Genomic DNA, 72,089 nt, shown 5'->3' with positions numbered 1-72,089 from the left:
GGTATCATTTTTCTGGGGGCACCAAGGGGAATGCCGGGTGGTAGGTAATTTGCACCTGCGCTGTGATCCTACAACTTACCCTCACAGTAATTAGGAAAATGTGACTTTGTAAGTAAATTTTAGATTTGCAGGGGATTCTGGGTAAGAAAACTCTGGGGGATCCATGCAAGAGCCAATACACTGCACCACCAGTCAAGCGCCATCCATGCACACAGCCAGCCAAGCGCCATCCACGCACACCGAACAGCAACCAGCCCTGGCAGATTGCTGCTCGTCCGGCCCCTTGGAAGGGAGGGCTAGTAAAAAAACACTGGTACCGCTATTGTTACTGGGTGCCAATATTGCAGCACTGCTACAAAACTAGCCTCCAGTGACAAAACCGGCCTCCACGGCCAGAACACCAGTCACACCCATCCGGCCCACCGGGGAAATGGCTGGTGCCCGCAATGACCAGTCCGTCCCTGCAGCCAAGCACCTTCCGTGCACATGGTCAGCCAAGCGCCAGCCCACGTACACCACCACTTGATGCACACCACCAGGCAAGCGCCAATCTACAAACACCATCATAAAGCCTGAGTCCACACACACCATTAGCCAAGTGCAGGTCCACACATACTGAAAGCCAGATGCCAACAAACGGCCAGTACACTCAGACCGTCAGTCAAACTCACAAACTCTCCCTGGTTACTAGATGAGATTAAAAATATCACGGAAACAGACACAATGTGGGCCTAAATAAATGGGAGCTAACCTTGTCTATGGGACTTCTCCTGACATGCCCATAAACATATCTCTGGTGCCTAGTGGGCTTTCTGCAGATAAGAGCTATTGCCCTGATCTGCTTATCAGGGGGGGCAAAAAGACTTTTTTAGGGGTGGGGCATTAGCATACTCATTCTCGGCAGACCCTACCCCTAGGCTTACAAAAAACAATATAATCCCTGGTGCCTAGTGGGCTTTCTGACCCCGAGGGGCAGATCTGGGGCTTTTTCCCCATCCGCCTCGGGGGGGGGGGGGCGAAAGACTGTGGCAATTTTTTCAGGGTGTTGGGCCATTCTGAGCACCCCGCCCCTACATATAATAAAAAACATAATCCCTAGTGCACTTTCTGCCACCCTGAGAGGCAAATAAGGTACTATTGCCCCATCTGCCTCCAGAGGGGTAGAGAGACTGTGTTACATTTTTTGGGGGGCTGAGCCATTGGCATACCCATTCTGGGAAGCCACAAACCCCACATATTAAAAAAACAACATAATCATTGGTGCCTAGTGGGCTGTCTGCTATTGCCCCGATCTGCCTCCCTGGGGAGGCAGAAAAACTGTGGCAATTTGATTGGGTCAGGTTGGGGCATTTGCATGCCCATTTTGGGCAGCCCCTATACCTGCATCTAAAAAACCCCCAAACCCTGGTGCCTAGTGGTCTTTCCGCCCCCTGGGGGGCAGATCAGGGGCTACTGCCCCATCTGCCTTCCGGGAGATCCAGAAAGACTGTGCCAATTTTTGGGGGGCAGGTGGTGGTGTTTGCATGCCCATCTTGGGCAGCCCCCACCCCTGCATATAAAAAAATCCTTGGTGCCTAGTGAGCTTTCTGCCCCCTGCCCGGGATAGATTAGGGGCTATTTCCCCCATCTGCCTCCTGGGAGGCAGAAAGACTGTGGAACTTTTTGTGGTAGTGGCATTGGCATGCCCATTTAGGGCTGCCCCCATCCCTAAAAACCATAAAATTAAATCCCTGGTATCTAGTGTGCCGATCTACTCATTTCATATTTTGGTGTCACTGAAATTACGTCAGGGTGATGTGCGTGCTAATGGCAATTTCAGTGAAACAAACTAAACAGTCCTGGGAGCTGGGGAAGCTCTATTTTGGGTGAAAGAAAATCCCACTGGTGCCTGCACCAGAGGGATTTCCTGTGCCATGTTGTCAGACGCACGGGAGGCTTCCGACGCACATGAGCACTTTTGCGTTGGATGGCTCCCACGGTTCTGACGCATGAAAGGGTGTAAACTGGGGCAGCTGGAGCTGTATGAGGAGTTTGTGTTCCTGCACAGGAAGTAGGTCAAGTATTTAACTAGTTGTGTCCCCTAAATGTTTGATCGAACAAAGTCAGCACCCCGCTTTCACTGTCTCTACTCTCAAAACTTGTGTTCTCTGTACACAGTCATCTCTTAACCTGCACAGTGAGACACCAGCACCCAGACGATGCATTGTTATTTATACAGTGCAATGTGATACCTACACAAAATGCATAGTTTGAACACCGTTGTGATCTGAACCCTTGCCTTGTCTTACTACGCTCGGTCCTGCTGTTTCTTACAGCACTCGCAACACTCTGACCATGGGTCGAACCCATGCACAGTGCTGACACCCATGTTTTTTCACACAACTCCATCTCTGGGGCAAGGACATTGCTGGCCTGTCTTGCAGTGCTCTGTACAGGGACCTAACAGCCAGATATCTCTTGCATCACATTCCCAGTTAGTGAAACCCCTCAGTTTCCATAATCCCTTAAATGTTCTTAAACCACCCTCCCGCAGTCCTGAACCCGCCGATTTCTATTAGAGTGCTCTCTACAGTGTACTTAACCATCTTCACTTACAGAGCTCTGTCTAGGGTGCTACAACCATTGATGTCTCTTACGGCACTTTGTCCAGGTCATAAAACCCCTGCCTTCTGTTAGAGCGCTCTCTCAAGGGGGATAAAACACCATAACAGCTCTCTCCCCAGGGTCTTGAAACTTCTGCTTTTTCTTATAGAGCTCTTATCAAGGTGCCAAAATCATCTCTTACGGCGCTCTTTCTAGGAAACAGAAACTGCTGGGTTATCTTACAGCGGTCTTTCTTTATTTTATTTATTTATTTATAAAGTTTTATATAGTGCGAACAAGATCCCAAGGGATATCACAGCGCTTTACAAAAGGATGGAAGGAAGGTAATAAATACACTGAACTGAAACTGCTGACTTCTTTTACAGCGCTCTTTCCAGAGAACTGAGTGCCATATTATCAAGGAAGCTGCGGTAGTTTATCGCCGCTTTACCGGCAGGAAACTGCCGATAAAGCGGCGATAATGGGCTCGATAATATGCGATTCGAATTTCAATCGAAGCCCAGGTTAGATGTTCACACATCTAACCTGGGCTTCGATTGAAATTCGAATCGCATATTATCAAATCCATTATCACCGTTTTATCGGCAGTTTCCTGCCGGTAAAGCGGCGATAAACTACCGCAGCTTCCTTGATAATATGGCCCTGAAACTGCTGGCTATTCTTGCTGCGCTCTCTGTAGGAGATCGTAACCCTTACATATGGCCAGCACATGCTTTTGCTTGAGTAAGGGGTTGTGTTTCATCTTACAAGCTTTGTTGTTTACTTTTATCATTTTAAAAGCTTGTATTTCAGAACAACGGCTCCTCTTTGAAATAGAACTATATCCATACTCTTTGCCAGCCCAGTGACACATGGTATGTCAGTGAGCAGCTGGGACTTTGTGTATTCACTTTAAACCAGTGTGACAAGCACTATGACAATATCTTGCCATTTAAAACAAAGCAATTGTACAAATGAAGCAAATCCGTGGGTAAATATGAAGTTTATTGCAACAGCCCCACACCGGTGCGGTGTGTAGGTAAGGCAACGATAATCCCGACAGTTGGGAGTTGGTGAGACTAGGGTAGGGGGTTGGAATGTCAGGGGGACCAATGGGAAAGAGGAGGGGACAATGGGCACTCTTGCGCAGGAGAGCCATGATGTCACCGACTCGTGCTGGAGGCACGAGAGGGTGAGGTAATACGTTACAACACATCTTCCTCTCTTGAGTGTTTGCCAAAAATAACTGACATGCTGTTATGTACATGGGGAAAAGAATGTTACTCAAAACAGTTTCAATCACAAACAAAATCCTCGTAACGTTTGGGTTTATGTATGGTTCTCCCTAGCCTTCCCATGACTCGGTGGGGAACAGAAACACTTTCAGAGTCAGAGTGAGAATCATTACAAGTCCTACCAAACCTACCACTGAGACCATGACCATCGGACCTGACTTCCGAGTCAGAGTGTGAGTCACCGTCGCAACTCCGATAGGAAGTCGGGGCGCGAGGACTAACTTCAGCAGACTGGTCAGAAGAGTGACAATCAGCGGAGTCAGTGGTGGGTGGAACATCATGTGTAACTACATTTCTGGACATAGAGCTATGCTCATCAAAATCAACCCACAAATCTCTGCAGTGTGAGTTATGTTGATGATGATTATGTACATTGGCTTCAAGATGACATCTGGCCAGTCTACTCATGTGCCACACTTTCCCATCACTAAGTCTGGCAGCATTGTTATAAAGTTTGTTGATGTGACAAGGAGCGGAGAATCTACTTTCTCCTTTTCTTACTTTTTTTTCCAAGCAAACTTTGACCAGATCCCCCATTTTGAATGCATGTATGTTCTTTGGCACCATGTTTGGAGTCGTACCATGTCTTGTAGTATTTTTGCGCTTTGATAATGTTGTTTCTGATTACGTCAGGTGACCATTCCAGTTGTTTTGAAGCTGGAATCCAACCTAGGTCAATACTAAGGGGTTGTCTGCTTCTCATGAGAACGAAAGGTGCAGTACAGGTGCTAGCACAAGGGGAGATCCTGAAGGCCCAGATGAGTTTGAAAACTTCTTCTTCCCAGTTGAGGTTGGCATTTCTAGACAATTGTATGTGTCCCTTCAAGACACGATTGAAACGTTCAGTGAGTCCATTGCCCTCTGCTTGATAGACTGAGGTGGTGTGATGGGTAATGCAATTTCTTTCGAGGAAAGAAGTAAAAGTGTTAGAAGAAAATTGAGGACCATTGTCGGTGAGGATATACTTGGGAAGTCCTTCACTCAAGAACAACTTGTCTAAGAAAGAAATGACTGTTGAGCTGTCTATTTCCGAGACAATTTCAATCTCTGGCCACTTAGAGAAGTGGTCTATGACGACCAAGATATACTTAATCTCCCCGTTGTGTCCTTCAATGGGTCCAGCGATGTCTAGGCCTAATTTCTCCCATGCCATCATTGGGGGTTTGAGGGGAGAGAGAGGAACCTTAGAAGTTGTTAGAGATTTATCCGACTCAGAGCATTCCACACAATTTCTTATTTTGATTTCAATTTGCTTGTCAGTGCCGGGCCACCAGTAACTGGCCCTCACCCTTTGCTTCGTCTTTGAAATCCCAAGATGACCAATGTGGCACAGTTTTAGAATTTTGTCTCTGAGTGAGATGGGGGCAATGGCTTTGCCAATTCTGTACAACACACCATTTTCACAACTGAGTTCGTTTCTTATTTCCCAATAAGTTTTTGCATGTTCAGGAAGATTGCGTTTCTCCGGCCACGAAGTGATGACAAATTGGCAAATGTCTTGGAGCGCAGGGTCACGAGCCATGTGTTGTTCCCATACCTCAGCAGAGATTCCATCAAGATCAGCGTTGAATAGCAGTGCCACCTTTTCATCATCAACTTGGATATCCATATCGTTGTGTGGAAGAGGTAGTCTGCTTAAGAAATCCGCCACTTTGTTTTTGATTCCAGGCCAATATTCAGCTGTGTAGTTGAAATCTAACAATTTGATTGACATTTTGCTTAACCTTGGTGAAGCATTTTGCAAACCAGAGGCAGAAAGGATTTTGATTAATGGTTTGTGGTACGTGCGTAGATGTACATTACATCCCCAAATGTACGCTCTGAAGTAATTGAGCGCCCATGAACAGGCCAACATTTCGTGTTCAATCACTGAGTATTTCTCCTCAGCAGGGGTGAGTGATCTCGACGCAAAAGCTACAACCCATTCCGTATTCGACGTGTCTTTCTGCGCCAGCACAGCACCAAGGCCCCTGTTGCTGGCATCAGTGGTGACAAAGATTTCAGCTTTAGGGTCAAACCCCTTAAGAAAGGGTGCATTACCGATTTCTTTCTTGATCGTGTAAAAGGTGTTCTGACAATCCCTGGACCACACAAATTTCGTTCTGTTCTTTAGTAATTGTCTTAGATTGTACATTTTTTCAGAGAAATTTCTAATGAACTTCGAGTTATATTCAGTTAGACCGAGGAAGGCTCTAACTTCTTCTTTGCTGGAAGGACAAGGAGCATTTAAGATGGCATCAACCAAGCCCTGTTTGGGTTTGATACCCTCATGACTGATCGTGTGGCCTAGATATACCACCTTGTTCTGTGACAATTTACATTTATTCAACTCTACAGTTAATCCATGCATCTTCAATTTGTTAAAAACCTGCCTAAGGCGTGTGTCATGTTCCAATTGTTTGCTACCCATGCCCAGGATGTCGTCTTGGAAAAACCTGACACCATCAACGCCATCAAAGATTGAAGTCATGACTCTTTGAAAGAGCGCAGCGGCAGATGCCAAACCAAACGGTACCCTGGTAAAACGGTAACAACCAAATGGAGTGATAAAAGTGGTGTATTTCTTGCTATCATCATGAAGGGGTATTTGGTGATACGCAGACTTTAAGGCAATAATTGAGAAAACAAGCATATCATTAGTAGCATTAAACATCTCACAAATGCGTGGAAGCGGGTATTGATCAACAATTATATTTTTGTTAAGATCCCTAAGATCAATGCAGAGTCTGATTTTACCATTTCGACGTTTAACCACCACTAAGGGAGAAACCCATTCAGCAGACTCCACTTCTTCTATTATTCCATTTTTGACTAATAGGTTCAGTTCAATTTGAACATCATTTCTCACCGAAACTGGCAAATGTCTTACCTTGTGAATGCAAGGGATGGCAGAGTCTTTTAATTCAATTTTATGTTGAAAGCTGTTAAGTAGACCAACCTTACCAGAGAACACTTCTGGAAATTCTTTGTGGATGGTGCTCGATTCATCAATAGACAAAACGGGGTCAGCACAATTGGGGTCAAGAATTATGCCAAGATCAGCTTGGTCGCTCCAACCAAGTACAGAAGGTCCTTTCTTAGCCACAAAGAGTCTACAAACTGCCTTTCTGTTTTTGAACTCAAATTCTAATGCACGTGTTCCTAAAAACTCAATGTTGTTGCCTGTAAAACTTCTGGCAATGATGTTTGATTTTTCAAGCGATGTTCCAATTCTATCTGTGAACCGTTGTTTCCAAACATTTTCATTTATTATAGTGAAGGGAGACCCCGAATCGGCCATAACATTCACTGTCACCCCTCCCAATTTGACATCACACATGTTTTTTTTTCTCTTGGTGGGTGTGAGTTCAAGAACATCATATTCAATGGAGAATACGTAACTTATGCTATCGGAATCAGAGTACTCAGAATTTTCCTCCGTAGAGTCACTTTCCTCTTGAATGTGTTTGACATGTTTGCTTTGACTGAAAGATTTTCTATTGCATGCTTTAGCAATGTGACCTGTCAAACTGCATGAGGTGCATTTCTGAAATCTGGCTGGACATCTCACGGAATCAGCAAGATGGGAGGGAGACCCACAGCGAAAACATTTGAGATCAGCGAAATCTTTGTTCTTAAAGCTGTGACTCTTCTCCATTCTTTGTTTGGATTTAGAATGTTCACCTGTCTTGTGATGTTCCATTGAGATTTCACGAGTTTTAACTTTTTTCCTCATCTTTTTAGCATTGGATAAGTTGATGGCATTAACCAACGCAGGCTCATCTAACACTGCTTTGGCACATCTGCCAGTAAGTTCTGCCTTTTTAACCAAAGCAACAACTTCCTTTAAAGAGGATTCCCCATTCACCCAAAGTTTATCCTGAATATTAGGATTGCTGGCATGCATGACTATTTGATCATGAACAAATTCTTCTTATAGTTGCCCGAATCTACATGTAAGGGCTAAATTATTCAAGGCAGCAACATAGTCATCAATACTTTCATCTTTGCCCTGTTTTCTCCTTGAAAATTTGTAACGGTCAACAGCAACACAAACTATGGGCGAGAAATGGGCATCAAGGTCATCTAATGCATGTTGATACACATTGCCACCTTCCCTTACTTTCTTCTCAATGTTGCTGTACTTTAACACCTCCAGGACCAAGACAGTACAACAACACCTTTTTTTTCTTTTCAGGTGTGAAATCCTCATCTTCAACAGTCTCAATGTAGTTTGTAAAATACTCTTTCCACTCTTTCCAAGGCATGCATGGTGCACCTTTGATTGGCAGAAACGCTTGAGGCTGCGCTAAATTCAAGGAGCTCAGGGCACACATGACTAATTATTTGTTTAATAAAATTCACCACAGTTACTAACAATATTGGCTTTGTGAGTAGCAGAAGAAACTGATCTTTGAAACCTCTTCTTTTATCAGATATACGTTTATTAATGTCATTTGAATATTCGTAATTGAAATATGTGGTGTGATTATATTTCAATTTAATTGTGACACAAAAACACGAGCAGCTTGTCAGAGCTGGAATCGAACTCATGAACTGCTGAATTGTAAATGTTAAAACTGTTGAATTATCTTTCACCACAAGATGGCGCCAGCCCGTGCGTTCCAGTGACGTGGAACACTTAGGGACATACGCAGAATGAAGAAGCTGGAAGGAGCTTGAAGGCGCGGAAACAGCTGACAGGAAATGTCAACTGCGCACATCAAAGAAAGGCACACGCCGCTCCAGGACTCATAACACATGCGGCAATAAAGCGTGTTAACGCGTCTCACACACCGCCGGAAAACAGCTGACCACCGCTGAACAGCTGTGAAACTACACACATTCCCAGTACCTTGGTTCACAAGCCGGGAGAAGTTTCATTGAACGATCGCCGCCATCATCCGAGTCCAAGGACACCGAGCCTTTGCGCCGAACACAGTAACCCTCCAGGGAAGTGCAGCGTGTGCAACACGCAAGCGTTTTGATTCTCAATGTCACATCAGGGAAACACACATTTTTGAAAGATGACAACGTTGACAAAGTCCGGCGGGACTCGTGACACTTCAATTCTGCACTTAGAAATACTCGTTCCGCTCGCAGAAGAAAGTGATGCCAGGAACATCGCCTAGAAGAAGTGGTAGCAGTGGCTTCAGTGAGTCCGCTGTGAGGGGCTGGAACTTCCGCTTGTCGCCACTTGTACAAACGAAGCAAATCCGTGGGTAAATATGAAGTTTATTGCAACAGCCCCACACCGGTGCGGTGCGTAGGTAAGGCAACGATAATCCCGACAGTTGGGAGTTGGTGAGACTAGGGTAGGGGGTTGGAATGTCAGGGGGACCAATGGGAAAGAAGAGGGGACAATGGGCACTCTCGCGCAAGAGAGCAGTGATGTCACCGTCTCGTGCTGGAGGCACGAGAGGGTGAGGTAATGCGTTACCATATCCATACTCTTTGCCTGCCCAGTGACATATGGTATGTCAGTGAGCAGCTGGGACTTTGTGTATTCACTTTAAACCAGTGTGACAAGCACTATGACAATATCTTGCCATTTAAAACAAAGCAATACTCATATCCTGTTTTTAAACCCTATTTTGGAGTCTTCCAAGTCCACGTCTCACCATTTTATCTTGTCTTAGTAGCCAAAGTGTCTGAAATGTGATAGGCTGTAAATAATCTACAGCCTATTGTTATCTATCGAGCACAGCAACGGGGAGTGCACTAAAGATGAGTGCTAATGTCCTGTACCTCTATGCGCTATCCACTGATCCACCTCCACCCACTCATCTAGGTGCCCCTCCCACTTGTCCCTCTCTCTCTCTCATACCATTTCTTACACCTCTCTCTCTGGCATCTGTTGATTCTACTCAAGTGTCTGTTCGTTGCTTGTATTGTGATTCAGGTACTATTTGCCAACCTCCACTCTCTTATTGTCTTCTTGCTTATATATAAGGTAAAAGAAATGCTTATAATACTTTTTATTATTATAACTTTTCAACATGCTGCACAGCAGCCACAAAGCTCTACAGCATAGCTTAAAGATATTTAGCAAAGCCAATAGCTCTGGCTAAACATGTATAAGGTCCCAAAGGCGAGACCTATTGGATATGCCAATGCTTGTTATAGTTACTATTTTTTGCTGAATATTGAGCTATTTGAGCCAACATCAAAATCACTGCCACTCTTAAAGAGAGATGAATCGATTTTCTAATTCTGAAGCAAGCTCATATGTTTTCTAAATAAAGTTGTTAAAGCTTTTCGGAAAATATGTGGTCATAGGAGAAGATGCCCTATGTGATCAACCAATAGGTGTAAGATGCTCTGCAACTTTTATGAATCCTTTCAGCCTTCACTTTAAAGTTTTTCCAGGAGTTTAAACGATTGTTATTCCGTCCCTGTGATAATATGCAGATTTATGTTTTTCCTCACCATTAAGTAAATGCCATATTTCCATAAATCTTAAAGTAACATGGTTGTTTTAAATGCTATTTAGTGACTTGATTGTGCAAACCTAAAGGAAGCCATTACGCCAATCAGACCTTGTTTGCCTGAATCTTTATGGTCCGACTTGACAATACAACTGTCACCAGACAATTATGTGAGCACCACTAGAGAAAGTCTTGGCTCCGCCCACATATTGGGGACCAGGAGTACACGTTTTAATTGGACAGAAGTTCTGTACTTCCACAAAAAGTGCTTGCCCTCCATGCAGCTGTGATTGTTTTATTTTTCCAGCTGCCTAAAGGGCAAATATATATGGCATTGTAATGCTATTAACCGCTTCCATGCAGTGCACATTTCCCTGCAGTGCGGGCGAATTCTACGCGTGCCAATTTGGATGGCCCCCGGCCAGGGGCCGTCCGACGTATGGGAGAGGTTCAAGTGTCTTAGACAGCTAGACCATTCATGTTGTTTTTCTCTGTCACCAGCCCAGAGGAGGAGGGCAGCTAATAACCTAAATGGATTTTTGTCTGGCTTCACAGTGCAGAGGACACCTGAACTTTAACCCAGCACCAATATTATTCTACTGGTCTTTGCTTTCAAGCAAACTCATATCTATCCCCACGCTATTTACTTGTAATGCAGTACATTACCATACAACTTTCCTATTGGCAATGTCAATGCTTATTTTAAATCTTACGTCCCACTCCTCGAAGAATAGCATTCACCTAGCTGACACATTTGGATAAGTTTCCATATTCTAAATATTTCTGTTGTGAAGTAAAACTCATACAATTATTTCACATCACATTTTCACACTTTGTTCTAAAAGGAATACATTCGTAAAAACTAAAACTCACAAAGCTGTTAAATGCTTTGATACAATAGCGACAACGTGAAACCATGGACAATATTGCAATAGATGATTGAAAATCTTTCACAGAGGTCTGTAATGAGGCACCACATTTAATAAGGTTTTCATTCGGAGTAATTTTACACTATTTAATCACTTAATCCGGAGAACAAAGATAATAGATTAAATAATATGGTTCTTCAGAGTGTTAAATGGGTTCAATATCATGCTCAAATTGAAGAGACATCTTATTAAAACGTATTTTTTACAGTTAAATATGGATTTCGAAAACCTACTGAGCGGCTTTTTTTGCAACGAATATGTATCCTGCAAAGAAGACAATGCAGATTCCAGTACTCCTCACTGTTGATAGAAGTAACGGATGCGCACTTGTTATATCAAGATTCAATTAGAGAAAATACTTTTGCGATTTGAAAACATTCCGAACATGTTTTTTTGCTTTTCAAACATACCCAATGGGATTTCTTTGAGGTACTCAAAAGGTACAAAAAAAACGAAATGTACCTACACTGTCTAATGCGTGTGTAAAAAATAATATTACAGATTCTCTTTTTATTTACATAGCATGCCATAAAAGATGAATCTTACATCCTGAAGAAAACAAAAAGTTGCCTAAAAGTATTATTTTAATATCTATCGTACTTCAAGCTATGGATTTAAATGCTGGTCCGGTAAATGATCCGTATGTAACACTCAAGAGTTTCATGGGTCTGATATAGCGAGGTCCGGTCTCTATTATCTACCCACGTAATCCTGCCCGTAGAGTTATGGAGGATTACAAGTGGAGCCCTGAGAGTCTTCGTAGACAGGGGTAATTACTAGGGGAATTGGACATTCTTGTTTTTAGTTGTCTTGGTAATTTCTCATTCTTTCCTCGTTATTTCAGTTTTTTTCTTTGATTTTCACCCTCCAGAAATTCATCCTGTATCCAGTTAGGGCATGGGTTCTCACAAACTTTCTGTCGGGGGTCGAAATTACAGTGTGGTTTGTGGCCGAGGGCAACACCAGTTGGAGTAGGGTCAGTGGGGGAGTGGGAATGGGGGGGGGTGCTAGAGTATAAAAAACAATCAGTTTCAAAACATTAGACAATGCGACAATGCTGTATCCGGCAACCGCTATTCCTGCTCCTAAAGAAGCATTGGCCAACAGCCACTGCCTCAACGTGGACGGCATTACCCGCACGTCCTTTTCCTCACTTTACCCTTGCCCGGAAAACGGACGCTTTTGTCCGTTTTTCCACCATTAACCTGATTAGGACCGGGTTGGAAATATATATCACCAGTCCCCCGATAATTCGCGATCACACACGAGATCAGCCCTGAGGAGTCACGGTCATTTGCCGTTGACGAAACACGTGTCGGCTGGACTGTAGTTTTCTGTGGTGTTTTTCCCTAATGGGGAGCACCATTTGTGAATAAACAAACACCTTGACACAACATTTATGGTGATCTGATTCCCTTAGTGTGAATATTTGTGAGACACTTCACAGCAATTTACTTGTTTTTGTGTGCTCTGGATTCTGCTCACAATGCGACAATGCTGTATTTCAAAAACAGATGTAACTACAAAGAGCACATTTTGATAATACATTTTTATTAGCAGACAATAGCAATTTTAAGAGGCATTGCATAGCTTCATACACACTTTGACCCCAATTACATCAGAGTCTCTATCTCTCTGTCAGTCAGTCTCGCTCTCTCAGTCAGTCAGTCTTGCTTTCTCTGTCAGTCAGTCTCTCTCTCTGTCAGTCAGTCTCCCTCTCTCTCGGTCAGTCAATCAGTCTCTCTCTCTCTGTCAGTCAGTCTCTCAGTTAGTCAGTCAGTAAGTCTCTCAGTAAATCAGTCAGTCTCAGTCAGTCAGTCAGTCTCTCTCTCAGTAGCGGTCAATGGTGGGAGTAGCTGCCAGGTGGTGACGTGGGGAGGGGGAGGAGCAGGGTGGAGGGGTAGTAAACATATAAATAAATAAAATGAATTATGTTGCTTGCACTGCATCCCCAAATGCGATGCAGTGCACGCAATGAATTTTTTTTATTTATTTATATGTTTACTCACCTGTAATCCTCCATAATCCATAGATTACTACCCCCCACCCTGCCCCTCCCCTTCCCCGCGTCAACGCCTGGCAGCTACTCCCACCACCAACCGCTACTGCTCGATCTCAGTCAGTCTCTCTCTTAGTCGGTCAGTCAGTCTCTCTCTGTTGGTTAGTCAGTCTTTCTCTGTCGGTCAGTCAGTCTCTCTCTGTCAGTCTCTCTCTGTCAGTCAGTCTCTCTTTCAGTCAGTCAGTCTCTCAGTCAGTCAGTCTCTCTCTTAGTTGGCCTCTCTCTCAGTCAGTCAGTCTCTCAGTCAGTCAGGCTCTTAGTCAGTCAGTATCTCTCTCTCTCTTCCTTAGACATTCAGTCTCTCTCTCTCTCTGTCCGTCTCTCTCTGCCAGTCTCTCTCATAGTCAGTCGGTCTCTCTCAGTCAGTCAGTCTCTCTCTCTCTCTCTCTGTCAGTCAGTCTCGCTCTCCCTCAATAAGTCTCTCTCTCTCTGTCAGTCAGTCTCTTAGTCAGTCAGTCAATCTCTCTCTCTCTGCCAGTCAGTCTCTCTCTTAGTCAGTCAGTCTCTTTCTGTCAGTCTCTCTCTGTCAGTCAGTCTCTCTCTCAGTCAGTCTCTCTCTCAGTCAGTCAGTCTCTCAGTCAGTCAGTCTCTCTCTTAGTTGGCCTCTCTCTCAGTCAGTCAGGCTCTTAGTCAGTCAGTATCTCTCTCTCTCTTCCTTGGACATTCAGTCTCTCTCTCTCTCTGTCCGTCTCTCTCTGCCAGTCTCTCTCATAGTCAGTCGGTCTCTCTCAGTCAGTCAGTCTCTCTCTCTCTCTCTCTGTCAGTCAGTCTCGCTCTCCCTCAATAAGTCTCTCTCTCTCTGTCAGTCAGTCTCTTAGTCAGTCAGTCAATCTCTCTCTCTCTGCCAGTCAGTCTCTCTCTTAGTCAGTCAGTCTCTCTCTGTCAGTCTCTCTCTGTCAGTCAGTCTCTCTCTCAGTCAGTCAGTCTCTCAGTCAGTCAGTCTCTCTCTTAGTTGGCCTCTCTCTCAGTCAGTCAGTCTCTCAGTCAGTCAGGCTCTTAGTCAGTCAGTATCTCTCTCTCTCTTCCTTAGACATTCAGTCTCTCTCTCTCTCTGTCCGTCTCTCTCTGCCAGTCTCTCTCATAGTCAGTCGGTCTCTCTCAGTCAGTCAGTCTCTCTCTCTCTGTCAGTCAGTCTCGCTCTCCCTCAATAAGTCTCTCTCTCTCTGTCAGTCAGTCTCTTAGTCAGTCAGTCAATCTCTCTCTCTCTGTCAGTCAGTCTCTCAGTTAGTCAGTCAGTAAGTCTCTCAGTAAATCAGTCAGTCTCAGTCAGTCAGTCAGTCTCTCTCTCAGTAGCGGTCAATGGTGGGAGTAGCTGCCAGGTGGTGACGTGGGGAGGGGAAAGAGCAGGGTGGAGGGGTAGTAAACATATAAATAAATAAAATGAATTATGTTGCTTGCACTGCATCCCCAAATGCGATGCAGTGCACGCAATGAATTTTTTTTATTTATTTATATGTTTACTCACCTGTAATCCTCCATAATCCATAGATTACTACCCCCCACCCTGCCCCTCCCCTTCCCCGCGTCAACGCCTGGCAGCTACTCCCACCACCAACCGCTACTGCTCGATCTCAGTCAGTCTCTCTCTTAGTCGGTCAGTCAGTCTCTCTCTGTTGGTTAGTCAGTCTTTCTCTGTCGGTCAGTCAGTCTCTCTCTGTCAGTCTCTCTCTGTCAGTCAGTCTCTCTCTCAGTCAGTCAGTCTCTCAGTCAGTCAGTCTCTCTCTTAGTTGGCCTCTCTCTCAGTCAGTCAGTCTCTCAGTCAGTCAGGCTCTTAGTCAGTCAGTATCTCTCTCTCTCTTCCTTGGACATTCAGTCTCTCTCTCTCTCTGTCCGTCTCTCTCTGCCAGTCTCTCTCATAGTCAGTCGGTCTCTCTCAGTCAGTCAGTCTCTCTCTCTCTCTCTCTGTCAGTCAGTCTCGCTCTCCCTCAATAAGTCTCTCTCTCTCTGTCAGTCAGTCTCTTAGTCAGTCAGTCAATCTCTCTCTCTCTGCCAGTCAGTCTCTCTCTTAGTCAGTCAGTCTCTTTCTGTGAGTCAGCCTCTCTCTGTCTCTCTCAGTCAGTCTCCCTCTTTCTGTCAGTCAGTCTCTCCCTTTCAGTCTTTCTCCGTCAGTCAGTCTCTCTTTCAGTCAGTCAGTCTCTCTCTCTCTCTCTGTCAGTCAGTCAGTCTCTCTCTCTCTGTCAGTCAGTCTCTCTCTCTCTGTCAGTCAGTCTCTCTCAGTCAGTCTCTTTCTCTCTCTGTCATTCTCTCACTCTCTCTCTCAGTCAGTCTCTCTCTGTCAGTCAGTCTCTCTCTGTCAGTCAGTCTCTCAGTCTCTCGGTAAGTCTCTCTCTCCACTCTCTCTCCACTCTCACTCTCTCCACTCTCTCTCTCTCTCTTTCTCTCTTCACGTTCTCTCTCTCCGCTCTCTCTCTCTCTCTCTCTCTGGGGCCATGGGTACATTATCTGCAAGGTCTGCCGGCCGCCAAGGAGGCCTGCCGGGCCACTGGCGGCCAACGGGCCATACTATGAGTACCATGGAGTTAGGGAAAGGTTCTGAGTAAAACATTCGAGATTCATAGGGTTTGTGTCTCTCATAATCCAATATTCGACAGGTAAACTGCTTTTATCAGCAATATCAGGATTCATGAGGACATTCTAATGAGTCCATACAATTTTACATAATCAAACTGCTTGGCAGATGTGGCTTCATACACTGGCTATACAGGTCATTTTGACTTTATTAACTTTATCCAGTTCTCAGTACAGTATTTGACAGTGTAATTAGTGAGACTGCATCTAAACCCTGGGTCAGAACAACTTTCAGAGGGCCACCTGGCATGCAAGGGCTAATCTGCCCAACGGTGGTGGTTAAGGCTTTTTAGGTCGAGCATTCAAGACCTCCTGTACATACTTTAGTATATACTTATATGTGTATGTACTTTATGGGCTTTGGAGATCAGCCCTTGGACTTGTCTGCTTCCACTTAGGGACTGTTTTTCTGTTCAACTGCCTCTATTTAACTGTCTTGATAGAAAACGACCAGTAGAGGTCAGGAAAATACCAGAATAGCTTTCTGCTGAGGGACTTTATTTTTTTATTTTTCTAGCAACTGCCACTATTTAACTTTCTTGATAAAAAACGACCAGTAGAGGTCAGTCAAATATCAGAATCACGTTAGCATTTACTAGGATCCAGTCCATAGAAGTGGTCTTCCACAAGCACCCATTGACAATAATATTTTTTTCAAATCGTGTATTTTCAATGCTGTAACCAACGAAGGCCCTGATTTTATATTAAAAACAGAGCTTTGGACTATACCATTTCCCGCTGAAAGGCAATATTTCTCTCCATGTGTTCCCATACCTGACATGTCACGCAGTGTGGTGCTGACTTTCCTCCATGTTAAAGAACAGTAGATGTTTTAGCACCCAGGCTAATATGCTGCATAGCTAAATACATATAAGGTTCCAAAGGAAAGACTGATTGCATTTCAAATGCTTGTTGCTCCTGATGTCCCCGGGCACAGCCTACAACGGATCCTGAGCAACTGGGCCAACTACCCCCTATGCACTTGACTCCCAGCGGCAGCTGTGGATGAGCAGTCAAAGGCTCCCTCTTTGGGTGAAGTGTAGATACAGGCAAGTGCACACGTCTCATAACTCAAGATGCACACAGTACGAACAATAAATCAATGTTCAGTCAAATACTTACTTTTGTAAAAAAAATAAGTATTTTACTTCTAACTCAACATATGTAAAGAAATACCAAAATTCATGAGCAATAATACAAACACCTTGAGTTAAGGGCACTGTGATGCCCTCTTTCATATATTATGGTTGGGGTTATTTCCCATCCACTGGTAGCTGCATCCATGGAATGTTTACTAGTAGGCCATAAGAGTTCCACGTTGACTACTTAGGGTTTAATCAAAAGTGTCTATGGTGCCACAACCACGTTGGCAGGAACTCTGCCAGGGCACCAAAGGAAGAAATCATGCAGGCACGTGATTTGCAATCTCTCATCTGATGGATCTTTTTAAATTGACTGAGACGCGAAGGGAGTTAGCATTAATAAAGCAATTCAATCTTCATGAAGCCTATTTCGCCCCACAGTAAAGACCAATAATTGGTGATTGAATTTAAGTAGTTGTATTGCCAATTAATAGTCAATCCAATAAATATGTATGTCCGGAGAAAATTAAAATGATACAGGATTACAGCTGGCAAGCTTAAATATTGCAATTGGTTCACTCTCAATGGGATAAGAAACAAATTAATCTCAGCCACAGCAATACAGAGACTAAGAATTAGAAATAGGTGTTCCTTAAAGAAACCCCAATTCTCTCTCCTAAACATGATTAATTTCTAAAATCATCAAAGTGAGGTTCTAAGTTTAGAATAAGGATGGCTCATAGAACAGGGTCTCAAGGAAATTCAGAGGTGCGAGAAGGTTTCAGTATTTTGAAGACTCCAGTAGAAGTCTTTCAGAATTGGAATAAGTGTTTAGCATGAAGTTTCACACTTTTAAGTATTAAGTAAGCAGAGATGTCTGTACCCCTCAAAGTCTAAGGGAATCTGCTCTAACATCTTACAATGTGAACATTAATTAAAACAAACGGAAACTTTAGCAACAGTTGTATCTCTTCCCACACCACCAGGAACTAATTGTTTCTCTTCATGTGTTGTGCATTTGTAGCATTACCAGACTTTCCCATCCCACTTTGACAGTTACTTCAACCTCTGCAATTTCTTGCCAAGATTTCTCCTCTCAGACCTCTCTATAAAGAAACTAATACAGACAACAATACTCCTTTCTCCAGCTAATGAAACCTTGAGAACGCACCTGAAAAAAACCGAAGGCCCTAAACAAGAAAAATGCATTTCAAAATCACAAGGTCTATCAGCAAAGTTAAAGCGATTTGTGGCGACTCGAACTGAACCATATTCAGAAGTCCACCACAGGCTGTCGACGGGGCAAGGGGGCCTCCAAAAAGCTCAAGTGGTCATGCATTCTGGAGATTTTTAACTGATTCAAGCCCACACTCTGGAGACAAGATGGTGCCTGGAGACGGAGCACGAGAGACCAAGGAAAAGGCGGCCTGAGCGGGTCCCCTGTTCGTACAGCCAGATGCTGGACCACATCCCAGACACTGCCTAGAGTCAGCAGAGGAAAGCAGAGTAGGCAGGAGAGTGGTGCCTGGCATGCCGAAGTCCGGGTAAGTGCCTCCCTGGGGCCAGGAGGCCAAGCTGCTGAGCTGTGACCACTGCAGTTCCCAATCAGTTCTGCCAGGCAACCTCCGCCTAGAGAGATGAGGAGCGACAGGACATACTCAGTTCCCTGACACGGGGTGGAATAAACTGCAGAGGCATTGAGGGGGCAAAGACGTCCATTGACATTAAATGCCTGACCCTGTCATGGCAAGTATCACAGAACAAATGATGCCTAGGGAAGGATCAATGACTATAAATTAAAGTAAAGAGATGAATAAATTACCTCTTACTGTCTCAAATGAATGAAAAAGAATCAAGAAATTCTTCTATGACCAAACGTATCACACAATGCAAAATCTATATTGTACTTATTACTTTTTATTTTTGTGCAATTCTTTGTTATCTTTATATTTTTTGGGAAAGTATTTTCTTTCTTGTCTCGAAAGATACCACAACATATACATATATACACACATCACCAATACATATATACACAAACCACATATTAATTCAATGCAAATACCAATTACAAAAAATATATATGTACACACTATATACATTGAAGAAATCCACATATATTACACCTAAATATATAATAGCCCTTATTTTTTAACAAAGGATGCTGTGAAAATGATATAGGAAGCATTCCTATCATGCAAGATCAACCAAAGAATAAGTAGGAGCCTTGGGGGTATATATCTATTTAAACCTCTCTTCTTTAAGGACTCCTTGTCTGAGATTCTGGCAATCCATCAATTTTTAATGGTGTCTTGATTTCAAGTTTCGACGCGTTTGAGCCCAAGCAATTATGGGCCTCATCAGGACTAGGGCTTTTTAGGGACCTTATCTAAAAACAAAGAATATATTTAAATGTACATACTCTAGAGTGGTAAAATGCACAATTCTGTGATACTCCAATACGAACACCATATATCGATCACCCATTTGTGATTGGCCCTCAGAGTGATCGGCACAAATAGAAAAAGAAAAAGCAAAGTTAACCATCACCCCAGTGTGATCTAGTAAGAGAGTGTATAGCCAAGAAGAAATGAAACCTATCTTACAAAGCATTCCGGTAGCCAAGAAGAAATGAATCCTATCTTACAAAGCATTCCGGTGTCATTTGGAAAAGAAGTGAAACAAGGTTGCATGCAATGTCCCATTGTAGAGGCAACACTAAAAATTCTTAAAGCACGTCAGTGTTACCTTGTGACTGTCCAGCAGTGGAAGAAGGTAATAATTATACACTGTACTGGGAGCCGAATACTCTCCTAGACAAACAGACAGATGAAAATTATAATGATAAGGCTGTCATAAAATATTAATGGGTAATGTACTGTAATGAAGGGAATACTATATTGTGTGCTGAGGGTGCTATGCTTATCGACTGTTCTATAGAGTTAGTGTAAACAGTCCTTTTCATATCTTGTACACCAAAGGGCCCTGTCATGGCAGCACAATGGGCCTGAATGGCTCTAGGAGGGGCCCAGGCTGGAGCAACAGTTACTATTATGGGCAGGATCCCCCAATGCACCAGAGTGGATCCCAGGGGTGGACCGCCTGCCCTCCTCAATGCCTCTGGGTTCCTGGAGTCTGACCCTAAAGTGGAGGACACAAGGGATAAGGCCCTAAAACTCCACAAATCACCTGGGCCAGATTGCCTCAGAGCCCAGTTTTACAAGACGCTTAGCTCTGACTTGACCGTTCAGTTAATGCCTGTTTTTAACCACTTTGCAGAGATGGGGACAGTTACCTCCTCTCTGAGTGAAGCCTTGGTGGTGGTAATTCTGAAACCTGGGAAAGACGTTAGCTCCTGTGGCTTCTGTTAACACTTCGCACTATTCAATTTGGATGCCAAGTTATATGCAAAAATACTGGCCTCAAGTCTTGATGATTTGATGCCAGATTTGATCCACCCAGATCAATCGGGCTTTATAAAGGGCAGACACACTCATGACAATCTGAGGAGGGTACTCCATCTAATAGAGAAAGCCGCATATAAACAGATTCTGGCGGTACTTCTAGGCCTGAACGCTGAAAAGGCATTTGACAGGGTGGATTGGTCCTTCCTCTTTCTCACACTGAAACACTTCGGTTCTGTGATGTATTAATAGCAATGATCCGAGCAAGCTATGTGGCCTCGAGATCCAGAGTCTTGATGAATGGGGTTAGCTCTGAGCCCTTTCAGTTTGGAAGAGTGACAAGACCGGGATTCCCACTCTCTCTGCTAATATATGCATTGAGCATCGAACCCCCAGGCGGCTTGGATTAGGTCCACGCCATAATATCCAAGGCATTATGTTTAGTGAGGCAGAATACAAAATATCTCTTTTCGCCTACAAAGCACTCTTAACTCTTAACTCTCCTGCCTCCTCCTTAGCGGCCCTAGAGGATGAATTATGCAGATTTGTGGATATAGCAGGCTTTCGCATTATTTTGACTAAGTCCTTTCTTCTTAATCTGACTCTGTCTAATAGAGTTATACAGACACCCGATACCTCGACTCTATTTTAGTGGGCGAAAAAAGTTTTAACGTATTTTGGCATAAAAATAACACCCAATTTATTGAGACTCTACAGGGAAAATTACACCCCCTTACTCCTTCGCCAACTGAAGGCAGACCTCAGGTATTGGACCCCTCACTACACATCATGGTTGAGAAGTATCTACGTGATCAAGATGGCTGTTTTACCTAAGATACTTTATCTTTTTTCAGGGCCTCCCTATCGCACTAGAAAGAGATTTCCTCCCAACCTTATGTACACTCACCATATGGCAAAACCATAGAGCCCGACTAATGCATCGCCTTCTTATTTCGCCACGGGAGTGGGGGCTGGCCCTTCCAGACTTTCACCTTTTCTACCAAGCGGGCCAATTAAGAGTGAGAGTAGAATGGTCCCTTCGAGAATCAGATGAACACTGGTTACATATGGACAGAGCTATAGTGGGGGGAGTTATCTGGAATGTACTGTGGAAGCCTAAAGCAGAAAAGCCACCTAATGCATATATGAGCAAACCCACAGGGACTACCTTAAAAGTCTTGAGATGAGGTGCACAGGTGCATGGAAGGAACTTTCTTACCTTCACTGTACATACCCATATATTATAATCTAGCCTCCCACCGGTGTTAGAACCTGGCCCCTTTGATACATGGGGCAGGATGGGTATCTTTAACTATTGGATCTCTTCTATAATTGGGTAATCTTAACCTTTGAAAATTGGAAATGGGACTTTCACTTAACAGATTCTGAACACTACTGATATACCCGATTAAAACACTGGGCACTATGACCGGATATTAGAGCGGTGGACACTAGAGGCTTACCCCCATAAAAAATGTGTTCAGAAAGCCGGGAGCACTAGAGGAAACATTTCCTTCAGTTACTTTTTATTATCAAACAAACTTCACAACCCACAAACTCAACATAAGATGTTTTGGGAATAAGCATTGGAGACAGACATACAATAAATTAAATAGAAATACCTGTGGAGAGACATTACAAAATGTAAGTACTCTTAGGCATGAGAGAAGCACATAACTTATGTTATGTATATTTTTATTTTGCAGCATTTTGGTTTTTCATATGACCACTTTTAATTAAGTATTAAAATTACATATTTTTATTTATCGGTCTTATTTTGTAGTTTATTAATACATTTTAGCTACAGACTGGTTTATGAAAATATTGATCGTAATTTTTTTTATATTTCTTTTAAATTGTTTATGTCATAGTGCTGTTATTTTTTGTTCTATTTCAGTTGTAGATATATTGGTAGGTAGGTGGCTTGTAATAGTGTTTGACTTTAAATTGTACATGTCACGCATTTCCCTGGTTTGTTTATTGATTTTACATTTGATTTGGTTTACTGACAGTTCTATATTTTGTTCTTTTTATTGGTCCCTTATGAATTTGCAGAATGTTCTATGAATTCTTTGAACTGTAGTTTGGAAGACATTTTGCCATCCTTGCACTGTGTGGTTTGTTTTAGTTTCTTGAGCCATGGTTCTGTCATAGACATTAAACTATGGTGTGAATTTGAGTTGGTGGCTGTGTCCTCAGTGGTGCAGCCTGCAGTGCAGTCTGTTAACCCAATACACTTTGAAGTAGCCCATTAGGGAATTTAGGGCCAGATGTAGGTAGGCGTTTACCGGGTGGTAACGGCCGAAAACCGGTAAAATCGGCCGTTACCGATCGGAATCCAGGAAATGAGATGTAGGAGGCCATTAATTACCGATTATTGAAAATCCGAGTCGGAAACATACCGACTCGGTAAAAATGACCCGGTAAAATTACCGTGTCGGAATCTACCGTATACATAAATACCGAGTTCGTATTTTCCGACTCGGAAAATCAGAAACGGTAATATTTGGCCTTGGAGATGTAGGTAAGCCCAAAAATACCGATTCTGCCGAAAAACGGTATTTTTTGTCGGTATTTACCATGGATTGAAAGCAGGTGGTAACCAAGGGAGGGCTATAAAAAAAGTCCCAAAATGCACCTCAGGACCCATGATGGCGGCTTTTTACATCATAGCAAGACGGCAGAGACTACAGGCAGCAGGACAGAGAGAATGGCTAAGGGAGGAACAAGTGTACAGGCAGAGGATAACACTGTTCCAACTGACAGAGCCTGAAATACTGCAGAGGTACAGGCTACACCCAGACACCATCAAGCAATTGATCAGGGACCTACACCCTCTCCTGGACCACCCAACACCCAGGGCCCATGCCATCCCACCTCATGTCCAGGTGCTATGTAGCTTACACCTGCTGGCCTCAGGGAGCTACCAGAGTGTGATAGCTGTAGTGGGTGGCGTGTCCCAGGGCTGCCTGTCCCGCTTCTTCAGGAGGTTTCTTGACGCCATGATGCAGAGGATGGGGCATTATATTTCATTCCCTGTTACACCGGCAGCATTAGCCAAAACCAAGACTGACTTTTATCAACTGGCACACTTCCCTCACGTGATAGGCTGCATCGATGGCACCCACGTCCCACTCTGTCCACCTGCAGCCACAGAGCACATATACAGGAATCGCAAATCGACGCACTCCATCAACGTCCAGGTCATATGTAATGCAGGTAACCTCATCACTGACATCGTAGCCAAGTTCCCCGGAAGTACCCATGATTCTTACATATTCCAGAATAGTGGAATATACACACGCCTACTTGCCGGAGAATTTGGAAATGGATACCTGCTAGGTAAATCACAATGACACACCCTGACACCCACATCACATCTACGTCTCATGTACTTGCAATTAATGTCTATCTTTCTCCCCCTAGGCGACAGTGCATATGCCCTGCGGTCCTTTGTGCTCACTCCCTACCTCAACCCATCCACCAGGAGTGAAAGGCGATACAACGTGGCTCACAGATCCACACGAAACGTTGTTGAGCGCACATTTGGACTCCTGAAGAGCAGGTTTCGCTGCCTCCACAAGAGTGGAGGTGCACGGCAGTACACCCCAATCATCTGCTGCAAAATAATAGCGACCTGTGCAATGTTGCATAATCTCGCCACCAAGCAAGGCACTGAGGTGGAGCTCACATATCATGAGGACATTGATGACGACCCAGAGGAGGCAGAGCCCCAAGCTACAGTGGCAGCAGCAGCTACAGATGGGAGACTGAGACGGGAAGAGGTTACACAACAATATTTCTGAGTGAGTAAAGAGACACAGGCATGAATGTAACTTTGTGTAAGTAGTTTAATTTTCACTACGCCACAGCATTGCTAGCTCACATTGGGCTCACTATATCAAACACTCCATGAGTGTGTTGTCACGGTTAACACCACCGTGACTACAGCCTTGGGTGGAGGGCAAAGTCATTGTTTGTGGCCATGGGCCACAGGGCGGGGCTGCAGTGGCTGTGAATCAATGTTCTCACTCTGGCCTGTCACACTTCCCCGACGCCTGCCACTCCTCCGTAAGTCATGCACAGGAGTGCTTGCACCACTCCTGCTGGTGGACCCCTCGCTTTCGGCAGCACAAGTGTCGCCTCCAGTGCCAGTCTGATGCGCGAGCACGAGCTCCATAGCAGAGGTCATCCTGGCCATACCTTCCGTTAAATTGTTGCAGCACTGCACTATGGCATCCTGCATCATCACTGACACAGCACAGTGGTAGCAGTGGAAAACCTGTTCAGGGCCTTGGTTTGCTGTCGCACATCCACACGGGCCTTGCGTCTCTCTAAATGGTCCCTGTCCAACTTGTCACACAGGACAGTCATGCACTGTGTAATATCAGATATTCCTGACGCCATGGATTGCATGCTTTCGGCCATTTCCCCTATGCCCTTGCCTACTGCTTCTAGTTTGTTATTTGTTGTGCGTGCCTGCCTCTGAACCCCCATCATCGCTTTTGCCTGCAGGCGCTGCACCTTCATAATGGTGGCCTCCAGTCCACAGAAGACACCCTGGACTTGACGCACATCCTCTACCTCCCGTGGCCGTCGCCCTCGGACACTGGCACGCGTGACTCTGGGACTGGGCTGCTGCTCGGTGTTGCCTCTGTCCTGTGTGTCACCCTCCACCTCCTCCTCCGATGATGTTTGCAGTATTCTGCGAGGGGGCACATCATGGCACCTTACTCTTCCCAGCACTGGGGATGGTGATGTGGTGGTGGGTGATTGTTCTGCCGCTCCTGTGTCCTGACTACCGAATAGGAGAGGGGATTGTGGATTTTCTGCAGTTGCCTCCTCAGGTATCGGGGCTGCCTGCTCTTGGTCCTTCCCTCCGTGAGAGGTGCTAGGTCCGGCTCCTTCCCTCCTCTTCTCTCTGACCTCTGCTGTGCTGCGCTTTGACTCTCCTGTGGACAGACATGGACATTGTGTCAGTGATGTTGTTCACCTGTGTCATGAGATAAAATACACTTCTATTGCACTTTTGCCTGTCTCTCATTTGCCTATGCTAGTTGTCTGTTGCTCCCCTTGCTGCAATGCACGCTGACTACTCTGAGGTATCTACACATGACTACATTTCCGAGGATGCATTGCAGGACATTAGTTAAACCTGTTGTGGAGTCTGATTTGTCCTGTGAGGGGAATAGGTAAATGGGTAAATGATAATGTTCTTGCATCTTACCTGGTTTCTTTGCTCCTCTTGCTGAGCTGTCAGCGTCTCCAATTCCGTGAATACATTCCTTCTCAAGGGTGGATGCCACCATCTCCTCGATGTCGGTGAGTCTGGGGGCTGTGTTTCTTCCTCCCCCTGTAGAAACACTTTCCTTGCGGTGGGCAGCAAGTTTTTTCTTCGTGATGATGCGGATGTCATACCACCGTTTTTTTAGGTCTTCCAGGTCACGGTGGGTGACACCAATGGCATTTACCTTGCCTTGTATGTCCAACCAGGTGCTGCGTTTGATTGATTCTGCAACATGTAGAGTTTGCTTTCCAAATATTTTGCCATAATGTCTGACAATCTCCGAAATTAGCACCTGCAGTTCCTCCTGGCTGAACTTCTGCTTCCTTTTGCGCTCTGCAGCATCTCTCTGTGCCTCCTGGCTCTCGATCTTGCAGTGTAGTTTGTCTCAGGGAAGGCTGCTCCACACTCTGTCCTCCTGCTCTCCTGACTGTTTGTTTCTGCACCTGCATGGGCGTGGCCTGTCCCAGGTACTGGGGTGTGGTGCTTGGATCTGATTGGTTAGTTCCCCTGTGGCTTTGGATTTGGGTGTGGTTGGAGTACCTGATTGGTTCACAGGCACACATGTTTGTCAGTTTCAAATTCTTCGGCGGATATTTCCGACACGGTAAATACCGGGTCGGTTTTTACCGACTCGGTATTTTCCGGGTCGGGAGTTGCCATTCATTCCTATGGGCCATGGCACCGGTGGATCAGTTTGGGTTTTTCCGTCTCGGATTTTACCGTGTAGGTATATTCCGAGTCGGTAAATACCGTTTCCGATTACCGACAGGTTCCGAGTCGGTATTTGTTACCGGCATTGTTACCTACATCTCATTTTCCTACTCGGTAATACCGAGTCGGTGTGAAACGGTATTTAAGAGGTGGTAAATATTTTATTACCTACATCTGGCCCTTAGCCTTTTAAAATTTCTTTTTAATCCCTCGGATTCCACTAGTATGTTGTAGTGGTCATCTACACCTGTTACAGGTCCATATGCCAGAGCTGTGAACTTTTTTATTTCAAAAGGAAACTTTATAGTTTTTACATATTCTACTCCTAGTGCAGATTTTTGAAGATATTTCCAAATGCTTTGGTGAAGTGAGATAGCAGCCATGTATGGCAGTGCGTGGGTATAGTTAAAGTATTGTTTATGTCATTGCCTGCTCAAAGTGTATTGTAATTTTGTGTGGAGAGTAGTTGTTAGTTTTCACTTTGATGTGGTTTAAAGGTTCTTAGTGAGTTGCACTCTATTTGTTAGGCAGCATTGCATGAATGAGGGGTATATTATTGTTACAATAATCACTATGTATGATGAATGTCTGTGTGAATGGTGGAGCACATTTTAACATTTTGGTCCATCATCCACATTTCACATTGGCTTAGACTTAGAAGGCCATTTACAGCTGCAAATATAATTATTCTCCAGTCGTTATTGTGTTTTTCTTGTAAGAGGCAGGGTTCTTCTTCATGTGTAGTGGTTAGGTGTTCTGGAATCTGTCTGCCTTGGTATCTTCTAGGGGCACCATGTGTTCTTTTTGTGTGTGATATTAGATGTTTTAAAGTAGTAATTGCTGTTAGCTTGCCTGTAATGTGTTCATGTACATTAGGAAGTATGTCTTTTAACATTTTAGTAGTGGCAACTAGAACCTTCCTCTTTAGAATCTTGAAGAAGGTGGCGTATTGCTATCTCGGTTACCTTTGGGGGGTGGTTGTGTTATTGAGTAATTTGTGTGGTAAAAACATTATTTCGTCTGCTGATAATATTTCAACATTCTTCAAACATTTTACTTTTTATACTTACAGATGTGCTGCTGCTTTAAGTTGCACTTGATTTCTTTTTGACATCATCAAGATTTGAGTCAAGTGGGCTTTCCTTTTCTGTTGGTTTGAATATGTATTTTTAGTTACATGTTAAAAATAGAGGATTTGTTAGTTTTGAGTGATGGTCTTGAAGTTTGAATGTTATCCTGTAGGGGTTGCTCTATCTTTATAACTGGAGCTGGATTTATCAGTGTGAAGTACTTCATTTTGATTTTGCTATGTGCTTTTTTAGTATCTATGGAATAATATATATAATAACATCCAGTTTAGAATTGGTTTATAGAATTGCGTTGACAATTTGTTTAGGTTATATTAAGTTTAATTTAATTTTAAAATGTATTTGTTAGGGTGCCTTGTTATTTTCTTCAAGTTTTCTTCTGAGTTTTGTTTGTGCAGTCCTTCCTCTGGTAAAGGTGTTCAGCAAGACAATAAACTGAAAACATAAATGAAAACTGTTCAAGAAAAACAGAATGCAATTCTGATGCAAAGCAAACGCTTGAACATTGAGAGTACTTTGGTACTAAGTAATCTTGTTAAGAAAAGAATGTATACCAGAAACAACTCCAGTCCCTCTCCAGATCTGACAGCGAAGCAACCTAAGATAGATCAAAGGGAGTCAGCCAGTAAAGCTATGCTCCCATTAACAGTAGTATTGAAGTCATTTTGGATAATAGAAGAATCTCATCTAACAAAGCTCCAGGCATTGATAGAATACCTGGTGATTAATGTTTCTCAAGCATCAATGTGTTGGTACTTTACTTTTTGGTACTTTTTAATGCCATAATGGAAGAGATACCTATCCCTCACTCTTGGTTGGGGGCTGAGATAATATCGATTTTTAAGGAAGGCTCTCCCTTGAGGACACTAATATTGCCTTTGTCTGTACAAATTCAAAGTGCAAACAATGGCACATTTCACACTATGGGCCTTATTTATGAAGGCCTTGCAATAATTTTGCACTGCAGTTGCGTCATTTTCCCTGACCCAGAAGGAGCGTAAACAATGTGCCACGTTGCACCATATTTACAACGTGATGCATCTAGGAAGATGCGTCACCTAGTAAAGCGCTGCGCCACATTATACCTGCGTCCGGTATAATGTATGCAGGGTGTGTGCTTTCCCGCAAGAAAGCCTCGTAGAAGTATTGTAGTTAGATATTTGAGATTTTATTGTAACACTTCTAGGATGCCAATGCATCAAATCCTCATGGTAGGGCTAAGGGTGGTGTTGTTCCATAGGCACAGGCCTACCCCATGCATTGCTGGAGCTGCGTCATGTTTGCGATACAACTCCAACAATGCGTGACTTCTGCACTGAACGATGCTTGGTGCAACTGCTAACTGAGAACTTTAAGATTACTAAAGATATGTGTGAGCAAATCAATGCGCACATCCCAGTATAGTGGGCACTCCCTCTGGTTCACAAAAAGGACTCCTCTGTTTTTGTTCAAACATTTATTGGTTTGAATTGAAATTCATATTTTCATTAATGGATTGTTTTTCATCCAGGTTTATCCTTTACACAAAAACAACATTGCTCCAATGCATTTCGAGTTGAAAACTCTTTCTCAAGGAGCTCTGTGAAGGAATGAGAACGATCTAAGTTTGTACCAGCATAGCATTAACAGGTAAATCAAGTGAAAACGACATTCTCAACGGTGAATGACAGCAAAATTAAATGAATGTAAACAATCTGTGCATAAAAAGCCAGTGTGACTTTTGAACCAAAAGTGACTTATCACATTGTTTCACATGCGTGATCAAATTATGTAAGAGGATGGTCAGTGCACCCAAAAAGGAAACCAAGATATAAAAGCAGATAGTAGGAGAAAGCGGTAGGCAAATGAAAATTTGCTCACGTGTGTGCCGGGCAGAAACTGCCGTGCTGGATGGGACGGAAAGAAAAAGCAGGTTAGGAGAACGCTCTGTGGGCGGGTACTAGCGCGTTTGAGACACACTCGAAAGTGTTGTCAAAGCTTACCAAAGCTGGATTCTTCAAGGGACTACAAGGGTCTCCGGGTTGGTTAGTAGCGACGTGAAGTCGCTGGCTTGCAATGCGGGGTCTCATGCGAGGCTGACTCTGTTATGAACGCGCGGCGGGCTGACTGATCATGAAGATCAAGGAAGGACTAACTCGGAGCGACTTTGGGCGCCATATTGGAACGGATGTTTGCCGCAAGGGAAAGGATAGTGAAAAGCTAAGAAAAGAGTCGTCAAACAGTGTAAAAAAATGGTAGAGGACACAACAAAGAGTAAGACAAAAGGGTTGGTGCAACAAACCATGAATTAATAATCAAAAATAAGTAGTCAAAAAAATGCAACAATAGATTCATGTGTACACAAATATGTAAACATATATGTAAACTCGCACAATTATTAATGTGTCCTTGTATACCCAGCCGGGTATTTATAGGAAGCAACTCAGTTCAATGCGGTCATTGAGACCGAACGGTTTATAAGATTGCAAACGGTAAATCCATGAAGTCTCTCTTTGGAGAAGGAACTTGCTGTTATCTCTTCCTTCTTTTTTATCCACAATTTCAAGAATCATGAATTTCAACTGTGCCACTGTATGATGGTTTTCCATGAAGTGTACAGCTACACTTGATTTTGCTTGCTTTGTCCTGATATTAGATTTATGTTCATTCAATCTGACTTTCATTTTTCGCTCAGTTTTCCCTATGTAGATTTTCCCACAAGGACACTTGAGAAGATAAATTAGGTTAGACGAGTCGCATGTTGCATTGACTTTTACCTTGATTTCTGTGCCTCTCATTGGGTGGTTGATTTTGTTACCACTGATAATGTTGTTACAATTGTTGCAGTTAAGGCACGGTTTTGTGCCTTTGTAGATGGGTTGAACAGGTGTTGCTTTCGATAGGATTTCCTTGAGGTTGTTGGCACGAGTGTATGCAAAAATTGGAGGATCTTTAAACATATCTTTGAAATCTGGTTCCAAAGCCAAAATTCTCCAATGCTGTAAAATAATCTTCTTGTATCTACCACTTAGTGTGGAATATTTCGAAACAACTACCATCCGGTTTGTTTCTTTTTTCGTTGTCTTTTTAAGAGCTGTTTCACGTGTGATTGCAGATGCTTTTCTTCTTGCTTCCACTGTGGTGTTTGCCGGATAACCTCTGGCTGTGAATCTTAGACTCATTTCGTCAATCCTTTGAATGTATGTATCCGGATTGGATACTATGCGTTTTAATCGTAACATTTGACTGTATGGGAGATGGCGCTTCAATGATTGTTGATGAAAACTTGTGAAATGCAACGTATTATTGCGATCGGTTGGTTTCCTGTAAAGGTCTGTGATTAAACCAGTTTCAGATCTCTTGATCAGTACATCCAAGAAGTTGATTTGTGTATCATCCAGATTCCATGTGATTTGAATTCGATCATCTTTAGTGTTTAGATTGTTGAGTTCATTTTCCAGCATGGTTCTAGTGCCTTTCCACACAAAAAATAAATCATCGATGTACCGAACGTACATCAGTAGGTTGTTGGTCCAAGTTGGGTTTTCATAGATGTACTGTTGTTCAAAATCAGCCATGTAAATATTGGCGTACGCCGGTGCGGCGCAGTTGCCCATAGACATCCCAGATGATTGTTGGAACCAGTTGTTGTTGTGACAAAAATAGCTATGGTATAAAGTATAAATCATGAGCTCCATGAGGAATACTTTCAAAGTTTCTGAGATGTTGCTGTGTGCTAGGCTCTTTTCAATTGCTTCAATTCCACCTCCGTGTGGAATTGAGGTGTACAAACTATTCACATCTGCGGTGCAGAAGAAAATCTTGTCATTTTTATCTATTTTGATTTCCGACAATTTGAGAATGAATTCCGTTGTGTCTTTTACATAACTTTTCAATTCTTTCACGAATGGTTGCAAATGCCGATCTAGAAATTTTCCCACAGGCTCGTGGAGGGATCCCTTGGTGGACACTATTGGCCGCATGGGTGGGTCCATCAGATTTTTGTGGATTTTCGGTAACAGGGTTATGGTGGGACTTCTTGGAAAATCCACCAATAAGAATTTCCTGGTACGATCATCGATGGTTCCTTTGTCGTGGGCTGCGTTGATAATCACTGTTAGTGTGGTTTTATATAGGTTCGTGGGGTTAGAATCTAATGGAATGTAAGTATCGGTTTTCCCGATATGTTCATCCATTTTGGCGTTGTACATGCTAGAATTCATGACGACGAGAGCCCCGCCTTTATCAGCCTTAATACATTTGATCAATTTGTTATTGGCAATTTTTTTCAATGTATCATTATCTTTCTGTGTTAAATTTCTGTTCTTAGTTTTTTTCCTGAAATTGATTTTTCCCAAATCCTGTTTGACTAAAGTCTCAAAAGTGTCTATACTTTTGTGGCTAACGGGTGGTATATATGAACTTGTGGGGCGTAGTCCACAGAGAAGATCCACTTTCTGATCTGATGATGGTGGAATTACATTTTCGAAGAAGTGGCGTAGTCTTAACTTTCTAGTTAATTTGAATGTGCTGGTCTCCAATTCCAGTTGATTGGTAAATGAAGTGGGGATAAAAGACGTGCCTTTCTGTAAGAGTTCAATCTCATGTTGCGATAATTCAATATCCGAGATATTAATGACTAACGATTCTGTTTCTTTTTGTCCTTCTTGGAGCCTCTTGTGTTTGGAACATCTGGTTCCTTGTCTCTTACTTCGCCTGGGTCGTCGGTTGCCGCGGGGCCCTTCTCTAAAAAAGGACCGCTATTGGATGTAGAGGCGCTCTCATTTGCTTGTGCTCTATCTTGTTGTTGACCCCTGGTGGTCTCATGGGGTGTTTTTCTAGGTTGCCTACTCGAGGTATCGCTTCCAGAGGAGGAAGTATCAGTGTTTTGGCTCGTTGGTTTGTTTCGACGACGTTGGGCATAGATGTCAGCCCAGGTATATACCTCATCCAATTGGTAATCCAAAGTGTCACGTTTGAATTTCCTCAGTTTCCTGTCGTTGATTTCTTTTGTGTGTTTTTCTAGTTGCGTTTTGATATCTTCTAACATTTGTGAAATGTCTTCAGTTGATTTGAAAGTTTCGAGTTCTTTTTCTACCTCCGAAATCTCAATGGTTAGTTCAATCAGGATGTTGGACAACTCTTCTACGATAAGTAATATAAGGTCCAGGCTACATTTGTTGAGGATAGCGTTCCACTTGGCTTGAAAGTTCTTTGAGTTTTTGCACAAGGAAGGTTTGAGTGCGATCCTCAATCCACGTGGGATGCGGAGGGCTTGATGGTATTTAACCAAAGTTTTTGCATGCAATTGTTGATTAATACGACGTTTGGATAGATATAAGAGATGTTTGACACATTGTTCTCTTGTGCGAGTACTGGATTCTTGTGATACATCATCCTGAATTAATGCGTAGATACGTTCCTTTTCCTCATCTCCATATGCTAGGATGTTGGCTCTTGCTTCAGTAGACTTGGAGATATTGTCGTATTGCATTTTGAATGCGTGCTATTGCCTTTGGGGCGGAAGAACTGTTAGATTCCAAAAAATGGGATGGGCAATGCACTGCTGTTGTCAATTGGGAAAGTTGAACTCTTCGTCTTATTTTTAATTGAGTATAAAGGTGCTCCAACTGGAGGCGTAACCGTCCGTTTACGCCGGAGTGTAAACTAAAGATATGTGTGAGCAAATCAATGCGCACATCCCAGTATAGTGGGCACTCCCTCTGGTTCACAAAAAGGACTCCTCTGTTTTTGTTCAAACATTTATTGGTTTGAATTGAAATTCATATTTTCATTAATGGATTGTTTTTCATCCAGGTTTATCCTTTACACAAAAACAACATTGCTCCAATGCATTTCGAGTTGAAAACTCTTTCTCAAGGAGCTCTGTGAAGGAATGAGAACGATCTAAGTTTGTACCAGCATAGCATTAACAGGTAAATCAAGTGAAAACGACATTCTCAACGGTGAATGACAGCAAAATTAAATGAATGTAAACAATCTGTGCATAAAAAGCCAGTGTGACTTTTGAACCAAAAGTGACTTATCACATTGTTTCACATGCGTGATCAAATTATGTAAGAGGATGGTCAGTGCACCCAAAAAGGAAACCAAGATATAAAAGCAGATAGTAGGAGAAAGCGGTAGGCAAATGAAAATTTGCTCACGTGTGTGCCGGGCAGAAACTGCCGTGCTGGATGGGACGGAAAGAAAAAGCAGGTTAGGAGAACGCTCTGTGGGCGGGTACTAGCGCGTTTGAGACACACTCGAAAGTGTTGTCAAAGCTTACCAAAGCTGGATTCTTGAACTTTAAGATTACCCCAAAGAAAGATGCTTCCAAGAAAGTGGTCAGTGAGAAGAAGCAGCTTCCCAACAGAGGCATGTCACCCCAAGCCTTTTTTGGACCACCTCGTTGTGTGCCTGCCGCACCTGTTTCCGGGGACATGTTGATTGCAGCACTCCTGCATCAACAGCACCACCCCAACTTAAGCCCAGGACCATTTCAGTCAGTTTGGTGGCCACAGTACATATTGACGCTGATGAGTAGTGGTGTTGATTTGGATTTGTCCCTTTGGCAAAGTAGTACACAATAGTTTTAGGAAAGAGAGCAAAGTGGACAGTGGCCCAGTCAGCAATAGTACACTTTCCTCATATTGGAGCAGAACAGGAAGTTAAACTTTCTTCCAAGCAAGAAGTTGAACCTCCTCTTCTAGAGCAAAGAAAATGAAGGTGTTACATTTTCATTCTTTCTTCATGTACACTGTGCCTTTAATTTCCCCTTGTTATGCTTTTAGTGTTCTGTAGAACACATCTGGCAACTAGGCATTCAGATTGTTTATTCTGATCCTGGATGCCATGAAGCTACATTCCCTGTTGCTGTGCTGCTGATAATAAATCCTTCTTCAAACCTCAAGCTGTTCCTGCCTTCTCTGTAACAACATTTGGCAACGAGGGAAAAACAACTTGTTTCAATATACCTACAGCAGCACAAGTGTGGAGTCATATTTTTAAAATGTTTGTAATTTTTGAAAATAACCTCATGAGGAATTTGAATTCATCTTTATGAATATATTTCACGTTTAACGAAGAAAACACAGTTTCAAAGACTCCTAACAAGCACTGGATGATTGATTTATTTTCATTTCTTTCCGTTTTAAAGTCTTGTATTTACTTTTGAAGATCTCCTACCGGCTTCAAGAACGTTCTCCCCGAATGACGACGTGGAGCGGAGCCTCCGTCATCATTGGATTGGAAGCCTGCCTGCTTTGACGAGCGGAGGTGGAGCGGAGTCATTACTGCATTCGGGCGTCACTCTCTGGGAAGCCACGCGAGAACAAAGCTGGTAACGTCACTCTCTGGGAAACCACGCGAGAGCAACGCGAGAACAAAGCTGGTAACCAAGCACGAGAGCAACGCGAAAGCAAATCTTGAGCCTACGCATCACGCGGAGTCCGTTCTGACGTAATCGCGCCACGTTTTAGCCATTTTGGATTTGTTGATTCGGTTTTCCTTGACAACGCTTCACCGAGAGAGTGATATTATTATCCTATGTTGTTTCACATGTTTTAGAAGCGTTTTCTACACATGTAGGTGTTTCATTTATAAGATTCTTTAAGAATATTGGAAGAACTTTATAAAAACATTATACTTTTCAACAAAAAAGACAACTTATTTTGGATTTGCTCATATTTACAACAGATCGTTATCTGGAATTTATTACAGATTAATAAGCAAGAACTAACGGATCTCAATTCTTTTTTTTTGACAAGATTTGTTGTATTGTTATAAAAACAATTACTGCTGATATTTATACAACATGCAATTTGATCCACCTGAAATTTTTTTACAAAACAAAGGAGATCCTCCAATTCCCTTGACACGTTGGAAGGAAGAATTCTTCAACTACATGAAAGCCATTGATGGCGAACGTATGGGAGCAGAAAGAAAGAAAAGTATATTGTTACACTGCCTAGGTTCTGAAGGACAAATGGTTTTTAGAGCGTTACCTCCCATTTCCCCTGTGGATGGTGAAGGTGAAGGTACCAATGCGTATAAAGAAGCACTTCTTAGAATTGAGAAAAGATTTAAACCAGTTTCTAACATAGCTCTAAATAGATATAAGTTTTATACTCTTTGGGAACTTGGTGATCCCAAATTATCTGAGGCTATTGCAATTGCTAAATCCTTAGAGCAGTCTGAAAAATGGATGCTCACTGTTAAAGAACATACTATAAACAAATCGGAATCTTCCGACGAAGTTTGTTTGGTTAAACAAAAGGATGGGCAAATTAGTGAGAATCTACATACTAATTTCAATAGGGGGAACAATCCAAGAAATTTTAATAGGTTTGACTAATCTGTGATATGTTTTAAGTGTCCGCCGATGACATCCGAGCCCTGCTCGATAACGGGGAAACAGCGGCACTCATCCTCCTGGACCTCTCCGCAGCGTTCGACACTGTCTGCCACTGCACCCTAGTCCAACGCCTCAGCAACACCGGCATCCAAGAGAAGGCACTGAAGTGGATCATCTCGTTCCTCGCCAGAAGAACACAGAGAGTCCGCCTCCCCCCATTTCGATCCGAGGCCATCGAAGTCATCTGCGGCGTCCCGCAAGGATCATCACTCAGCCCCACCCTCTTCAACGTCTACATGAGACCTCTCGCTACCATCGCACGCCAGAACAACCTCAACATCATCTCCTACGCCGACGACACCCAGTTGATCCTCTCCCTCACCAGAGACCCCGACACCGCCAGAACCAGCCTCCACGAAGGTATGAAAGACGTCGCCGAGTGGATGAAGAACAGCCACCTGAAACTGAACTCAGACAAGAAGTCCTCATCCTGGGACCTTCACCCTCCGCCTGGGACGACTCCTGGTGGCCCCCAGCCCTGGGCACAGCCCCCAAGCCAACAGACCACTCACGCAACCTGGGCTTCATCCTGGACTCCTCTCTCTCGATGACCAGACAAATCAACGCCGTCTCCTCATCATGCTTTCACACCCTCCGCATGCTCCGCAAGATCTTCCGATGGATCCCGACTGAAACCAGGAAGACGGTCACCCAGGCCCTCGTCACCAGCCGACTGGACTACGGAAACACCCACAGCCAAGCTACAGAAAAGACTCCAACGCATCCAGAACGCCTCCGCCCGCCTCATCCTGGACATCGCCCGACGCAGCCACATCTCCGGCCACCTGAGGGACCAGCACTGGCTCCCCGTCAACAAGAGGATCACGTTCAGGCTCCTCACCCACGCACACAAGTCTCTCCACGACCTGGGCCCCAAGTACCTCAACGACCGCCTGACCTTCTACACGCCCACCCGCCAGCTACGGTCTGCTAGCCTCGCCCTCACCGCCGTACCACGCATCCGAAGAGCCACTGCCGGAGGCAGATCCTTCTCCTACCTGGCGGCCAAGACATGGAACTCCCTCCCCATCCACCTTCGGCTGACCCAGGACCACCTCGCCTTCAGGAGACAACTCAAGACCTGGCTGTTCGAGCAGTAGCGGACCCCTTCCCCCAAGCGCCTTGAGACCCTTCCGGGTGAGTAGCGCGCTATACAAGTGTTATGATTGATTGATTGATTGAGTGTGGTAGCAGGACACATGTTGCTTCATATGCCTAATGCCCTGCTATTAATAGAGAGTGCAGGAAGTGTGGAAGGTTAGGACATTTTTCTACAGTTTGTAGGGATGTTAAGAAATGTATTCAAAACCCTAAAGGTAAAGTATCTTTTATCTCTGAGGAAGTTTCGAAAATCTGCAGTTGTTCTTGTGAAGCTGGTGATAATTGTTCTTCGAAAAATAAGGGGTCTGTTGTTTATCTTGGAGAAGAGATTTCTATGGTCGATGATTCTGTTGATTTACAAGCCATTAAGAAACCCATTTATGAAGTGGTTGTTTTAGGTGTAAGTTTGGATCTCATGGCTGACTCAGGTTCCCCTTGGATGATTATCACTTAGGAATATTTTGATGCGCGTTTGGGACAGGTGTTGAACTTTTCAGATAGTTCTCCATCTGAAATTTGTGCTGTAAGTTTTAATAGTTCAAAGGTAGATATCTTAGGTTGTTTTGTTGTAAATATGATTTTTAGAACTAGGTGTTTTGAGGTCAAACTTTAGGTGGCAGTTAAAGGGGTGAATGTAATTGGTTGGAAGGACCAATGGAAATTTGGTATTATACTTAATCCTCGTGCAAAAGATCCTGTCATGCTTGATGAAACCATTGATGTTGAAAATGTTTCGTCTCTGGTTATTGATAAGAAGACTGATTTAATAAAATCAGAATTTAAGGATGTTTTTTCAGATAAGTTGGGAATGATTCAAAATGTTTCTCACAAAATTAAACTTCAATCTGGAGTTGTTCCGGTTAAGCAAAAGATAAGGGGTGTGCCTATTAATGTAAGAGAAGATCTCAAGAAAACTTTAGATGATTTAGTGGCAGAGAAAATGATTGAGCCAATAGATTCGGCGGAATGGGTTTCTCCCATTGTTTTGGTTAGAAAACCTGATAAATCTTTGAGGATGTGTGTGGACCTAAGGGCTCTCAATTTAGCTATAATTGTTGACTGCCATCCTCTTCCAAACATAAATGAGGTAGTCTCAATGCTGGAGGGTGCAAAAGTTTTTTCAACCCTCGATTTAAGATCGGCTTAACATCAAATTCCCCTTACCGATGATTCAAAATGTCTCACTGCTTTTATTACCCCTCAGGGCCTTTTTCAATATACAAGAATGCCCTTTGGGTTAGCTTCGGCAGCCTCAGTTTTTCAACGTGTTATGTATAATATTTTTACAGGTGTAGATCACTTTGTTAAGTGTTTTCAGGATGATATTTTAATTTTTTCTAAGAGTAATGAAGAACATCTATTACACTTGCGTTGTTTGTGTGAGAAACTGAGAGAGAATGGCTTGACTTTAAAGTCTAGTAAATGCAAATTATTCCAGTCTTCAGTTGAATATCTGGGTCACACATTGTCAGGAGATGGTGTGGTACCTAAAAAATCGAATGTTGAGGGTATAAGTGAAGCTCCTCCACCCACTAATAAAGATCAGTTACTGTCATTCGCAGGAATGTGCGAATATTATAGTACGTTTGTCAACAATTTTGCTACCAAGATGGAACTCCTCAGAAGGCTTCTTAGACAAGGAAATTCTTTTGTTTGGGGGAATGAACAACAATCGGATTTTGAGCTCATTAAGTCAGACATTTTGCATGCTCCTACCCTTAAGCCTTTTTGTTTGAACAAAATGTGTGTGATCACGGTTGATGCCAGTATGTATGGTGTGGGTTCTGTGTTAACTCAAGTCTGTGGTAAGGAGGAGTGGAATGTTTGTTTTGCGTCACATACCCTTAATCAAACTGAGCGTAGGTATGCAGTCATAGAGAAAGATCTTTTAGCTTGTGTGTGGACGATTGAACATTTCAGGAATTTTATATGGGGCAGTAAGTTTGTGTTGAGAACAGATCATAAGCCGTTAGTTAATATTCTTTCTCCAGGTGGAGGGTTGAATTCCACAGCACGTATTTCCAGGTTAACCTCTAGACTTCAAGAATATTCTTTCACTCCTGAGTATGTTTCAGGAAAAAAAAATGTTGTTGCGGATTTTATGTCTCGTCATCCTTGTGTGACTACTGGCAGCGACATTTTGGAAGATACTGAGGTTATCACTGGTTTACAAGATGTTTTATCTACTTCTTTTGATGAAATTTCTGAAGAAATGTGGGATGTTGCAGATAACAAAGATCCTACCCTGAAGACTATTAAACAATATATTTTAGAGGGTTGGCCTGATAAGAAGCAACTGAGAGAAGATTGTATGCCTATGTTCAATGTTGTTAGTGAACTGGAGCTTGAAAATAACTTTGTTTTTAAATCTGGAAAATGTATACCACCTTTTGACATGCAAAATGTAATTTTGGAATTGGCACATAGATCTCATCCAGGAATGTCAGCAATGAAAAGGTTGATAAGAAACTATTTCTGGTGGCCAGGTTTGGATCGCATGGTTGATCACAAAGTGATAAAATGCTGAAAGTCAGTGTTCCTCCTTTGAAGAACACATCATGGCCCACAGTTCCCTGGAAAAAATTAGCCTTTGATATTTCTGGCCCATTTTTATGTCTTCCAAGTGATTCTCGTTATGCTTTTGTACTTGTGGACTACCATTCTAAATGGCCAGAAGTTACGTTTGTCTCTTCTACCTCAACTAATATGGTTATTGAGTTTTTTAAAGACGTCTTTTCCAGAGAGGGGTGTCCTTCGACAATCGTCACTGATAATGGAGTTCAACTCACTTCATTAGAAATGGAGAATTTTCTAAAATTGCATAGCATTAAACATCATACTGTTTCTTTCTATGTACCTCATGAAAACGGTTTAGTAGAACGTTTTGATAGAGTTTTGAAGGGGTTCGTTACTGATGTTTGTAAGTCTAGTGGAAATTGGAAATCTGCCTTGAGAGAAAAACTGTGGTGTTATAGGATCAGTCCCCATTCTACCACAGAGGTTAGTCCTTTTCGCCTTCTCAAAGGGCGTGATCCCGCTTCAACTATTTGTCCTTGGTGGTTCAGAGATAAATGTTTGAATAAATCTTTTTCAGAGGAATTGTTGAAACAGGCTGCTCAGAAAGTTGCAAATAAACAAGCAAGATCTAAGTCCTGTATGATAATAAATGGCATGTCAGAAATCCTAATTTTGCTGTTGGTGACTTAGTTAGGATTAAAAGACCTGGTTTGATTACAAAATGTTCTGATAAATTTGGCAAACCAATGAAAGTGGTAAGAGTGCTTAGTGATAGCGTTATAACCCAAGATGGAAAATTGTGGAACATCAAACGTGTTGCTAAATGTCCCATTGTTCATCATACCATTAATTCTCATTCACAACAAGCAGCAAATGAGTCTGTTGCATCAAGAGTCAAGATGTCTTTTCGGGAAAGATATGTTCCCAAGAAATTTGTTGACTATGTTTCTTAATCTGTTTTGTTTATAACGTTCTCCAATAATTTGATGACTATGTTTGATGTTTTGTTTATTCTTATTTAATGAAAGGAGATGTGTTACATTTTCATTCTTTCTTCATGTACACTGTACCTTTAATTTCCCCTTGTTATGCTTTGAGTGTTCTTTAGAACACATCTGGCTACTAGGCATTCAGATTGTTTATTCTGATCCTGGATGCCATGAAGCTACATTCCCTGTTGCTGTGCTGCTGATAATAAATCCTTCTTCAAACCTCAAGCTGTCCCTGCCTTCTCTGTAACAAAATTGTACTACTACACCATCTTTTCCAAGCACTACTTCTGATGATGATGATATGGACTTGAAGTAAATTCCGACAGAGTCCAGGAAACAATAGGAGAGGAAAGGAAAAGAAAAGCTCCTGACTTATGTAAGGGGATGATGACGATGACGACAACGAGGCAGTCATTGTGGAAGGTGACACAGAGGAATCTGACATTGCCATTCAACCAGCTTCAAGGGATGTAGCACAGGTAGCACCTCCACCAGCTTCCATTTTTGCAAACCTCAGCTGAGACCTGCACCAACACCTGCCTAAGGAGATGCAGAGAGGCAATTAACAACATGGCCCCCTATCTCTGGTTTTTCTTAAGGCAATGGCAGAAGCACAGTAAAAAAGTACTTCTCTCTAGTTTCGGACTTTATTACGGTTAGCAAAGAGCAAATGCAGTATCCAGTATTTGCCACACAAATGTTCATCGAGGTAAGCCTGATACAAATCATGATGCTGGAGGCCAAACCACGAATATGAAAAAAAACACATATTGAAGTGTAAGGAGCACCTTAAAACATTGCTGAAAATGGTTGTGGTGGTGAGGAGAGCTCAGAAACATCAGCTACTAAAGTCCAATCACTGCAGGAGGTTATAATGAGGAAGAAGAGGATGGCATCTTCACGCAGAGCAACCCTTTCCTCAGTGATGTAGCAGCAGAATCATCCACTTCAGCGACTTCACAATGGCTCAAGACTCTGAGTGAGATGGAGACATCACAGCATGCAGTGACTGCTCCACCATGAAGCACATTGAGTCTACCACCACTATCTACATATCGAAAGACACCTGTGTCATTGGCCCCAGAAAAGAAGAAAATCCATGCTACTATTGCAGGCATGATTAAGCAGGAGGGGACCAATGAGCGGAAACACCCACCCGCATGATTGTACAATGAAAAGCTGGCATAAATGTTACACTGGACCTCCACCCTTTTTCTTTTGTGGAAGGAGTGGGATTCTTAGAATTTGGGGCAGCCAACTGCCCGAAATGGAAGGTACCAAGTTGGACCTATTTTGCCAGAGTTGATGTTCCAGTGCTCCATTCTGATATGCTGCAGTTGTTTAGACAAGCTTTTTTTGGGTGGGAGTGCTTTTATATAGCGCTAACTAGACCTGAAGGTATCAGGGCACATTACATAAGCACCAGTTGCATTACAGATGGACACATTCATTTTTGTTAGGCACAGGCAAATTAAGTGTTTTGCTCAGAATCACAGGATGTTGAGTGTCCCTGCCAAGACTCGAACCCAGTTCCCCAGCTTTGAGGTCAACCGCAATAGCCGCTCGGCCACATCCTGCCCAGTGTTATTCACACAGTTCACCTGATGAAAGACATGTGGACCAGTTGTCAGGCGACTGATTACATGTGCATCACTGCACACCGGATCTCTTTTGCGGGGATAAAGCTTAAGATATCTGCAGGTCTTGACCCGTGAGAAAGTTTTAAGAGTGTTCGAAGGCATACAACTGTGATCATGTTTGCCATGTATCAATCACATACATCTGTAAACATCTCGGAGGAATTTAACAGCAAGGTGTATGAATGAAATCAACTCAGATGTCTCAGATTTGATTTTGTTGCCACGGACAATGTCTATTTCAGAGTCCTGCGTTTGTCCCATTGCATCAACCTGGTGGTGCAAGGCCTCCTCCAAAAAGAAGACATAGTCAGCAACATACTGACCACCTGCAGAAGAATCTGCACTCATTCCAGCCATTCTTTTAAAGTCCGGAAGCAGTTGCGGATTCTTCATGGTAATAATAGAGGGCCAGTTAAAGCCATGCTACGGGAGGTGTCAACACATTGGAACTCGGCCTATCACAGGTTGCAACGTCTGTTTGAACAGTACAAACAGATCAATGACTATGTAGTTCTAAGAGGAGGGGATGCAGTTGGGAAAGCTATGATCATGGACACAGACAAATTGGGGCTAGTCAAATGCTTAACACACATGCAACTCCCTGTTCAGGTTTTCACATAGAAAGTTAGCAAGGAGGACAGTACGATGAGCCAAGCGATCTCATTGGTGCATCTCCTACAGGACCAGGTAAAGAAGGTGTCTGAAAGGTTTGCCCTCTGTGAAAATACAGAAGTGCAAGTCTTGGTTGAAAGTTCAATCCTTTGCTTGGCTTTTAATACAAGGCAGCAACATGATATCATCGCATCCAAAGAGAACCTCACTACTTGATCCACAGTACTTAAACATTCTGACCACTTTCATTCATGTTTCTGATGGGGATTTTGTAAGATACACGAGGTGGATTGCAGTGCCAGAGACCTGGACAAAGAATGGCTGGAACTTTGTGTCCAACCCTGAAGTTCTGGGGTACAGCCTTCAATTTCTAGAAAGGACAGTCTTGTCTCACAGCAGCCAACAACTTCATCAACCGGAGCACTGGCGGCAACGGCTACAGAAGAACCAAACCCAACCTCAGTAGTGTACTGGTTTCAATTGGCAGGGCTCAAGTCCAGTGCAGAAGCCTTGGAACAACACGTGATGCAAGTGACTGCACCAATGACAGTTCATAGGCTATTCCAGGAGTATCTGGTTGGTCCAAAAGATGTCTATCTGGATCAAACTAGCCAGTGCTCAGCAGGCTGTCAATAAAGTATCTGGCTTGTCCTGTATCCAGTGTGTGTGCTGAGCGTGTGTGTTCAGTGCAGCAGGTTCAGTTTTTACAGTAAAAAGGATCAGTCTCTAGCCTCAAAACATAGAGAGATTGACTATGATCAAAATGAACCAACATTTTATAACACACAATTTCACCATTCTGAAACAGCGCAGAGGGAGGAGGAGGATGATTGGTCAGAAATCGAATAAAGTGTGTTAGATGACAACTTCTGGGTGAACCACATGAGTTTGAGGGCAAACTTTACTTCTCGGACTAAGTATGCCAATGGACCTATAGAACATTTGAATTACTTCCTATTAAAATTCTCTGCAAAAAAAATAAAATGTACAAAAGCTAGCTAGTTGAACATTATTATTTTTGTGCCAGATTTATGCTGTCTCACCATTTTAAAGTTACATATATTACCGGATTGCAGTTGAACCAGTGTTCATTGAAGAAACCTCTACAATTTGTTCATGACATTGGAGACAATACCTGTCTCCCTTGCATGCCTATTGCCTAACCTTTTTTGCATCACTTAGCACAAGTAGGTATGCCCCAGAAGATCATTGATTTAGAAGAGTGCCTACCAGGACCAAATTCCAAATGTGTTGCCTGCATCAAAGATGAATACCTAATACCTAAACTACCCTTGCTTGGATTGGAGGAGGTAGCTATAACTACTGCAACAGTGGGTGAGTGATTGTGTGAGCGATGACGATTGATGATTCATCATGTGGTGGCTGACAGTAAGGGAGAGTGTGTATTGAACTGTATTGCAGCAACTTTCTTGAGATGATTTATTTGCAATATTTGGGGCCTGAGTTATGGGTGATAATGGTTTCCCTGAAGGTAATTGGCCTTTACAAACTTACGTAGCGAAAATTAATTAACCTGTATGGTCCAATCCTATGATCCTTCTGTTTTTTTCATCATCTATGATGGTATCCCCAGACAATCGTTTGAGGTACAAGACTGCCAAATTCAAATCTATTGCTTTCATCAAAGGAAAGATAGTGTACCTACCACCATGCTTGGTTTGAAACAGGTAACCATGGCACCAATGAGTGATCTGATTGCTGAGCGATTGTGAGTGATGATTGATGTTGTGGCTGACAGTGAGGGATGGTGTTTCAGAAAGTTATGTGGGACCATTCTTGAGATGATTTATTTGCAATGTTTGTGGCCTGAGTGATGGGTGATAATGTTTCTCTTTAGGTGATTGGCCTTTGCAAACTTGGTTAGTGAAAAATAATTAACCTGTATGGTCCACTCCTATGACCATTCAGTTTTTTTCTTCATCAAGGATGGCTACCCCAGACAATCATTTGATTTACAAGACTGCTAAAGTTCAATCTGTTACTTACATAAAAGGGAAGATAGTGTACCTACCACTGTGCTTGCATTGAAACAGATAACCATTGCACCAGTAAGTGATCGATCTGATTATCGAGTGATTGTGAGTGCTGATTAATGTGGTGGCTGACAGTGAGGGAAGATGTGTGTTGAACTGTAATGCATGAACTTTCTTGAGATGATTGATTTGCAAGGTTTGGGGCATGAGTGAAGGGTTATAATTGTTTTCCCTGGAGGGGATGAGCCCTTTCACACTTAGCCTGATGTAATTGTAGGCTCCTCTCCTTTTTCTGGTTCTTCAGAGACCAGAAAAGTCACTTTAGTTAACAAACAAAAACCTAAGCAAAATACTGCAATTCTGTTTCTCAACTTGTTCTACAACAGCAGTGCACTACACATCTTTCTTGCTCTGGCCAAGATGACTGGTTTTGGATGGAGGAGGATGGAAGTACTCGGACGGGTGCTGTGGGACTGCCTCATCAACAGCTAGAAGCAGGAGTTATCAACTTCAGTTCAAAGTCTAACTCCTAGTACTCAGCTATGTGGAATGGAGAGAGGAATGTTTAATTGTGAAATACTTCTGTGTGTGTGTGTGCGCGTGTGTTGGACTTGTTGCAAAAGTGAAAGCCTGAGTCCCCCTCTTTTTTTCTCTGAGTCTTCTTGATACACTCCTCATGAAGCTTACCTTCTTTCTGCTCTTCTCCTTGACTCTAAAATACAGTTTCTGAATGATCTGCAGGCCTTCTAGTCTCCTGCATGAACAAAAGGGGAAAGATGAGCGCAACACCCCTGCTTACCTACAAGACCAATCCAGACAGGCACCAAAGAGTGATGGACATTTTCAGGGTAGTTGCACGACCACATTTTTTGTAATACTGTATCATTTTACTTTTAACAATCATATTTGGAGAACTGGGAGGGTGGATTCACTCCCAACTTAGAAGACAGAACATTTAGATATTTGATAACTTGGGTCAATGGGCAGCAGCACTTTTTGCAAAGCATTTAACTGTAATACTCATTCCTTCATTTCCTTCCACAACAGATTGATCATGAATGATGTGCTGCCCATTGCCCAGATGAATGGTGGACTTGTGTAATGTTTGTCTTTGTCAAACGTTTCCCCAAATTCCCTTTCCCATCCATTCATCAAAACCCTAACCCTCTTCCCCAGGGCTGTGTGATTTATTTAGGTGTGGCTTAATTACACCGTCTATGGATCACACCCTGGTGGGGTGGATGTGGTGAAAGCAACACCAATTTACTGCAGCATCTTCTAAGCAATAGTACACACCGCCCACATTTACCTACCCACACATGAAAAGTGATCCATATTTTAGATAGAGAATAAAAGAACATCATTCGTCAGCTTCATTCATCATTCAGGCCTTGTATTGCATAACAATAAACGCCTACCCTAAGCTTGTCCACTCCAGATTTTAAGTCCATTTTTTATCACTCAAGGGTTTATCAGTTGCTACTAGCTCCCAAACATTACTACTTTAATATTACTATTTGTTTTTTATTACTATCAGGAATTCTTGTTTTGTCATCATGTATTACTCTGCAAAGCCTTGCTATAACCAACTAACTCAGTCTTTTTATTTCCATTTAGTTGCCTATGATGGATACTTAATCATTCAGAATACTCCTATGCTTGGAGCTCACTCGGGTAGAACTAGAAGTGGGACCTCGCTTGTGAAGTTCTGATGCCTTCCATGTTATTATAGCTTCATCTATATTCAGGTAAGACAGCTATGGAGTGAAGTGAATAGTTAACTTAATAAAGAAGTCACTAACTGCTACTATTGTTTATCTAGGTTGTTGTAGACAATATAAGCCATGGCAGCATCCACCCAATTGTCAAGATAGTTGGAGAGGTATAACTCTATAACTAAGTGCTACACTCTCTCTTACAAGCATATACACAGGATGCATCAAAGTTATTGGCAGCAGTGCAAAGTAAAAGTAAAACAAACCACTTCAGGCATGGATTTCCATAATATAAAATACTTACCCCTTTATTATTTTTACAAAGAAACTCACCCTCTCCATCCGCATAACATGCCCACTTCTCTCCCCAAACAAATCTGACCCAAGCCCCAAAGTCCCAAAATGTAAAATATCCAAAGAAAGTCAAATACGCTGCCTACTCCCTTTTTCACCCTCTACACCCAGCCCACACAAACAAGCCCCTCCCACCAAAAAAGTTTGTTTTAAAAAGGGCATTGTGGAAGTCTGTCTGGAGCTGGTCCAGGCTCTGCTCCATCATGATGAGCTGGCTTTTGATGTTGTTAAGTCGCTGCGGGATGCTGAACAGCAATGGCCTGTTGTCAGTGTTGAGGGGTGATACCAGTTTGTGATCTCAGTTGGTGGCGCTGGAATGGCAAAGTGGGCCACCGGCTGCTCCGAGGCCCGTTTGAGAGCCATTTATTCCCACCTCCTCTTCAACCGCCAGCCGCTGGTATTCTTGCTGGATATGCCACTGCAGACTGGCTGCTTTCTCCTGCCTGCTAGGTCTTACTATTGGTGGACCAGCAAGAGCATCTTTATTGGGAAAAACGAAAAGACAAATTGTAAATAATGCTCTATGCAAACAATTGTTTTACATTACTGGGTGGCATGGTAGCAATGCATTGCTGGGCCCCTACGGCCATTGGAATTTGATGTGATTATAATTAGGAGAGTCACCAGGCCAATTTTGTTTTACCCACACATGCCTTTCATAAAAAACACTGACTGTGTGGCAGGAAAGTATTAAGGCAGAATATCACTGGATTAAAAAATCTGTGACTTGATTTTTTTTCTTCTAAATGCTTTTCAGATATCTATAAACAGACGCTATGAGTGGAAAAAAAAATTACCTTTCATGATTGAGTACGGCATTATGGACTATGGAGTACAAGTTGTGTGTTGTGCTAAAATATTGGATCCTTGCTCATTAGTGCAAGTGCATCAGTAATTTTGCTACTGTCTGCAGATGGGGCAGCTATAGTTGACAATTATCTATTTTTAATTCCAATGGCACTGCTCTTCTCCAAATGCATTTCTCTTCTACCCTGACTCTAAAGAGGCAGATGGATAATAAAAAAGATACTGCCTCACACATCTCACGCATGAAATTAAGATATTAACTTCTGCCGTTAGTAGACATTGGGGAACATTATGAACTGCTCTACAGGGTAAATAACTGGCTATATAGATAGTATTTGGCACATTCATCACAGTGTATCCTATATGCCAAACTTCACATCAAATCATGCACTTATTCCCACTTCACTCAATGGCCTCAACCCCCCAACACATATTATTTCCAACAAAATTCATTTGCTGGGCAGTAAGCAAGGAAGAAACACTTGACTTACTCTACTGCAGGGCACGGTAGAGGGGTAGGCTGGTGGGATCGTTTTTTTATATATAGAACAGAAGGACCACTACATTGATCATCAATTTGTCATCTTTGACTTATTCAGTCACTGTACTAGTTGACAGAAGCTGCAAGGCAAAAGTCTGAACAGGTGCAAAATAAATCTGTTATGGGAAGCCATGAAATATATTTTGGAACCACTTCACATAGTTATAAAATCAATTGTGGCATATGCCAATAATGGATTTTCCAGTTTAGTAGACTGGGATGGAAGAATATAGGATTGAAGTACTAAGAGGTAACTGAGCACTCCAGTGCAGTCACAAATTGAACCATACTGCACTTGAGTCATAGGTGGCAAAATGCTTTGTGTGTAAGTGTGGGCTTAGCACTTTGCTCTGCCCACGGAGGAGGCGTAGTGTTGCCTACTTCGTGCTTCACAAAGTAGGCGCAGTAGGCAACACTACGCCCACTCCTTGGTGGAGCGAAGTTGCCCGCCACCCGCCTCCCTCCCGCCCTCGTCTACAACCCTATTTTGAATATTACATAGAGTAAAATAAAGGAAAAAGAACTTACCTGGGATGCGGCGTCCCGGAGCTTCCTCTTCCTGTTGACGCGCCGACTTCTTCAGACGAATGCGCATGCGCTGGCACCCGCGCATGTGCATTTCTTGTGAGAAATGTGCATGCGCGGGCGCCCGCGCATGTGCATTCGTCTGAAGAAGTCGGCCCGTCAACAGGAAGAGGGAGCCCCAGGATGCCGCATCCAAGGTAAGTTCTTTTTCTTTTATTTTACTCTATGTAATATTCAAAATAGGGTTGTAGAAGAGGGCGGGAGGGTCGCGGGCAGCGTGTAGTGGGGCTACGCGAAGTGTGTGGGCGGGCGAAGTGCCCACCCCACTTCGCGGAGCTTCGCGGAGCCCCACTACGTGCACTACGCCCACTCCTACTTGTGTGGGGAGAAGGGAGATGAATGATGGATGGTATACATCTGGCTCACTTAACAAATACACTGAGTCAAGGGAGTAGGACACAAAATAACAAATACCCCCCACTTTGAACCACAGCCATGATAACAGCTACATAAATAATGCAAGCGAAGTAGGTGAGCAGCATGCTCCTCAATGAGAAGAAATGCCTTGCTTATTCCATTCCAATTCACCCATAGCCTTCATGATTAAGCTTTACTTTCTCTCATCCAGTCTTTCACCGAATATTTCCAACCCATTATCTATCCATTCAATATCTACCCTTTCTTCCAACCATCTTGTCGCCCAATCATCCCTTTACTCACCCATGCACCCTTTCACCCACCCACTCTTTCACTTATATGCCATTTTCCTTTCTTTCAAACTTCTTTTTTTTTTTCTATCTTTATTTTGATCACATAGACCATAGAAGATATACACCAAGGGTTAAAACAGACAAGAATAATACATGTTCCTAAAACAATGGGTCTAAAAATCACTATAATTATCATATTGAATGAACCAATTACAATCCCTCCGACTGGTGCCGGTCTGTTGTACAAATTCAAAGTGCTTATGCAAGATGCGAAACAGAAATCTAGTTATGTTTAAAAATCACATTTATCATATTGAATAAAACCAATTACAATCCCTTCTGATTTGTGCTGGTCTGTACTATGATTTTTAAAGTGCCTATAGCAAATACGTATCAGAGTTCTGGATATGGCGGCTACGCTTACGCCAAATCGCTGTTAAGAATTTAGCTACCGCAAATACAGTGGGGGGTGATAAATCCTTCTTGAGTGTTCTATAAGCTGGGATGCAATGCCTAAAGCCTAGGGGGTATATTATCAAGGGGTTTATCTCCGCTTTTTTGGCTTTAAAAGCCAAGAAAGCGGAGATAAAATTATCTCCCTATTACCAAGCTGTCGCTAACACCAGTTAGTGACAGCTAATAGGAGATAGCGACCATCTTGGGCCCCGCTTTGCATGTCAGTGATATTTATCACTAATGACATGCAAAGTGGGCGTGCCAAGATGTTAGCGACTGGAAACAGTCGCTAACATCGCTATCTCCTATTACCAACTTTTGGAGATATTCGCGCTAAGCGTGAATATCTCCAAAAGCTAACACCTGCCCTGAGCAGTTCTTCACCATGTTATCCAATGGGAGGTGGATAACATGGCTAAGAGCATTTGCTCGATAATGCATGAATATCGCTGACTTTTCAGCGATATTCATGCATTGCGGCCGTTTTTTATCGCATTTGCGATAAACCTTGCTAATAGCAAGGTTTATCTGCGATAAAAATCGCCGATGTGCGGCGATAATTTTTGTCTCTAAACAAGTTAGAGACAAAAATTATCGCTAGTTGTTGGTAATATGCCCCTAGGTTTTTAAGAAGGGGAACGAGCCAATACTTTCTGGATTTTTGATAGGAGGGGCAAAAGAGTAAAACATGTAATTCGTTTTCCAACTCATATGGACAAGCGGGGCATTGCTTGGTGGAGGGAGAATGGCACCAGGTACTAGTGAATGCTCTAATCGGGAGAGTGCCATACCTCCACTGCAAGAATAACTTCCTGGTCAGTACAGGACAAATTCCATCAAGAGCCTGCTCCAATTGATAGGAATCTTTGAATTGAATAAAAGTATTAGTTAAAACCCCCAGCCGCGAATTTGCTAGTAAGGTATTTAATTTTGAATCATAATATTCCTTTGCTAAGCATTTGCGTGAGATCCTTCTACAAACGTTTTCAGGGTCTAGCCATAATTTAGGCCTTTCCAGACTTTCGCATTCATTTTTTATATATTTTAGCCAGGGAATATTCGCCAGATTTGGTAAGCTCAAGATCTCTTTCAATTCCTTCCTATAAGTCAAGAGCTCCGGGGTACTCCAGAGTCGTCGCCAGAATGTTAGCGGTTTTAGGCCCAGTTCCTCGTCAATAGATCTTAGGCCCAGATCAAATCTGAGAGGGAGGAGAGGAGTGCTTGAAGGTAGAGCTGTCAACTGTCTGATAAACTAGTTTTCTGTGGTGATCAAGTCCTGACTAGATGTGTGCCCCCACAGTTACCCGCCTTATGTGACTGCCCCCCTAGCCTGGATTTTATAAATTTCGAGCAGTGGACCGAGAGGTTTAAGGATCGATCTATTTATTAACCTGGAGATGCCACCCGTTAACTGCACCAATTTAAGATTAGATTTTGTTCGATGCGCATCCCAGGTCATATTTTCGTTAATGGTCACCCCCAGGTACTCGAATATGTGCAACCTCTCGAGCCTCGTTGTGCCTTTAGTTGGGTTGGGGCGAGTTTTGGCTGGGGGGCTAAAAATCATACATTTTGTCTTGAGAGCGTTTATCTCCAGCCCCCTTTCACCACAAAATGCCAAAAATCCATTCAGGACACGTTGTATCCCCATCGGGGATTTCGACAGCAGCAGGGTGTCATCCGCGAACATAATCGCGGGCACCCTGCTGCCGTCGAGCCTTGGGGCGTCTATGTCTGTAATCCCAATCAGGTGGCCGATTACCCCGTTGACAAAGAGGCAAAACAGGGTGGGCGCGAGCACACACCCCTGTCTCACCCCCCTGTCAACGGGGAATCTCGCTGAAAGCAATCCGTTCTTGCCACACCTGACCCTTGCAAAATTATCTTGATGGAGCCTCATCAGTATGTTCAAAAGATCAGATGGAATACTCAACTCTGCTAGCACAGACCACAGTTTGGTTCTCGGCACCAGATCGAAGGCGGCACGCAGGTCCACAAAGACCGTGTATAGGCTGCCGCCCTTGATTGTTACAGTTTTCCAAAATACCAAGTTAAGACGGAAAATCTGGTCCGTTGTTGAAGTTTTCTTTCTAAATCCTGCCTGATAAGGGCTCAGGATAGAAAACTCTTCAACCCAATCCTGGAGGCGATCTAATATCAGTCTCCCGAATAGCTTTTGTGACACGTCGATGAGGCTGATAGGCCTGTAATTGGTTGGGAGCAGAGGTGAACCCTTCTTAAATATGGGGACAATCTCTGCACCCAGCCAAGTACAGGGCACCTCCATGCCCCTCAGGATGGCATTAAAGATCACCAACAAATACAGAGCCCATACACCCGGCTCCTGTTTGAAAAGATCGCCCGGGAGCCCATCCAGGCCCGGAGCTTAACAAGATGCAAGCCTGGATATGGCGACCCGCACCTCCTCCTCCGTAAAAAGGTCCCCCTCTAGCTGTAGGCCCTTAGTTGGCATTAAGCCAACTAAGGCCCCCTCTGGGTCCAAGTGGGCCCCCGTGTAAAGAGCTTGGAAATGTTCCTCCCAGGCCTTCGCTGAGATGTTAGGTTCAACGGCCGAAAGCGGCTCGTCAGACCCCGTATTTCCAATTAACCAGAATTCATGGGAGTCCTTGGTTGCCAGTGTGGTGGTAAGATTCTCCCATTTCTCCTGCTCCCATTCCGCCCTAGCATGGCGGGTCAGATGCTTGTAGTCCTTTCTCCTTGCCTGTATTACAGATTTGTTATTGCTTTGCTTGAGGGAAAGTGATAAATCTGATTTGGCTTTTCTGCAGGCAGCGTTATACCACGAGGGACGATAACTCCCGGTGCCCCCAGTTTTCCCTGGGGAAAAAAGGACCTCTGCCATAATCTTAGTAAGGTCCTCATGAGCTGACCAGAGTTTTTTATGTGTGTCATAGGAATGAGGTTGCATCGCCAGTGCACTAACCTTTTCAAGTGTGGGAATAGCACAACCGTACAACTTTGAAACCTTTTCCGGGTTGGCGGCAAGTTTGTCGCACCTCACTCTACGTCTATTGTTCGCTAAGGTCAGCCCTGGGACAGGCTCATCTGCGCCAGCCCTGTTCTCGTTATCTACGCCAGGCAGAGAGAATTCTAAGTCTAGCGCGTTATGGTCGCTATCGTCCCTAATAGTCACCCTGAATTCCTTAATTTTGGACCAAGAGGACAATTGGACCAATATGTAGTCCAATCGTGACTCCCGCCCCACTTTATTGAATGTACATTTGGGGGGAATGTCTGATTTCGTACGCCCATTACAAGCCCTAATTGCATGTTTAGGAGTTAGCGGTCCAGCAGTGATCTGGACTGCTAAAGGTGCCCAGGCTCTAGGGGGAGGGGCCAACGTGGGTGGTACTAACCACAGCGCGTCTTCATCCATTGTTGTTCCATCTAGGAGACCTATTAGTGGCTCGTAGTGTCAGTTCAAATCCCCCCTAACCACAAACGGTATTCCCTTTGGGATGTCGTTGAGGAGAATGGAAAGTTCCTCAATGGTGTTGGATTCCTGGGTTATGTTCACCGGCCTGGAGTAAACATTTACCAATGCCAATTTAGCAGAGTTGGGCCACTCCAGGAACACACATTGAACGTCCTCATACTGTAGGATGAGACTTGGCTGTGCAACCCAGATGGGTTGCCACCCAGATGGCAAGGCCACCAGAGGGACGACCCTTACCCCCCCCATCGGGCAGGGATAGAAAATGCAGCAAAGCCTGGGCAAGTGTGCTCCTCTCTCGCCCAGGTTTCTTGGAACATACAAACGCCTTTGGTGTCTATGAATGTGCCCCAATCTTGGCAGTCAAGCTTGTTACATAGACCAGCCAAGTTCCAGGACAGTATCTTCAGTGAACCTGGTCTGGGATTGGGAGTAATACTTGGGCTTCCCCCCTGGCCAATTGGGGTTTCCAGCGATATTACATTTTGATGTAAGTCCCCTTGTTTGCCTATATGTTGTGTCTTTCTAGGCGATACCCTGGCGATGGGCCGCTGACATTCTTTATCAGGCTGTTGTTCTCTAGGGGACTTAGCCCCTGGAATGCCAGCGGTACTTCGACCGGGGAGAGTGAGTTTTTCCACCTGCTCGTCCCTGGGCCGCAAATGATCTGCCACCCTCCTCAGTGGCTAATGTCAATCATTCATGTCGAGACAGCCAGACAGCCAGGCAGGCTGCTGGACTGTAGGCCGGGGAAAATCCCATCTCTCCCTACTTCCCCAGCCTACCCTTCTCACGGCCACTCTTTCCCAACCCTCCTCTTCCCGCCCATTACACCAGGGTGGATAGAAGAAGGATAAGGGTAGAGACTGGATAGATGTCCCTCGGTTGCGATGCGGCCACCCACATATGTGAGAGACGGTCCTTGGGTCCCTAAAATTGATCAGGACGCAGTCGCCGCTAATGGATTTCCTTGTATTACCCACCCAGGGGACTCTTCTTACCCCCAGTACCTCGCTCGCTATTCGTGGGCGGAGGGGTATATTTAACGTGAGCCAATTAACCACCTTGTTTTTGAGTGAGGCAGAGGATTCTTTGGCCGTGGGATTTAACTCTGGTTAAGATGACTACAAAGGGACTTGCCTCAGGGGGTAAATCCATGGACGGGATCTTGTTTGTCTTATCACCCACCCCCTGGTTGCAATTAGCACTAGGCTCGGAATAATCAATTGGAATTGCACCTTGATTGGATTGGGAGGTTAGAGGGTGGGAGATAGACGCCTGCTGCGGTGGAATGTTTGGAACTACTCCGGCGTCATTAATGGTTGATGTTGTTACACCCCTCTTGCTCTTAGGTGGAACCCCACCCCTATTGCCCTTATTGTCTGCTCTGTAACTATCAGCCATCAGCGCCAATGTTTTTTCTATATTTGAGAATCTGGCTTCAATCGTGGCTAATCGAGATTCTAGGGGGCTAAGCAGTGACCTCAGGAGGGCGCCAATGTTGGCGATGGTTATAGCACCTCCTTCCGTTAATGTGGGACTTGAGTTCGCCTGTTCTGTGACTGGCACAGGCAAAGTGACTGCAGATACTAAGACAGAATCATCAATAGGTGTGAGTACAGTTTTGCTGTTTCCCAGGATGTTAGCGTCAGCCTGAATATGGTGCTTTGCAATTTTTGCCTTACGCCCCCCAGGATTTTGGGCCCCTCTTTTCCTTTTAGGTACTGCTCCTTCCCTATTTCCCCGCTTTTGGCGACTATCTCGGCCACTAGAGGTCTCATTGTTTAAGGTATTAATTGTTGTGGTTGGGGAGCTAAGCTGTGCCTGGACGGGGGGTGAAAGCAATTGTCGAGCTGCTGTAATACCTAAAATTTCAGTATCCCTTTGTTGTAGAGTTACAATGGGCACAGTAGGCAAACCCATTTCCCCAGTGTCCAATGTTTCAGTCTCCGTAAGCTCCAGTACTTTCTCGGGAGTTCTGGCGTGCGCTATATTGCCCATGGAGGACCCTTTTACCCATGCAATTTCCTGCGAGATGCGCCTCTCCATTAGAGTAATTTCGTCAATTAGAAGGGAACCTGCTCTAACAAAGTAATTGTCCAAAGTACCTGTTGAGTGACCTCCGGCCAGCGTGGTTTTACTCCTCGTTTCTCTGCCCGCCATTGTCCTTAAACGGGGTTGGATTGCAGATTATGAGTGCAAACAGAAAACCCAAGGTGGGTGGCCCGGTCCGGTCTCACCCGTGCTCGAACGGGCTAAAACGGGCCCGCCCTAGGCCCGGCCTTCGCCCAGACTGCGCCCGTGCGCGTCCCGTGGGTTGCCGATGTGGGTGGAGCTAAATAGGAAGAGGCGGGGCGGGAAGAGGCACCAGTGGCAAGCCACTGAGGGTGCTGGACCTCGCAGTCCCACACCCGTCCAAAGGAACCAAAAGTGTGGCCAAAAAGTTCTTGAGGCGTCCCAGGGCTGGGGGAGACACACGGTGAGTTATCACTCTCTTGTTGCGGCTAGCGAGCGGCTCCCGCGGAGCGGGGGCCGCGAGCCGTGAAGTACTGCTGGGAGGCGGGGCATGAAGAGGCTCCAGCTGCGGTGAGTGGCAAGCCGCTGAGGGTGCTGGACCTCGCAGTCCCGCGCCCGTCCAAAGGAACCAAAAGTGCGGCCAAAAAGTTCTTGAGGCGTCCCAGGGCTGGGGGAGACACACGGTGAGTTATCACTCTCTTGTTGCGGCTAGCGAGCGGCTCCCGCGGAGCGGGGGCCGCGAGCCGTGAAGTACTGCTGGGAGGCGGGGCGGGAAGAGGCACCAGTGGCAAGCCACTGAGGGTGCTGGACCTCGCAGTCCCACACCCGTCCAAAGGAACCAAAAGTGTGGCCAAAAAGTTCTTGAGGCGTCCCAGGGCTGGGGGAGACACACGGTGAGTTATCACTCTCTTTTTGCGGCTAGCGAGCGGCTCCCGCGGAGCGGGGGCCGCGAGCCGTGAAGTACTGCTGGGAGGCGGGGCGGGAAGAGGCTCCAGCTGCGGTGAGTAGCAAGCCGCTGAGGGTGCTGGACCTCGCAGTCCCGCGCCCGTCCAAAGGAACCAAAAGTGCGGCCAAAAAGTTCTTGAGGAGTCCCAGGGCTGGGGGAGACACACAGTGAGTTATCACTCTCTTGTTGCGGCTAGCGAGCGGCTCCCGCGGAGCGGGGCCGCGAGCCGTGAAGTACTGCTGGGAGGCGGGGCGGGAAGAGGCTCCAGCTGCGGTGAGTGGCAAGCCGCTGAGGGTGCTGGACCTCGCAGTCCCGCGCCCGTCCAAAGGAACCAAAAGTGCGGCCAAAAAGTTCTTGAGGCGTCCCAGGGCTGGGGGAGACACATGGTGAGTTATCACTCTCTCATTGCGGCTAGCGAGCGGCTTCCGCGGAGTGCCGCGAGCCGTGAAGTACTGCTGGGAGGCGGGGCGGAAAGAGGCTCCAGCTGCGGCGAGTGGCAAGCCGCTGAGGGTGCTGGACCTCGCAGTCCCGCGACCGTCTAAAGGAACCAAAAGTGCGGCCAAAAAGTTCTTGAGGCGTCCCAGGGCTGGGGGAGACACACGGTGAGTTATCACTCTCTCGTTGCGGCTAGCGAGCGGCACCCGAAACTTCTACTCTTTCACGTTTCCCCTAACCTATCAACACTCATTATGTGATCATTTGTGAGTTACAAATGTAAGAGACAATATTAGTAACTCAACCACCACTGCAGCTGGTAAAGCTGGGGGGGGAGGTTTCACGGTCACTTATGGTGACACCCTGGCACTAGCTAGTGAGTATAATAGTAATTGTATAAAATCATGTGACTTACCAGTGCCCATCCAAATTGCCACTTCTTCCATCGAACTCACTCTCTCCTCCTGCAGCAGAACTGGAGCCATCATCACTGGTGTTCTGTGTGGGTAAAATAAAACATTATACATATTTTATTAGCAATACTCTGCAGAGGAGTCCAATCTGACCTGCACCCTAAGATGTCTGCAGAGGGACTGACCCCCCACATATTAATTCCTCCCGGAACCTCCAACCACTCCCACAGTGGAAAGTTACCAGCTCAGGCTGAACATGAACAAAGCAGGCACAGAAGGATGGGTTACCACCTGCCAGATGGGTAGATACTATCAGTGTCTCAAGGTTGCTGTGCTGAAGTTTGGAGACTCCTAACATGGGAGAAAAGTTACACACAAGGATAGGAATGCAAGGGCAGAATGGCATATTCATTAGTAAGAAAGAATCCAACCTTCAGCAGAGAAGGAAATAATAGCTGAATAGTGCTCTGCTGAGGTCAGCAATACGAATAATGAGGCCTAGTTCAGACACAGCCTAATGTAGATAGCGAAATACAAAATGGAGTCACACTTACTAACTGAGGGTTCACTTTACAAGGATAACTCAGTGGGTTTCATAACGTGAATGCAAATGTAACGTCATTTAGCCGTTCACTGCTAATCTACTATGGCTCGAAATAAGTATACAATAAAAATGGGGTTTTTCCAAACCTAACAATGCCACCCCAAATACAACTGCAATACATCACTACAGTTGAGCATCTTCTAACAAGAAAAAACACTCTGGGCATTTGGTTGGTGTTAGAAATGGGATCTCTGGTTGGCTAAGGCTTGCGCCAAAGCCAGGCAGACCCCAACACCACTCTAGTCAGGGCAAGGGAATTACATGCTAAAGATAACCCCTGCTCACCCCCTTGGTAGCTTGGCACAAGCAGTCAGAATTAACCCGGAGGCAATGTGTAAAGCATTTGCGCAACAACACACTAGGCACACCACAAAAGGAACTCCCCACAAGGTTATATCAAAAATAGCCTTTGAATTATCATAAAACACATTAGAATAGTAATCACAAAATATATACTGTGACACCTGGCACTAGGCAATATTTATAGGGAATATATACACATGACAGGGCCAACTGGACCACTGTCAAAACCATCACGAAGTGAACTTAGTAAACGTAGGACATATCATAAACGTAGAACACAACCAGTAATCACTGGCCAACACTGTACTCAGCATCATCCTGTAACATAAACCATATCATGCACAGTATCACATTAGGCGTGAAATACATTCTGCACCAAACTCACCAGCATAAACACATTATGCAATCATCTCATAAGTCTAGACGCATTAGACAATACCCTCACCCGCATAACTACATTATGCAGTAGCACATAAACAGAACTCTTAGATTAGGGAATAACCTCTTAAACATAAATCATAGAATGCAAATTACCTCATAAACATAAACCACAGTTAGAGGCATAAAACAGGGTGTGTAAATCATAGTACATGTATCACATTTCCTAGCACCACATAACTCACTTTAGGGCCTGGCGCCCTACAAACCCAACAGTCCCCCTGGCCGGCTAGCCTTCTCAAAGGGGCTCAAATGCCCTATGTCAAAAAGTCAGGGTGGCTGCCAATGCAGCAGAATCCAAAGTGCGCCATTGCGCTGGGGCAGAGGAGTGTACCTCACTCCTATTCCCATAACCCATGCCCCCAAAGAACTGCTGGCCTAAATGTGGCAGCTGACACTAATTGCCGTGCAGATTTGAATAATTGTAGGCATGGGCACGCACCGTGCCCTTGCAACAAATGTGCGAAAGCATTGCAGCTGTCCGCACTGGTGCGGCGCAGCTGGGAATAGACAACATGAAGGGGCCCTGGCACCTCTGTGGCCTTCAGCCCCACCTGGCTTCTCTTAAATCCAACTGCCCACAAAACATTGCAGCTGCCCTCTAGCAAGCAGGGCAGCTGTAATAATGGTCAAATCTGGAGGGCATGGGCACTACTGGCCCTCGGGACTCTCATGGGGCTCTAGACAAACAACCATGCCACCTCGTTGGAGCGGCCCGCAACGGCGGGACTGCTCAGGCACCGACACTGTGCCTCGAAATGCACCAACTCACTGGGGCCCTCAGGCCTATAACTAAATAAATTGCCCCATCGGTGGAGCGGCCCGCAACGGCGGGTCTGCTCAGTAAATAGGCCCTGTCACTGTGCCTCGATCAGCACTACCCACCTAGAGCACTCGCTCACCGGCTCTTGTGTGGGGAAGTCTCCTTTAGACTCCCCTCTCAGCGCAGCAAGACGCTGGACTGGCACCACTTCTCCCGGTCTCCTCTCTTGCTGGGGAGGCTTTGTCTGCTTCGCCTCGCCCGCTCCTCTCCTCACTTCACCCGGGCCCCCTCCTGGGACCTAGGACTCCTCCCTTCGGCCGTGCGCCGTGCAGGGCTCTCCCAGGTTTATGGGAGCCCCGCACATACTTCTGGCTGTGCATAGGAGGCCCCACCCACAACCATGCAAGGCCGTCTGGCTTCCGGGTCGGCAGCCACTTTCACTCGGGCCGCGGCGGTGATTTCCCATATGAGAACGCAGGGTTGGCACCCGCAAGAGACTAAAAATAAAATACCAGCTGGGTGGGCACCTGCAAGTAGGACCGAATAAGCGGGGTGGGCACCCGCAAAAAAATATCAAATAAGTGGGGTGTGCACCCGCAAGAAATAGCGAAAAATGCGGGAGGGCACCTGCCATTTCCAGCATCACGGGGAATCCCTCACGTCGGGATTCCCTCCCAAAGGGCGGCAGCTCATCTCTGCGCAGCCCACACTCCTCCTTCCTGGCAGGATAAAATACAGAGCTCTCAAGGCGCTAGGAGTACTGAAGGTCCTGTGGAAGGCAAAAGAAAAGCAAAAGGGTCCCAAAAGTACTTAGAGATGAAGGGGCAATGCTGGGCCCAGGGAGGCAAGCCCTCATGGTGGTTCCTCCTGGGACCCAGCTGCAGCACACCCCCAAGTCAGAAACAAGTACACCACAAGAACATTTTCAAGGGGTCACAGCCCCTATATTTATATTCAGCATTTCCTTTGTCTTCAGCGCAGGGCTTGGGGAAGCAGATGCATTGGGTTCAGGGGGTATTTGGAGCAGTTTGTTTTGCAAGTTCCTCTTCCCCTTTGTCAGGTGGGGGCGAGGTGATCAGGCACACCACAGGGGGCGGAGCCTGAATTGTACAGGGCAGGCACGCTCCTATTCAGAGTCAGGTGATTACTCCTCCCACTACTCTCTGTCCTATTCAGCCCAGCGCTAACTCACCCTGCCCCTCTTGGAGCCACACACACCTCCCAGCCCTTGTCACTCACAAGCCAGACATGCAATTCACATCAGGCAGGCAGACACATAGCACACAGAAATGTCAACTTCTAAAAGTGGCATTTCTAAAATAACCACAATAAATCTGCGCACACCATTGCGCAGCATTTATTATTACAATTCGATACATACCAAACTCAATCACTCTGCTCCACTCATACCATAAATTACCACTGACACACACTGATCAAGGAATCCCCAATGCATTCCTATTGGAGGGCAGGCCAACCTTACTAATTGTACACAGAGAGCGAATGCACTTTACATTGGACCACAGTGCTAAAGTGCCCAGAGGCCTAAAACCATCAACACCAGTTCACAGAAAGGGCAAAAAGTTGAGGGATGTACTTGCCAAAAAGGGCCAAGTCCAACAATTGGTTAGCAAAGTTATACAAGCTGGGGTGGAAAAATCATCAATGAAAGACGTATGGTGTTGGTTGGCAAATGCAATTCTAGTGGGACCTCATACTTTTTTCCAGCCTTGCTGAACTGTCATGGCAAACTGTTGGCACTGTATAAACTATTAATGAGACAACACACAATATTTGATGATAAAATCACGATGATCGAGTCTACTCTAGAATGGAACACTCAAGTATCTACTGAAAACACTGTCCACAGTACAGATGAAGGAAACCCTACCTTGCTTTGCAACGATTTTCAAGTAGAGATCCCCCTCCTGAGACCAATGAGTGCAATCAAATCCTAGGATCCCCTTCCACCCCCAATTGCTGGAAAGTATTCAACCCACTCATGGAGGCAGACATCTCTGAACTAATTGAGAACTCTAAACACTCCTCCCACTGTGCAGACCCCCTCCTGCCCTCTGTGGCAAAAAATCTTAATCACGTCATTACTACCCTCTGGACTATGATAATAAACAGCTCCCTCAGTCCTGGATATTATGCCAGACTTCCTAAAACTAGGCCAAGTCACTCCACTACAAAAAAAAACAGGATCAGACCCAGAGGACCTCAACAATTTCAGGCCCAGCTCCAACCTTTGCTTCTTGTCTAAAATCCTCGAGAAATGTGTCCTACTCCAACTCAACAAGCACATCGACACTTACAATCTCCTGGATTATCACCAATCAGGCTTCAGGAAGGGCTGTAGCACAGACACAGCTATAGTAAATATAGCAGATGACATCCACAAATGTATGGATGCTGGCTGAGGCTGCCTGCTCATTCTCCTAGACCTATCTGTGGCTTTTGACACAGTTGACCATAAACTCATTCTAAACACCCTCAAACAACGGATTGGAGCGAATGGCCTGGTCCTGAAATAGTCCACAACATTTCTTCACAATCACTCTCAGCAAATAAAAATAAACATTGCAAGTTCAAATACCGCTACTATAACTAGAGGTATTCCCTAGGGTTCTGTCCTCTCACCTACTCTCTTCAATATCTACATGAGCCCTTCACTACCATAATCAAGCAATCATACATCCACGTCCACCTCTATGTGGACAACATCAAGCTCTATCTGGAGATATCCTCTCCAGAGGACATACGACCTCTAAATAACACACTAACACAAATCCAAAATAGCTAACACTCAATCACTTAAAACTCAACCAAGAAAAGATGGATATTCCCCTCTCACATGACAGACAGACCCCCCCCCAGGGTCCAAGAGGGGATTAAGCGCATCAAATCCCAAAAATTTCAACCTACCCCTATCTGGTTACGCCAAATCGCTGGCAATCATACTGGACTCAAACTTGAACATGAGCTCACACATAAAGACTACCACAAGGAGTTCCTTCCACAAACTAAAACTAATTAATAAAACAAAGCCCTTCCTCCCTCCAAATGATCTCAAAACAAAAACGCACACCTTGGTTCTGTCCAGACTAGACTATGGAACCGCTACCCTCATAGGCACAGCGAAATCCCACTTAGCCTCCCTGAGAACAACTCTAAATGCAGTAGTAAGGATAGTCACTGGAGACAATCACATCTCCCCCTTCTTGAAAGTTCTTAAGTGGCTCCCAATTGAAGCCTGCTGCCACTTCAAAACTGCCTGTCTCACCCACAAAGTCCTCTAGACTGGTAAACCAGCTTATCTGGCAGCCAAATTCACCTGAACAGGCCAGGCGAGAAGCATAAACAAAAAGCCCGGACTCGCTACTTCTCGGGCAATGCCCCCAAAATCTTGACCTCCCCACCAGCAGACCAACCCGTCCTTCATAATATTTAAAAGAAAACTGAAGGATCTCCTCGTCGCTTGGCACCTTTACCCCCTGGATAGTAAATCATAGCACTTTTTAGCAGCCTACAATCCAGTAACTCTCAATTCTGTTATTTACCTTTAATTTTGCCTCTCTATGTCTATATATAGACTTTATAAAGCACATTTGATACTCCTAGGAGTGTCCTAGCACTACTACATAATGATCCTCAACAGGATGAAGAGAACTGTTCTAGGGGCAGGAAAAAACCTAGCTCTTTGTTGTTTTATTGCTTTGTAAATGTTGTAAAGCGCTCTGATACCCACTGGTCTTGCTAGAGCTATATATAACTCTCTAAAACTTCAAAGAGAAGAAGAAAAACAACATTAGGGAAATATTAATAAATAATAGTACTTACTGGGGTTAGCAGGGCCCTTTGAAGCAGCGTTGATGGTTGAGGCCTCCTGCTTACTAAATTCTTCCGGACCTTCAATGCCCTTCAGGTAATCTCCACAAAAGTATTATGACAGGCAAATGTAGTTAGATAATTGTACTAAAACAGGTCGCCTATAGTACTAGTTTTGACTTGTCTATTGACTAAGTATCTTGAGTTGCCCATGATACTACACATCTCTGTGAAATAGCTTGGAACTGTACAAGCTGCGCAAACAAAGTCACTGACATCACTGATTCACTATAGTGACAGGAAGACAGACTGCAATTGCTTCTTAATTAATCAGCCAAAGCAAGCGCCAATTATGAGTATGATAAGGCAGCAAAGAATACCTGCCTGGAAGAAACTAGGAACTGGATCACATGATAATATTCCAGCTTAAATTAAACGTAACTTACTTCTGAGTGTGAGCATCATGCTATTTGGAAAATCTTTTTCCATTGTAAAACACTAACACAATAAAATAATGAATACTCACTGAGCCCCAGAATCTCAATTTGCAGTCCAAGATATCTCCCCTTCAGTGGGTCAGCTGCTGGACGGTGCACTGGACCTGGTGGTGCACTGTACCACTGGTGCACCCTCCCCCAGTGCAGCGGATGCTCCCGCAAGGGGTATCCAAAAACAGGCATGACACCCGCTACAAGGATGAAAGGAAGGTGGCTCTGGACAAAAAATGAGTGCTGCTACCATAACATAGAGTAAAAAGCAAGATGGCCACACTCTTATGGACCACGAGGTGCAGTTCATGCGTGGTTTCCAATCCGAAAATGCACTCCGCGTTGCAAATGGCAACACGTAAGGGTGCCCTGCAAACTCCTACCACATGCAAAACTCCACGTATTGTGGCAACGTTTTTTACCTTGCGAACTCCCCCATGACCAGTTTTAATCTGCACTCTGTCTATTATAGCGTAAAGCGGAAATAAAGATTGCACTCCCTGCCTAGAAACTCTCACGCCACCCCCCTGCTCCAAAAGTTGCACTGGCTACCGGTCATGCATAGAGTACAATTCAAATGTCTCTGTGTGGCCCACAAGGCTCTCTTTGGTAAACCACGAGAGTACATAAAACAACGTCTCATGCGATACGTTCCCAGATTCAAGCTAAAAACCAGAGGAGGCAGAGCTCTGTCTGTTCTTATCCCACAGTTGTGGAATGCACTTCGACTACTTTGAAGGAAGAATCTCAGTTATTGCCCTTCAGAAAGAAATTAAAAACCCATCTATTTAAAAGAGCGATGACTCCAGCATAGTCGATGGGTAGCCTGAGGGACTTGGGTTAACAGTGTGTTGTGTTGTTCTGTTTCTAAGCGCTTAGAGACCGGCGGTGGTAGGGGCTATACAAATAAGCAATAACATAACATAACATAACATACCTTAACGAACAATCATGAGGACATTCTTCACGTACAAATGGGACATTGCCTATTCTATGCAAAATTCCATTACAACTTATTGCCACTATATTTTCAGAGTGAAAATTAGTTTTTCAGTATCTCTTGTGACTGCGCACCTTCCATAAAAAGGTCTTGTGAGGTACCGACAAATGGCTGGTTCAAGGAGAAAATGCCTCTCAGCTTTTGGTTTATTGTTTCCACGAAGCATATTTTAATCTAGCCTGTCTTCCCTGGAGGAAATTTAAACAAAATTTCATGACCATGAAATGGCAAAACAAATTACTGAAATTGCATAAAAACTTGCCTGAGTTATAAAAATGTCTGCAGGTGAAGTCATCACTTGGGAGCTAAACAGTGAAAGGAGAGGACCTCCTAGACTTTGCATACAGGTAGTTCAGCTCACTGAAGTACATATTTTATTTCTATGTGTTTATTTTATAAAAGCACAAGTCATGACTGCATGATAACAACAAGTGTTTCCTCAAAAATTTCTTGAAGCTGACCATGGTTAGCAATGAGTCTTCCGAAATTTGAAATTCATTTCATAATTTAGTGCGAACTAATACAAGGGAGTGAAAATTGAAGAATGCGCAAGCAGGAGCCAAGATAGCTTCCTAAGAAAGGAAATTGCTGACAAAGAGCAACGTTTGAATAGGAGAGAAGGGATGATCATGTTCACAAAAGTGGAAGGAAGGGAATAAGATGGGGAGTCCGAAGGCTTGGGCGTCAGCCCCACCATGTACTTATATACACTTGGGTGTGTTTGCTCTACATTTCTCGCAGGAACTGGTCTATGAATGTGTCTCAGAAAGTCTTGGTGATGTGGTGGTTTTTTTTGCTGGTGACACTTAAATGTGATATAAGTGCATCAAGTGGGAGCTGGTTCAAAATAAGAAGGCACCCGCAGGCAAATCGTTTATAATATACTGAGGGGCACATTTACTAAACTTTCACGGAATGCAGAGCAGCAAGTAAAGTTGCTGGGCTGCGTTGCGTGAAAGGGAGAGGGCATAAATGCTCCATATTTACAAAGATATGGAGCATTTCTTCTCTCTCCTTGTGCCGGCGCACCTCAGGCAGCCTAGCGCCAATGAAGACACCCTTGCACCATGGGGTGCCTGTGTTACAAGGAGAATTATTTTTGTGCAGTAAGGGATACCTTCCGGCACAAAAACAATCTTTTCAGGCATTTTCCTCTTTCCCTGTGTGTTGCAGATTGTAGCACACACAGAAAGGGGAAATAACGAAGAGAAAAAATATTTTTCTCCTTGCTGCGCCTCTGGGAGGCATAGATATGTCATGCAATCCCAGATTTACAAACCTTTGTAAATGTGGGATTGCATGAAATCCATAGGTGGATGCCTGGGAATGTCCAGACCATGGAACGCCTCCCAGAAATAAGTGTGGCACAATGCAATGCCAGCCACCGCATTGTGTTACATTTGTTTTGATAAAGCCATGCAAGTTGGCGCAAATCGCCCTTTGCATGGCTTTGTAAATATCTACTAGCATTTTGCTTCATGAATGCACCACAAAAGTGGTGCAGCTGTGATGTAAAATTCTAGTAAATCTGGCCCTTAGTTCTTGATAGTAGTCCCAGTGCATAAGACTTTGGAAGATACTGCTTGCAACCCTGAGATGTTCTCATGTGTATGTGATGTGACCCCTAAAACATGGTAACATTGGATAATCCTCAATTTGCATATATACATTTCCAGTGGGCCCATTGTATATGGTGCAAGACAATACATCAATGGCATAGAAAATAAATGTCACCTGTGGACTGCAGCACATATTGTGCCATTCACTAGGCTGACAATGAAAACCTGGCTTCATGTGCAGTCTGATTGCTGCAGATTTTAAACCTGCGTGCAAATATGTCATAAATAATATTACTTTTGACTAATAAATATGTCATTTAAATTGGCAATGCAGCCCACAAGGTAGGGTACCTACTATTTAAAACTGGTATATGCAAGAAGTTAATGTTGACATGTACCTACAGTGACTAGTCCCCTAAAGATCTGTTCACTGCAGCTGTACAATGAGAAATACCACAATTCAAATAATATAAAAAGGCTGCTTAATTTGTATTGGGACAAGCTACAGAAGTGATTAATCTGGCACTTTTAATATTTTGTAAAATAAGATTTCATTGGTGAAGTCTGATTTTTAGCAAATCTTTTGGAAAATGACTATCTGTGCTTCCCCCTAGTGTGGTGAGAAAACTCCTCCAAGAGAAAGAACAAAAACTTAGGCAATTTGGCAGGAACACCTGGGGGTGAGGAATGTGATATTCACAGCCAAGGAAGGGTAGCCAATGAGACTCCAGGGACTTCATTATATTCAAGGGAACCAGGAGGGGTATGCCTATTCATAGTTAAGTATAATGGAAGACCTGGGAGAGGGAAGCCTTTTGTTCCTTAAGCCATCTGCCAGCAGTTTGGCACTACTCTAGATGGGGGGAGATGATGTCAAAACCAGTTTGGGGTAGTTAAAGTAGAGAGCACAGATAACTTCTTTAAATACACCTCTGACTAGCACACAAGATCCTTTCGGGCAAAAAGATTCTGTTGTGTTGGAATTGCCTCAGAATAGTGCACTGTGCGATAGGTTGCAGTAAGTCAAATGGGATTTCCTGCAAAAGTGGGAATGTTTGACTGTGGAAACGTTATCCATATTTATTAGTGAGTGTACATGAGTCACTCCCATGTACTGGCTAGTGAATTTAAAAAAAGGGCTGCAGGCTAGTTTTTCCCCCCTGAAGCTATTTAAACACAGGCTGGGGCAACGCACGTCCTGAAGTCCTCCGGAGGCTTGAGCCGGGAGAAACAACTGATTAGTTTTAGATTTGTGTAATAATTTGTTTTTAAAACTCGTGAAAACGTGCTCATATGCACTTTGCATTTTTTGCACTGCTTAGAACGCTTAAGCTCCCGGGGTCTGCAATTGACACAAGCGGCCGCCATTTTGGGAGTACACAGGGCTGTTGGCTAGTATTTCCCCCCTGAAGCTATGTAGACACAGGCTGGCGGGAGTGTTCATCTTGAAGTCCTCCTGAGGCTTGAGCCGGGAGAGACCACCGATTAGTTTTAAATTTGTGTAACGATCTGTTTTTAAAACTCGTGAAAACTTGCTCATTTGCACTTTGCATTTTTGCCACTGCTCAGAATGCTTATGCTCCCGGGGTCCGCAATTGGCACGTGCAGCCGCCATTTTGGGAGTATGAAGGGCTGTGGGCTAGTCTTTCCCCCCCTTGAAGCTATTTAAACAGAGGCTGGCACGAGCCTGTCTGCGCCCATCCACACTTGTTCCACACTCAGCGACAGCCCCCCTGGACAAAACGCATTAGGTAAGGCTTTGCCCTTACAATACTGTTTTAGTTTCTTAAGAGGTCTAAACAAGACTAACACAGACAACAATTGGTGTGCCACTCAACTTGAATCCTGGCCCTACAGGCACAAATGACTTGCCCAGACTGAACTACTAAACTACCTGAAATATTGTTCCAATCAATTGCTGACATAACAATCAACCTCCAGGGAGAGAAAAGGAAAATTCTTCTTTTTGGAAGTGTGTTCTTCTCAATGCTAGGTCCTTAGTCAAACACAGCACGGAATGTGCTGCCCTCATCGAGGATGAGAAAATAAATATTGCATTTATCACAGAAACTTGGACTGATGATGCGTCCGGTCCTGACATAGTTAAAACCACTCCTCCGGATTATCTCTGCTATATGTTATAGTAGGTCACATAAAAAAAGAGGGTGTTAGCGATCATATATCATAAATCAATCTTAGCATCCTTCAACCCACAAGCTAGTGAGGAATGTGAAGCGCTGGACTTCTGCTTTCATCTTTCACATCACTATACATTTAGAGGCAACCTCATATACAGGCCACCGGGCCAGAGAAGATGGTTTCTTAAATCAAGCAGGCTGTATTATGGAAAATAGGATAACCGCCTAACTCCTACACAGGGTTGGGAGACTTTAATTTTCATCTGGAGCTGCTTTCCAATTTAGATACCATCAGTCTGTTAGACCTGATGAATGGCGGATGTCTAGAGCATCTATCTATAGAGACATAATATACGAGAAAATAACCAACTCTAACAAGGCATATGGTACGATTCCGTCACTTCCTATGAATGAACCAGGTCAGATTATACATACCCTTGACTGTTTTCCCCTCATTACTACAGAGGAGGTATCATCACTATCCACACAGATCAAGAGTGGAAGTCCAGATGATACAATTCCAGCTAGGATTATGCCCATTCTCACTGAAGTACTATGCCCCGTAATTCAGAGACTCGTGAATATGTCACTAATCACAGGTGATGTCCCCAAGAATTGGAAACGAGCCTTGGTCAGACCAATCAGGAAAAATACTGCTACACCTTGGACCGAACTCACCAATCTTAGGCCCATTTCCCTACTGCCATTCTTAGGGAAACTGATTGAAAAACATACTAATCATCATCTGTCCAAATACATTGAACTTGCTGGCGGCCTGGACTAATCACAATCCGGATTCAGGCCTAAGCATAGCACTGAGTCCACCCTTCTATCTGTTACGGACGATCTGCACATGTACCAGGATAAGGGCTATGCCGTTATCCTGGTACTATTAGACCTGTCGGCAGCGTTCGACACCGTGCCACACACCATCTTAATAGACCGGTTGGCTAACATCGGCGTAAAGAACAAAGCCCTGGCCTGGCTAAAGAGCTTTCTAACAAATCGCACCCAGAGTGTCACCATGGGTGACTACCGTTCAGAGGAGGTGGAGATTTCAAAAGGGGTGCCACCGGGCTCCTGTCTGAGTCCAACCCTTTTTAACATCTATGTGGCACCCCTGGCAAGAGTGATGCGCACGTATGGCTTCATTCCAGTGTCATACGCGGATGACAAGTAACTCCTCTTCCCCTTTAAATCTCTCTCCACTCAAGTAATTAGCTCCTTTTCATCTGGCATGAAGGCTATAGCACAATGGATGTCTACCAACTGCCTCCAGTGCAATGATAATAAAACAGAGATCATGCTATTCGGGGAGGCCAACATGCTATGGTCTCCAGACTGGTGGCCACAAGACCTAGGAGCGGCTCCAGAACCCAAACAGGTTGTTAAGGATCTAGGGATAAAGATAGATCAAGAATTGTCACTAAAGCAACACAGCAACCTCGTTGTAAGCTCCTGTTTCCATACCATCAACCTACTACGAAAAATGTTTCCCCTGCTTCCAGATTCGTTCCGGAAAACTTTAGTACAGGCTCTAGTGTTAAGTCGAATCGACTATTGTAATGGCCTACTACTTGCTGTTAACAAGGGTGTGTTGGACAAACTACAAGTCATCCAGAATACAGCAGCCCGTTTAGTCCTGAATGTTCCCCCTAGAACAGCATCTCAACCTCTTCTGGACCAACTGCACTAGCTCTCAATCAGGCAGAGAACGAAGTTTAAAATATGCTGTCTGATACAGAAATGCCTCAACGGACAGGGACCAGCATACTTGATAAAGAAATTTGCCTCATATATTCCCACCCGCTCTCTTAGATCCAGCGACCAATGTCTTCTGGTGGTACCCTGTGCCAGAAAGGCAAGGCATGGTGGTAAAGCTTTATCAATTACGGGACCCCTACTATGGAACAAACTCCCCTTGTCCCTCAGGCAATGCTCAGAGCATTTTAAATTCAGGAAACAGCTCAAAACCCTGCTGTTCTGCAATCAGATCTAAACTCCATCACTAACAGTCTGCTCTCTCATGTCCTTGGCTCCTAAGCGCAGAGATACTCTGTTGGAGTTGATTCAAGCGCTATACAAACCCGCAAATAAATAAATAAATAAATCTAGTGACTGGTGCCACTCACCTGGCAGGTCACACTTTAGACTGCATTTTCTCTAACAACCCACAGTTGAGGTTCACCAGCCTTCTTCCCCTAGTCTGTCGTTCTATTCGAGCTCACTGTCCCGGACCACGCCGCTCCCAAACCACAAACAAAATATTTAGAGAAAAGAGCTTGGAATAAGGTAGAAGCCGAGGATTTGCAGGAAGTATTATCCTCGACCTGCACTATGCATCCCAGCGACCTGGATGAAGCAGCCAGGTACTACTCGGATTGGTTAGAAGCAGCAGGAAACAAGCTAGCGCCCAAAAAAGGTATTCGAATTAACAGACAGTGGGCTTCAGCTCCATGGTTCTCTCAGAAGCTCAGAAATCAAAAATCACATTGTGAGCACCTGGAAAGAAACTGGAGGAAGGAATATAATGATAAGGAAAAAAAAGGAATTTAAGTCAAATATTGCCCTGTATAAACAGCTGATTAAAAAAACAAATTAGACTATTTCACCAAGAAAATCTACTCCGCAAAGAATTCTCCAAAATAACTCTTTAAAACTGTTACCACCCTAGCCCACCCAATCGTTCCCACCATTCCGGCTAGCCAAGAACTGTGCAATAAAGTAGCAAAGTTCTTTTTTGGGAAAGTCCACGCTATTTTCTAACATTCTCAGATTCAACCATCAAGAATACTACCGATCAGACAATTAATTCCAAGGTAGACAAAAATTGGGTTTGTGGATTGAATAAACTTGCCCCTTTATCAGTCCCAGACACCCTTAATCTCCTCATGAAAGGTAAATCAGGCTCCTCGTATGATCCCTGCACAGTACCCATAGTAAAATTGGCAGCTGAGCCAGTCTCACGCACCCTGACCTGAAACATAAACACAATGTATTCAGAAGGCTATTTTCCCAGGGAGTGGAAACAGGCATCCATTCTGCCTCTACTAAAAAAAAACAAGTCTGGACACCAAAGACCCTAATAATTTTAGGGCCATATCCAGATTACAACTCCCGGCGAAAATTATAGAGAGAAACATGAACACACAACTCAAGGTGTTTTTACAAGAATCACAGGCGTTAAACCCAAGCCAGTACAGTTTCAGAGAGGGTCATTGCACAGAGACAGCTCTACTCAAATCCATGGAGGAGATTAGGACCATTCTGGATGAGGGAGTAAAGGCTGCATTGATCAGGCTGGATCTCTCTGCAGCCTTTGATTCAGTCCATCATGCTCTGCTGATGGACCGACTGCACGAGATCGGAATCTAGGGCATTGCCTGGAAACTTTTTAATTCCTTCCTATCCAACAGAACCCAAATTGTTGCCCTTGGCGAATATAAGGCTGATTCATTCTCATTACCCTGTGGAGTGCCACAAGGCTCTTCACTGAGTCCGACAGTTTTTAATATGTATGTGTCCTCATTGGCGCCACTTGTTGAATCTTTTGGTTTCAATCTGACTTCCTACACGGACGACACCCAAATTGTGGTGTCTATACGGCCTGAGGAAATGCCAGGAACTGCGTCCCTGCTCCAGGACTGTATGAGTGCCGTAGGGGTCTGGATGGCACAAAATTGTCTAAAAGTCAACTCCGTTAAACGGAAGTTGTATTGTTTGGGAATAACCCCAACTTTTGCACCTCTGATTGTTGGCTGGACAATTCATGGCCCCCCCTACTCCAAGCAGGAACTTGAAAAATTTGGGAGTATGGATTGATAATAGCCTTAGTTTTAGGGACCAGGTCAACACAGTAGCGTCGCAGATTTCATTTATCTTGAGATCATGCAGGAAGATAATGCCTCTGCTCCCCAAAGACTCCCCAAAAA

Source organism: Lissotriton helveticus, chromosome 1_2 (genome assembly GCF_964261635.1).
Source record: "Lissotriton helveticus chromosome 1_2, aLisHel1.1, whole genome shotgun sequence".
NCBI classification, from domain to species: Eukaryota; Metazoa; Chordata; class Amphibia; order Caudata; family Salamandridae; genus Lissotriton; species Lissotriton helveticus.
The sequence above is the reverse complement of the archived record's forward strand: the minus strand, read 5'-3'. Positions refer to the sequence as shown.